This window comes from Triticum aestivum, chromosome 3B, assembly GCF_018294505.1.
Source record: "Triticum aestivum cultivar Chinese Spring chromosome 3B, IWGSC CS RefSeq v2.1, whole genome shotgun sequence".
NCBI classification, from domain to species: Eukaryota; Viridiplantae; Streptophyta; class Magnoliopsida; order Poales; family Poaceae; genus Triticum; species Triticum aestivum.
The window spans coordinates 811823482-811894736 of NC_057801.1; the positions used below are offsets into that span (position 1 = coordinate 811823482).

At 42.0% G+C, this 71255-nt stretch overlaps 4 protein-coding genes and 1 pseudogene across 4 annotated transcripts; 2 read left to right on the forward strand and 3 right to left on the reverse strand.

Moving 5' to 3' along the window:
* Positions 1–6572: 6572 nt before the first annotated feature.
* LOC123066779 (zealexin A1 synthase-like) lies at positions 6573–8732 on the reverse strand (annotated as a pseudogene).
* Positions 8733–22660: 13928 nt separating this feature from the next.
* Positions 22661–23790, reverse strand: LOC123066781 (protein RGF1 INDUCIBLE TRANSCRIPTION FACTOR 1). Its single transcript, XM_044489793.1, has 3 exons — positions 23548–23790; positions 23103–23339; positions 22661–23005 (listed from the first exon to the last, which is right to left on the reverse strand). Exons 1-3 carry the CDS (start codon positions 23734–23736, stop codon positions 22784–22786), a joined length of 648 nt encoding a protein of 215 aa, XP_044345728.1. The 5' UTR covers positions 23737–23790; the 3' UTR covers positions 22661–22783.
* Positions 23791–34501: 10711 nt separating this feature from the next.
* On the forward strand, positions 34502–43851 carry LOC123072590 (RRP12-like protein). Its single transcript, XM_044496171.1, has 18 exons — positions 34502–35111; positions 35190–35712; positions 36157–36396; positions 36910–36998; positions 37502–37712; positions 37796–37977; positions 38082–38318; positions 39193–39380; positions 39824–39917; positions 40009–40065; positions 40144–40278; positions 40924–40989; positions 41196–41309; positions 41955–42116; positions 42212–42340; positions 42438–42539; positions 43008–43087; positions 43162–43851. The coding sequence occupies exons 1-18, from the start codon at positions 34569–34571 to the stop codon at positions 43520–43522; spliced, it is 3513 nt and encodes a 1170-aa protein (XP_044352106.1). The 5' UTR covers positions 34502–34568; the 3' UTR covers positions 43523–43851.
* Positions 43852–47579: 3728 nt separating this feature from the next.
* Positions 47580–50866, forward strand: LOC123072591 (cyclin-dependent kinase C-2). Its single transcript, XM_044496172.1, has 12 exons — positions 47580–47886; positions 47999–48080; positions 48180–48270; positions 48429–48458; positions 48592–48704; positions 48822–48894; positions 48997–49117; positions 49232–49349; positions 49491–49630; positions 49710–49767; positions 49893–49963; positions 50066–50866. Exons 1-12 carry the CDS (start codon positions 47777–47779, stop codon positions 50580–50582), a joined length of 1524 nt encoding a protein of 507 aa, XP_044352107.1. The 5' UTR covers positions 47580–47776; the 3' UTR covers positions 50583–50866.
* Positions 50867–50889: 23 nt separating this feature from the next.
* On the reverse strand, positions 50890–53899 carry LOC123072592 (cell division protein FtsY homolog, chloroplastic). Its single transcript, XM_044496173.1, has 11 exons — positions 53520–53899; positions 53340–53444; positions 53173–53246; positions 53028–53086; positions 52410–52447; positions 52181–52301; positions 52015–52083; positions 51843–51925; positions 51551–51619; positions 51393–51455; positions 50890–51290 (listed from the first exon to the last, which is right to left on the reverse strand). The coding sequence occupies exons 1-11, from the start codon at positions 53796–53798 to the stop codon at positions 51177–51179; spliced, it is 1074 nt and encodes a 357-aa protein (XP_044352108.1). The 5' UTR covers positions 53799–53899; the 3' UTR covers positions 50890–51176.
* Between the last annotated feature and the right edge of the window lie 17356 nt (positions 53900–71255).

Sequence of the window (71255 nt, forward strand, 5' to 3'; positions counted from 1 at the left end):
ACTTATATTATTTTGAGAGTCTTTTAGAACAGCATGGTAATTTGCTTTGGTTATAAAATTGGTCCTAATATGATGGGCATCCAAGTTGGGTATAATAAAAACTATCATATAAAGTGCATTGAATACTATGATAAATTTGATACTTGATAATTGTTTTGAGATATAAAGGTGGTAATGTTAGAGTCATGCTAGTTGGGTAATTATGAAATTGAGAAATACTTGTGTTAAAGTTGGCAAGTCCCGTAGCATGCACGTATGGTGAACATTGTGTGACAAATTTGAAGCATGGGGTGTTCTTTGATTACCTTCCTTATGAGTGGAGGTCGGGATCGCCTGATGGTTAACTCCTACCAACCCTTCCCCTAGGAGCATACGTAGTAGTACTTTGCTTCGAGGGCTAATATACTTTTGCAATAAATATATGACTTCTTCATGACTAATGCTAGTCCATGGATTATACGCACCCTTACCCTTCCGCAATTTGCTAGCCTCTACGGTACCGTGCATTGCCCTTTCTCACCTTGAGAGTTGGTGCAAACTTCGCTGGTGCATCCAAACCCCGTGATACGATACGCTCTATCACACATAAACCTCCTTATATCTTCCTCAAAACAGCCACCATACCTACTTATTATGGCATTTCCATAGCCATTCCGAGACATATTGCCATGTAACTTTCCATCGTTTCGTTTATTATGACACGCTCCAGCATTGTCATATTGCTTTTGCATGATCATGTAGTTGACATCGTATTTCTGGCAAAGCCACCTTTATAATTCTTTCATGCATGTCGCTTTTGATTCATTGCATATCCCGGTACACCGCCGGAGGCATTCACATAGAGTCATATTTTGTCCTAAGTATTGAGTTGTAATTCTTGAGTTGTAAATAAATAGAAGTGTGATGATTCCCATTATTAGAGCATTGTCCCATGTGAGGAAAGGATGATGGAGACTACAATTCCCCCACAAGTCAGGATGAGACTCCGGACTTTATGAAAAATAAAAGAGGCCAAAGAAGGCCAAAGAAGCCCACCGAATAAAAAAGAGAGAGAAAATGAGAGAAAAGAGAGAGAAGGGACAATGTTACTATCCTTTTACCACACTTGTGCTTCAAAGTAGCACCATGATCTTCATGATAGAGAGTCTCTTATGTTGTCACTTTCATATACTAGTGGGAATTTTTCATTATAGAACTTGGCTTGTATATTCCAATGATGGGCTTCCTCAAAATGCCCTAGGTCTTTGTGAGCAAGCAAGTTGGATGCACACTCACTTAGTTTCTTTTTTATGAGCTTTCGTACATTTATAGCTCTAGTGCATCCGTTGCATGGCAATCCCTACTCCTCGTATTGACATCAATTGATGGGCATATCCATAGTCCGTTGATTAGCCGCGTCAATATGAGACTTTCTCCCTTTTTGTTTTCTCACATAATCCCTATCGTCATACTCTACTCCACCCATAGTGCTATGTCCATGGCTTACGCTCATGTATTGCGTGAGGGTTGAAAAGGCTGAAGCGCGTTAAAAAGTATGAACCAATTGCTTGGCTGAAACCAAGGTTGTGCATGATGGGAGTATTTTGTGTGACGAAAATGAAGCATGGCCAAACTATATGATTTTGTAGGAATAAGCTTTCTTTGGCTATGTTATTTTGATAAGACATGATTACTTTGCTAGTATGCTTGAAGTATTACTATTTTTATGTCAATATTAAACTTTTATCTTGAATCTTTTGGATCTGAACATGCATGCCACAATAAAGAAAATTACATTGAGAATTATGCTAGGTAGCATTCCACATCAAAAATTCTGTTTTTTTCATTTACCTACTAGAGGACGAGCATGAATTAAGCTTGGGATGCTTGATACGTCTCCAACGTATCTATATTTTTTGATTGTTCCATGCTATTATATTACCTATTTTGTATGTTTAATGGGCTTTACTATGCACTTTTATATTATTTTTGGGACTAACCTATTAACCGGAGGCCCAATCCAAATTGTTATTTTTTGCCTATTTTAGTGTTTCATAGAAAAGGAATATCAAATAGAATCCAAACGGAAAGAAACCTTCGGGAGAGTTATTTTTGGAACAAACGCAATCCAGGAGACTTGGAGTGGACGTTAGGGAAGCAACGAGGTGGCCACGAGGGTCCAGGGCACGCCCTACCCCCTGGGCGCGCCCCCCACCCTCGTGGGCCCCTCGTGGTTCCCCTGACCGACTTCCTTTGCCTATATATATCCATATAGCCTGAAAACATCGAGGAGCACAATGGATCGGGAGTTTCGCCGCCGCAAGCCTCTGTAGCCACCAAAAACCAATTGGGACCGTGTTCCGGCACCCTGCCGGAGGGGGGATCCCTCACCAGTGGCCATCTTCATCATCCTAGCGCTCTCAGATACGTCTCCAACGTATCTATAATTTTTTATTGTTCCATGCTATTATATTACCTGTTTTGGATGTTTATGGGCTTTATTTTACACATTTATATCATTTTTGGGACTAACCTACTAACCGGAGGCCCAGTCTGTATTGCTGTTTTTTTTGTCTATTTCAGTATTTCGAAGAAAAGGAATATCAAATGGAGTCCAAACGGAATGAAACCTTCGGGAGCGTGATTTTTGGAACGAACGTGATCCAGAGAACTTGGAGTGCAAGTCAAGAAGCAATCGAGGCGGACAGGAGATAGGAGGGCGCGTCCACCCCTCCTGGGCGCGCCCCCCTGTCTCCTGGGCCCCTCGAGCATCCACCAACGTACTTCTTCCTCCTATATAAGCCTACGTGCCCCGAAAACATCCAGGGAGCCACTGAAGGTATATTTCCGCCACTGTAACCTTCTGTATCCGCGAGATCCCATCTTGGAGCCGTCGTCGGTGTCCTGCCGGAGGGGGAATCCACCATAGAGGGCTTCTACATCAACACCATAGCCCTTCCGATGAGGTGTGAGTAGTTTACCACAGACCTTCGGGTCCATAGTTATTAGCTAGTTGGCTTCTTCTCTTTTTTTTTATCTCAATACAATGTTCTCCCCCTCTCTTGTGGAGATCTATTCGATGTAAACTCTTTTTGTGGTGTGTTTGTCGAGATCCGATGAATTGTGGGTTTATGATCAAGTTTATCTATGAGAAATAATTGAATATTCTCTGAATTCTTTTATGTATGATTGAGTTATTTTTGCAAGTCTCTTTGAATTATCGGTTTGGTTTGGCCTACTAGATTGATCTTTCTTGCCATAGGAGAAGTGCTTAGTTTTGGGTTCAATCTTGCGGTGTCCTTACCCAGTGAAACAAAGGGTTGCAAGGCACGTATTGTATTGTTGCCATCGAGGATAAAAATATGGGGTTTATATCATATTGCTTGAGTTTATCCCTCTACATCATGTCATCTTTCTTAATGCGTTACTCTGTTCTTATGGACTTAATACTCTAGATGCATGCTGGATAGCGGTCGATGTGTGGAGTAATAGTAGTAGATGCAGGCAGGAGTCGGTCTACTTGTTACAGACGTGATGCCTATATACATGATCATGCCTAGATAATCTCATAATTATTCGCTTTTCTATCAATTGCTCGACAGTAATTTGTTCACCCACCGTAATACTTATGCTATCTTGAGAGAAGCCTCTAGTGAAACCTATGGCCCCCGGATCTATCTTTTATCATATAAGCTTTCAATCTACTTTTATTTGCATCTTTACTTTTTGCATCTATATTATAAAATACCAAAAATATATTTATCTTATTATATTATCTCTATCAGATCTCACTTTCGCAAGTGGACGTGAAGGGATTAACAACCCCTTTATCGCGTTGGTTGCGAGTTCTTTGTTTGTTTGTGTAGATACGTGGGACTTGTGAGGGCCTCCTACTGGATTGATACCTTGGTTCTCAAAAACTGAGGGAAATACTTACGCTACTGTGCTGCATCACCCTTTCCTCTTCAATGAAAACCAACGCAAGCTCAAGACGTAGCAAGAAGGATTTCTGGCGCCGTTGCCGGGGAGGTCTCCGCTAAAGTCAAGTCAAGGCCTATTTAGCACAGTAGCGGTATTCTGATTCTTCTCGCCTTCTTTCTAGCCTATTTCTATTTCATTTATGTTTATAACATGGTTTTTGGTATTCTTTTCTTTCCTTTTTCCTTTTTATTTTTATTATTTTATTTTTTATTTTCTCTTTTCTTTTAGATGATTTGTTTTCCTTCATGCAAATCCATGAACTTTTCCCAAATTCATGAACTTTTTAAAATATCGTGAATGTTTTTCTTAAATCTGTGAAATTTTTCCTAAAATTCGTAAACTTGTTTCCAATTACGCACCCATTCCATTCCCAAGCAGCGCCATGACTCCTTAGCCTCTTTGGCTTATATTCAAACCCACAATTCAAATGCGAGCCAAATTCTTCATGCACACATGCGATCACGCACCCCTTCCATTCCATTCCCAGGTCGCACCACTACTTCTTAGCTTCTTCGTAGTATATCCAGCCCAAAATCCAAACGTCATGTTTCGCAGCATGCGAAGCTCCTTCCACCTTGAATGTGAAGGATCTCTTTCAATTAGCTCACACCAAAAAACTGTGTTGAACATATTTAAATTGGTGAGAATCAGTATAAGGAAGCCATCTGGGATTATTCAACACGAAATATCAATAGGCATTAATACCATGGGGTGGGAATTCTATTCTTTGCACGACGATATTGTGCACACGTCAGTGGAACATGCCCAATAGCTAGAGTGCAGGCCAACGCCCAGTACCGTTTAATTACCCATTTCAAAATATAGAAAAAAATTAGAACTTATTTTTGTTCACAACCAGCTGTCTCAATTGGCCATCGCGATGCCCCATGTACGTTGGAGGTCTTAGGTTCGAATCTCTCTTCTTGACCTTATGTTTAGTTTGAATCCTTGGTCTTGCATTTTTTTGGTTGATTTTAGTAATATTGTTCGCTGATGCAGCAGGCCTAACATGGAGGCCCAGCTGTTTGACGTGGGACGGACAAAATTCCCGTTAGAAGCCCATGTGGTCCAGCCAGATAGACAAAACAAAAATTAGTACCACCTTGTATAGATACGGCGAGTGGACCAAAAATTAAGAGAAACGCCGATAATTCATCCTGGAGCCCGGGCTCATCTGCTCCCGCTCAGCAAAAAATTCAAAAAAAATACTAGAAAAAATCAAAAAATTCCAAATTTTTTTGTGGTGGTAGATAATTTGACGCGTGAGGTGCGCCCCAAAATTCAACTTATTTGGACATCTAAGTAGCCCTCGGTAAAAAAGACAAATCGGGTCAAAACAGTGCATGAACAGTATACATTTTTACAGACCCTGATTTTGTCTTTTTTGCCGAGAGCTGCTCAGGTGCTCAAATGAGCTGAATTTTGGGGTGCACCTCACGCGTCAAATTATCTACCACCACAAAAAAATTTGGAAATTTTTGAATTTTTTTAGTATTTTTTTTGAATTTTTTGCTGAGCGTGGGTGCAGATGAGCCCGGGAGCCAAAACTCCGCGTCCGAGAAACGCACCTTACTGTACTAGTACTAGCATATATGCCCGTGTGTTGCAATGGGGAGAAAAAAATAGTATGCATTTGAAGTTAGTGAGAATTATATGTGCAAACAAAACCCTGTGTGCGCGGAAACAAGGAACATTTAGCTTCTCAGTTTCGCCGGTGTGAGGTAATCAATCCGCTATTTTTTCATTCTTTGATCGAGGGCATAAGAGTTTTGTTACGTCATTGTACGCCAGAGAAGGCTCATGAAGTTTCTGAATATTGTAGGAAACATGAACCATTTTTTCAATCCTGAACAGTTTTTTAAAATTTATGTACACTTTCAGAAAAATACGAACAAAATTTGAAATAGTAACATCCTAACATTCTTTTTACAAAAACATGAGCACCATTTGAACTTGTGAACATTTTTTAGAATAGGAACATGTGTTCAAAATTCATAATATATTTCGAAAATGTGTATCTTTTATACGTGAACATTATTTTGAATTGTCAAATTTTCACTAAAACAAGTTATATTTTTGGAATTTGGGAAACTTTTAAATGCCATTTTATTTTTATAAATCTCGAACAATTTTGAAAAACAATAAAAATAAGTATGAAAAAATGGGAAACTTTTTTCATGTTCCAAATATTTTTCAAAATAGCAACAAAAAGTTGGAATTCTAAACATTTTCTAAAACCTATGGCCCCCAGGTCTCTTTTCTATTATATTACATCTCTTTTCCATTATATCGCATCTCATTTACTATTTTGCAATCTTTACTTTCCAATCTATACAACAAAAATATCAAAAATATTTATTCTACTATCTCTATTAGATCTCACTTTTGCGAGTGACCATGAAGGGATTGAAAACCCCTTTATCGCGTTGGTTGCAAGGTTCTTGATTGTTTGTGCAGGTACTAGGTGACTTGTGCGTCATCTCCCACTGGATTGATATCTTGGTTCTCAAAACTGAGGGAAATACTTACGCTACTTTGCTGCATCACCCTTTCTTCTTCAAGGGAAAAACCAATGCAAGCTCAAGAGGTAGCAGTCATGTAGACAAACCAAACTAAGGCACAAAAACAGTAGCTTCCAACACAAGCTCGGTCCTACGACGAGCTGTGATCCCATATGCTTCACCCATATCAAGGTTCTTCGGGTTCCCACCATCGGGAAGCTTCTAGTCAAAGTGATAGAGAAGGCTCACAAGAGCCATCTCGATGTTTGACACTCCAAACATCATACCAGGGCACATTCTCCGTCCAGTGCCGCCAGGGAGGAATCTGAAGTCCGTACCACCATAATCAACCTTTTCATCGTCAAACCTCTTGGGCATGAACTCACTCGCATTAGTCCAGCTATTCTCGTCCCTATCGATTGCCGACACATTCACGAATACCGTGGTGCCTTGTGGAATATCATAGCCCATGACCTTTGTTTGCGTCAGTGCAAAGCCTCGGCATGAGAAACAACACCGGTGGATGCAACCTGAAGGTCTCCTTGATGACCATCTGCAGGTAGTGCAGCAGGCCATCGATGTCAGCCTCAGTCACCTCAGTCTTACCGTGGAGGACTCCTCGAACTTCAGACTGTGTGGCAGCCATTATGTGTGGGCTCCTCATCAGCTCGGACATTGCCCAAATTGTTGTTGTGGCTGTCGTCTCCGATCCCACAGCGAAAAGGTCCTGGTGACACACACGTAAATATGTGAGATTGAAATATCATGTAGCAAGCAAAAGGTGGTAGCTAGCAGGGTTTTAAATTTTAGTAAAATTTCCAAATTTCTGGTAATTATGGTGGGTAATGGAACATTTCTAACAATGAAATTTTGTGCCATATTAACTAATTTTAAGCCAAATGTTACAATAGGCAAAATTCATCTGATTTAAAATTTTCATCAAAATCCAAAAAAATCTGAAATTCCTACAAGATCCCAAAGTAATATGGTACCAACCTTTTGGTTATATCAACTGTTGCCAAAAAAATCTGCTACTGAAATTTTAAGAGAAAAGCTAACTGGTTACCGTTTGATGGGAGAGCATGGCTTTTCAAACGTTTTTCCTGGCAGTTTTAGTTGTGTCGGAGGCGACAGTGTCTTTAGAAAAACGTGGCATTTTCTGGGAGGATAGCCGTTTTGAGCCTTCACTCCAGAAAATGCCATGCTCTTATGAAGAAACTTCCACCCCGGCCAACTAGAACTCCATCAAAATGTTTGCAAATGCCACCCCTCCCAGTCAATGGTCGCCAGATAAGGGGGGTCCAATTTTAAACCATGGTCTTGGGTAGCTAGTGGTGACTGGTGACTCACGAAGAGGATGTCGCTCATGTTTTCATTGGTGAGGGCGACGCCGCCAATCTCGTTGTCCCTCTGGAAACAGAGCAGAGTAGTGAGTATGTCGCCCCTCTGCTCACGGCCGACATCATTGTCCTCCTCATCCTCCATAGCTGTTCTGTGATCGCTGATCATGGCGTCCATGATGGAGTGGATTCTCCGGTGCACCTCCCACGTCGCTCTGAGAGCCTGGCCACCGATAGCCCGGGCGAGGCACGACGTCGGGAACAGGTCGATGAGGTTAAACCCGGACATGAGGTCCAGCACCTTGTCCAACTCCCGTAGGTACGCGCCCTGCTGCGTGCACCTGTCGTCGACGGACGCCCTCATGACCACATCGTTCATCATCACCTATAGCATGTCACCGACATTGACGACGCGGCCGGCGTCAGCAACGGACCACACGAGCCTCACCGCCTCCTCCTCCTGGACACGGCAGAACGACCGGACCCGCCTCGGGCTCAGCAGCTCGACGGCGCAGAGCTTTCGGATGGACTTCCAGTACCTACTGCTGTGGCGCGCAAAGGAGATGTCCTCACCGTCGTAGGTGAAGATGTGTGTGGTGGCGTACACGGGGCGGTCGGTGAAGGCGGCGTCGTGGACCTTCATGACCTCCCTGGCTGCCTCGGCGGAGGAGAGCACGAGCGTTGGGACATGGCCGAGACGGAGAAGCATGACGGGGCCGTGCCGACGAGCGAGCCTGTGCATGGCCTATTGCGGAATGGCGCCGAGCAGGAGGTGCATGTGGCCAATCACCGGAAGCACCCATGGGCCGGGAGGTAGGTTCAGGCGGCTAGCAGAGGTGGCTTGCCTGTGCTTGAGCTTAACGAGTATGGCCATGACAAGGATACAGAGCAAAGTGTAGCACACGAGCTGGGTGTGTTGGGTTTCCTCCATTGGAGCTACCTCGATCGTGGTCGTATGAGCTAAAGATTCAAGATGCGTTTATATATGAGAGAATGACAAGGAGTAAACAACGCAAGAGTCCATGTGAGATGCGGAAAGTATTTCTCTGATTGGGGATCAATTCGCCATGGATGGCAGTACAAGCTCACACACGCATGTGGTCCTGGCCGCAGCCACCAAATCCTTCCCAGATCCACACGCAACACACGCCAACGGTTATAGGCCAATGTACACCCTTAACAGGCCCAGTTCGGGCCTGCAAGCCACTGGGGAAGTTGCCGAGCACGAGTGGTCCGTGCAATCAGCCCATGAGTCGAATCATCATCTTCGCGCTCTCCTGGTTGCTCTGTTCTGGCGCTGGGCTCGCTGCCATTCCCCTCTTCTTGAGAGTCATCTTGACCCCAAGCCGGAGCTCGCGGAAACAGCTGACAAATGGAATCCCTATCTTCCCAGGTAGCTGAAGACGCGTCTCCCCCACTCCACTGGACCAGAAGTTGCGCCACCGATCTGTTGTATGAACGGCGGATACGCTCCTGCAGCACCTTGACAGGAAATTGGAGATGAGCATCGATAGAGGGGAGCGACTTGAGTACCTCATGGTGTGGCTGCACACAACGTTTCAGTTGTGAAACATGGAAAACTGGATGTATATGGCTGGCCGCTGGTAACTGCAAGCGGTAAGCCACCTCGCCAATCTTCTCCAGGATAAGAAATGAACCAAAGTACTTGAAGGCGAGTTTGTGATTAGCTTTGTGCACCACCGAGGACTGCGCATATGGTTGAAGTTTGAGAAATACCCGATCACCAACAGCAAATGTTCTTCCGGTGCGTTTCTTGTCAGCCTGGTGCTTCATTCTTTGTTGAACACGCAACAGATGCTGGCGCACCAACTGCTGAACGACTGCCCGAGCATCCAACCATTGTTGTAAATCAACGGCGTCAATGGAATCAGAAGCAGAAATTCCAAAGTACCGACGACCATGGCCATAAAGGACTTCAAATGGAGATTTGTTAAGTACCGAGTGCCAATTTGCATTGTACCAAAACTCGCAAAGTGAGATCGACCTGGCCCATTTCTTCGGATGAGCACTGATGAAACACCTCAAAAAACATTCAACCTGGTGATTAACACGTTCAGTCTGTCCATCAGTTTCAGGATGATATGTCATGCTCATATTAAGTACAGCTCATGTCCTCTTTACCAGAGATTGCCAAAATTTCCTTGTGAACATTGGATCCCTGTCAGACACTATATAGAGAGGCATGCCATGAAGCTTGTAGATATTGTCCAAGAAGAGATCAGCAATTTTTTGGGTAGTGTATGCGTGTTTGACAGGAATAAAATGGCCATATTTTGTAAACTTGTCAATGACCACCATGATGCAGTCATACTAATCAGAAGAAGGCAGCCCTGAAATGAAATCCATTTTCACAGTTTCCCAAGCTTTGGCAGGAACAGGTGATGGTAATAGAAACCCAGGGTAAGCTACTCTCTCGGGTTTTTCTTGTTGACAGATAAGGCAAGATTGCACAAACTGCTGGATCTTTTTCTTCATACCCACCCATTTAAACAGTGCACGAATTCTTTTGTAGGTGACAGGGAACCCTGAATGACCCCCCAAGGGAGTGTCATGGAAATCCTGACAAATCTTAGCATGTAGCCCATTGTCATTTCCCACCCAAATGCAACATTTATATCTCAGCACACCCTGTATCAGTTGAAAGTTATGTTTGGACTTAGGTTGCACTGACAACTGTTGCAATAATTCATGTGCTTTTGGGTCATTCTTGTAGCTTTCAACAACATCTTCAAACCAACTAGGATGAACTCCAGAAATTGCTAGCACTTGAGAATCTGATTGTGGTCTCCTGGAGAGAGCATCAGCAGCAGAATTATTAGTACCTTTCTTTATTAGTACCTTTCTTGTACACAATCTTATAATTCAGCCCCATCATCTTTGTAAGTGCCTTTTGCTGCCAAGGTGTATGTAGTCTTTGATCAGAGATATTAATCAAACTCTTTTGATCTGTCCTGATGATAAATTCCTGGAACTGTAAGTATGGTCTCCACTGCTCAGTAGCTAATAATATAACTAGATATTCCTTTTCATAAACAGATAGCTGATATGTCTCCAACGTATCTATAATTTTTGATTGTTCCATGCTATTATATTACCTGTTTTGGATGTTTAATGGGCTTTACTATGCACTTTTATATTATTTTTGGGACAACCCTATTAACCAGAGGCCTAGTCCAAATTGTTGTTTTTGCCTATTTCAGTGTTTTGCAGAAAAGGAATGTCAAATGGAGTCCAAACGGAATGAAACCTTCGGGAGAGTTATTTTGGAACAAACACAATCCAAGAGACTTGGAGTGGACGTCAGGGAAGCAACGAGGTGGCCACAAGGGTCCAGGACACGCCCTACCCCCTGGGCGCTGCCCCACCCTCGTGGGCCCCTCGTGGTTCCCCTGACCGACTTCCTTCGCCTATATATATCCATATACCCTGAAAACATCGAGGAACACAATAGATCGGGAGTTCCGCCGCTGCAAGCCTCTGTAGCCACCAAAAACCAATCGGGATGCACCCTGTCGGAGGGGGGATCCCTCACTGGTGGCCATCATCATCCCGACGCTCTCCATGACGAGGAGGGAGTAGTTCACCCTCGGGGCAGAGGGTATGTACCAGTAGCTATGTGTTTGATCTCTCTCTCTCTCTCTCTCTCTCTCTCTCTCTCTCTCGTGTTCTTGATTTGACACGATCTTGATGTATCGCGAGCTTTGCTATTATAGTTGGATCTTATGGTGTTTCTCCCCCTCTACTCTCTTGTAATGGATTGAGTTTTCCCTTTGAAGTTATCTTGTCGGATTGAGTCTTTAAGGATTTGCGAACACTTGATGTATGTCTTGCATGTGCTTATCTGTGGTGAAAATGGGATATCACGTGATCCACTTGATGTATGTTTTAGTGATCAACTTGTGAGTTCCGTTACCTCGTGAACTTATGCATAGGGGTTGGCACACGTTTTCGTCTTGGCTCTCCAGTAGAAACTTTGGGGCACTCTTTGAAGTACTTTGTGTTCGTTGAATAGATGAATCTAAGATTGTGTGATGCATATTGTATAATCATGCCCAAGGATACTTGAGGTGACATTGGAGTATCTAGGTGACATTAGGGTTTTGGTTGATTTGTGTCTTAAGGTGTTATTCTAGTATGAACTCTATGATAGATCGAACCGAAAGAATAGCTTCGTGTCATTTTACTACGGACTCTTGAATAGATCAATCAGAAAGGATAACTTTGAGGTGGTTTCATACCCTACAATAATCTTTTGTTTGTTCTCCGCTATTAGTGCCTCTGGAGTGACTCTTTGTTGCATGTTGATGGATAGTTATATGATCCAGTTGTGTTATTATTGTTGAGAGAACTTGCAGTAGTGAAAGTATGAACCTTAGGCCTTGTTTCCTAGCATTGCAATACTGTTTGTGCTCACTTTTATCATTAGTTACCTTGTTGTTTTTATATTTTCAAATAACAAAAACCTATATCTACCATCCATATTGCACTTGTATCACCATCTCTTCGCCGAACTAGTGCACCTATACAATTTGCCATTGTATTGGGTGTGTTGGGGACACAAGTGACTCTTTGTTATTTGGTTGCAGGGTTGTTTGAGAGAGACCATCTTCATCCTACGCCTCCCACGGATTGATAAACCTTAGGTCATCCACTTGAGGGAAATTTGCTACTGTCGTACAAACTTCTGCACTTGGAGGCCCAACAACGTCTACAAGAAGAAGGTTGCGTAGTAGACATCAAGCTCTTTTCTGGCGCCGTTGTAAGGGAGGTGAGTTCTTGAAGGTATATCTTTAGATCTTGCATCGAATCTTTTTGTTTCTTGTTTTATCACTAGTTTAGTTTATAGAAGAAAACTACATAGAAAATGGAATTGAGTTTGCCTCATACGCTTCATCTTTTTAATATCTTCCGTGAGAATGATGGTAAGGAAAATTGTGCTCAAGTGCTAGAAGAAGAAGTCTATAAAATGTTTGGCACTAAATCTTTGAATGAGGATCATGATTGCAATGTTATTAGTATGAATTCTTTTAATACCCATGATGCTAATGATATGCAAAGCTACAAGCTTGGGGAAGCTATGTTTGATAAAGATGATATTTTTTTGTCCCCCAAGTTTTGATGAGCAAATTTATTATGATGAAAGCATGCCTCCTATTTATGATGATTATTGTGATGACACGTATGCTATAAAGAATAAAGATAACCATGAAACTTGTCATCATGATTTTAATTTTCAATTGGATTATGCCTCACACGATAATTATTTTGTTGTGTTTTCTCCCACTACTATTCATGAGAAGAAATTTGCTTATGTGGAGAGTAGTAAATTTTCTATGCTTGTAGATCATGAAAAGAAAGCTTTAGTGCTGGTTATATTGTGGAATTAATTCATGATGCTACTGAAAATTATTATGAGGGAGGAACACATGCTTGTAGGAATTGCAATAATATCAAGTTTCCTCTCTATGTGTTGAAAATCTTGAAGATTTGCTTGTTTTACCTTCCTATGCTAGTTGATTATTGTTCCCATAAGTTGTTTTCTCACAAAATCCCTATGCATAGGAAGTGGGTTAGACTTAAAATTGCTAGTCATATTCTTCATGATGCTCTCTTTATGTTTCAATTCTTATCTTTTATGTGAGCATCATTGAAATCATCATGCCTAGCTAGGGGCGTTAAACATTAGCGCTTGTTGGGAGGAAACCCAATTTTATTTTTGTTCCTTGACTTTTGTTCCTGTTTAGTAATAAATAATTCATCTAGCCTCTATTTAGATGTGTTTTTATGTTTTAATTAGTGTTTGTGCCAAGTATGACCTTTGGGAAGACTTGGGTGAAGTCTATGCGGTCTTGCTGTAAAAAACAGAAACTTTTGCGCTCACGATATTAGCTGCCATTTTTTACTGGAGAGTGATTTTAGGTTGATTATTTTTTCAGATGATTAATAGACAAATTCCTAAGGTCCATTTCAGAATTTTTGGAGTTATAGAAGTATTCAAATGATACAGATTACTACAGACTGTTCTGTTTTTGACAGATTCTGTTTTCTATGTGTTGTTTGCTTATTTTGATGAATCTATGAGTAGTATCGGAGGGTATGAACCATAGAGAAGTTTTAATACAATAGATATTACACCAATATGAATTTAGAATGAGTTCACAAGAGTACCTAAGTGGTGATTTATTTTCTTATACTAACGGAGCTTACGAGTTTTCTGTTGAGTTTTGTGTTGTGAAGTTTTCAAGTTTTGGGTAAAGATTCGATGGACTATGGAATAAGGAGTGGCAAGAGCCTAAGCTTGGGGATGCCCAAGGCACCCCAAGGTAATATTCAAGGACAACCAAGAGCCCAAGCTTGGGGATGACCCGGAAGGCATCCCCTCTTTCGTCTTCGTTCATCGGTAACTTTACTTGGAGCTATATTTTTATTCACCACATGATATGTGTTTTGCTTGGAGCGTCATTTTATTTTGTTAGTATTTGCTTTCTGTTATTTATAATAATGTTTTGCATCTATATTTTCAATAAAAATGTCAAGGATAGCCTTTACCATGCTTATTTTGCAAGTATACATGTTGCTGTTTCAAAACAGAAAGTTTACCGCTGTTGCAAAAAATCCCTAGAGAATTCAGAGAATGATATAATATTGAAACCTTTTGCATATTGATCGCTGATAAATCTACTACAGTGTAGTATTTTTCTCATAATTTTTGGAGTTAGGTAAGTATGATGAATCTTGCATTCTTTACAGACTATACTGTTTTGACAGATTGCTGTTATGTTTGCATTGTTTGCATATGTTTGCTTGTTTAGTGATTCTATTTGAGGATAGGAGTATTAAATATGCAGAGACATTTAGTATGCAATGTGAATAATAATTTTAGTGATTTGTTACAGTATAAAATGATAAGGTTTTTGCATTGGTTTATACTAACTTATCTCACGAGTTCTTGTTGAGTTTGGTGTGGATGAAGCTTTCGAGATTTAGGAAACCGAGATATAAAAGGAATTAAGGAGACACAAAAGCTCAAGCTTGGGGATGCCCAAGGCACCCCAAGATAATATTTCAAGAAGTCTCAAGCATCCAAGCTTGGGGATGCCCCGGTAGGCATCCCACCTTTCTTCTTCAACAATTATTGGTTAGTATCGGTTGAACCTAAGTTTTTGCTTCTTCACATGATGTGTGCTATCCTTGAAATGTCATTTTGTTTTATTTTGTTTTGATTTCTGTTTGAATAAAATCCCAAGATCTGAAATTCTTAAATGTTAGAGAGTCTTCACATAGTTGCACAATTATTAGAATACTCTATGTGCTTCACTTATATCTTTTGGAGTAATTTGTCATTTGCTCTAGTGCTTCACTTATACATTTTTAGAGCACGGTGGTGGTTTTATTTTGTAGAAATTATTGACCTCTCATGCTTCACTTATATTATTTTGAGAGTCTTTTAGAACAGCATGGTAATTTGCTTTGGTTATAAAATTGGTCCTAATATGATGGGCATCCAAGTTGGGTATAATAAAAACTATCATATAAAGTGCATTGAATACTATGATAAATTTGATACTTGATAATTGTTTTGAGATATAAAGGTGGTAATGTTAGAGTCATGCTAGTTGGGTAATTATGAAATTGAGAAATACTTGTGTTAAAGTTGGCAAGTCCCGTAGCATGCACGTATGGTGAACATTGTGTGACAAATTTGAAGCATGGGGTGTTCTTTGATTACCTTCCTTATGAGTGGAGGTCGGGATCGCCTGATGGTTAACTCCTACCAACCCTTCCCCTAGGAGCATACGTAGTAGTACTTTGCTTCGAGGGCTAATATACTTTTGCAATAAATATATGACTTCTTCATGACTAATGCTAGTCCATGGATTATACGCACCCTTACCCTTCCGCAATTTGCTAGCCTCTACGGTACCGTGCATTGCCCTTTCTCACCTTGAGAGTTGGTGCAAACTTCGCTGGTGCATCCAAACCCCGTGATACGATACGCTCTATCACACATAAACCTCCTTATATCTTCCTCAAAACAGCCACCATACCTACTTATTATGGCATTTCCATAGCCATTCCGAGACATGTTGCCATGTAACTTTCCATCGTTTCGTTTATTATGACACGCTCCAGCATTGTCATATTGCTTTTGCATGATCATGTAGTTGACATCGTATTTCTGGCAAAGCCACCTTTATAATTCTTTCATGCATGTCGCTTTTGATTCATTGCATATCCCGGTACACCGCCGGAGGCATTCACATAGAGTCATATTTTGTCCTAAGTATTGAGTTGTAATTCTTGAGTTGTAAATAAATAGAAGTGTGATGATTCCCATTATTAGAGCATTGTCCCATGTGAGGAAAGGATGATGGAGACTACAATTCCCCCACAAGTCAGGATGAGACTCCGGACTTTATGAAAAATAAAAGAGGCCAAAGAAGGCCAAAGAAGCCCACCGAATAAAAAAGAGAGAGAAAATGAGAGAAAAGAGAGAGAAGGGACAATGTTACTATCCTTTTACCACACTTGTGCTTCAAAGTAGCACCATGATCTTCATGATAGAGAGTCTCTTATGTTGTCACTTTCATATACTAGTGGGAATTTTTCATTATAGAACTTGGCTTGTATATTCCAATGATGGGCTTCCTCAAAATGCCCTAGGTCTTCGTGAGCAAGCAAGTTGGATGCACACTCACTTAGTTTCTTTTTTATGAGCTTTCGTACATTTATAGCTCTAGTGCATCCGTTGCATGGCAATCCCTACTCCTCGTATTGACATCAATTGATGGGCATATCCATAGTCCGTTGATTAGCCGCGTCAATATGAGACTTTCTCCCTTTTTGTTTTCTCACATAATCCCTATCGTCATACTCTACTCCACCCATAGTGCTATGTCCATGGCTTACGCTCATGTATTGCGTGAGGGTTGAAAAGGCTGAAGCGCGTTAAAAAGTATGAACCAATTGCTTGGCTGAAACCAAGGTTGTGCATGATGGGAGTATTTTGTGTGACGAAAATGAAGCATGGCCAAACTATATGATTTTGTAGGAATAAGCTTTCTTTGGCTATGTTATTTTGATAAGACATGATTACTTTGCTAGTATGCTTGAAGTATTACTATTTTTATGTCAATATTAAACTTTTATCTTGAATCTTTTGGATCTGAACATGCATGCCACAATAAAGAAAATTACATTGAGAATTATGCTAGGTAGCATTCCACATCAAAAATTCTGTTTTTTTCATTTACCTACTAGAGGACGAGCATGAATTAAGCTTGGGATGCTTGATACGTCTCCAACGTATCTATATTTTTTGATTGTTCCATGCTATTATATTACCTATTTTGTATGTTTAATGGGCTTTACTATGCACTTTTATATTATTTTTGGGACTAACCTATTAACCGGAGGCCCAATCCAAATTGTTATTTTTTGCCTATTTTAGTGTTTCATAGAAAAGGAATATCAAATAGAATCCAAACGGAAAGAAACCTTCGGGAGAGTTATTTTTGGAACAAACGCAATCCAGGAGACTTGGAGTGGACGTTAGGGAAGCAACGAGGTGGCCACGAGGGTCCAGGGCGCGCCCTACCCCCCTGGGCGCGCCCCCCACCCTCGTGGGCCCCTCGTGGTTCCCCTGACCGACTTCCTTTGCCTATATATATCCATATAGCCTGAAAACATCGAGGAGCACAATGGATCGGGAGTTTCGCCGCCGCAAGCCTCTGTAGCCACCAAAAACCAATTGGGACCGTGTTCCGGCACCCTGCCGGAGGGGGGATCCCTCACCAGTGGCCATCTTCATCATCCTAGCGCTCTCAGATACGTCTCCAACGTATCTATAATTTTTTATTGTTCCATGCTATTATATTACCTGTTTTGGATGTTTATGGGCTTTATTTTACACATTTATATCATTTTTGGGACTAACCTACTAACCGGAGGCCCAGTCTGTATTGCTGTTTTTTTTGTCTATTTCAGTATTTCGAAGAAAAGGAATATCAAATGGAGTCCAAACGGAATGAAACCTTCGGGAGCGTGATTTTTGGAACGAACGTGATCCAGAGAACTTGGAGTGCAAGTCAAGAAGCAATCGAGGCGGACAGGAGATAGGAGGGCGCGTCCACCCCTCCTGGGCGCGCCCCCCTGTCTCCTGGGCCCCTCGAGCATCCACCAACGTACTTCTTCCTCCTATATAAGCCTACGTGCCCCGAAAACATCCAGGGAGCCACTGAAGGTATATTTCCGCCACTGTAACCTTCTGTATCCGCGAGATCCCATCTTGGAGCCGTCGTCGGTGTCCTGCCGGAGGGGGAATCCACCATAGAGGGCTTCTACATCAACACCATAGCCCTTCCGATGAGGTGTGAGTAGTTTACCACAGACCTTCGGGTCCATAGTTATTAGCTAGTTGGCTTCTTCTCTTTTTTTTTATCTCAATACAATGTTCTCCCCCTCTCTTGTGGAGATCTATTCGATGTAAACTCTTTTTGTGGTGTGTTTGTCGAGATCCGATGAATTGTGGGTTTATGATCAAGTTTATCTATGAGAAATAATTGAATATTCTCTGAATTCTTTTATGTATGATTGAGTTATTTTTGCAAGTCTCTTTGAATTATCGGTTTGGTTTGGCCTACTAGATTGATCTTTCTTGCCATAGGAGAAGTGCTTAGTTTTGGGTTCAATCTTGCGGTGTCCTTACCCAGTGAAACAAAGGGTTGCAAGGCACGTATTGTATTGTTGCCATCGAGGATAAAAATATGGGGTTTATATCATATTGCTTGAGTTTATCCCTCTACATCATGTCATCTTTCTTAATGCGTTACTCTGTTCTTATGGACTTAATACTCTAGATGCATGCTGGATAGCGGTCGATGTGTGGAGTAATAGTAGTAGATGCAGGCAGGAGTCGGTCTACTTGTTACAGACGTGATGCCTATATACATGATCATGCCTAGATAATCTCATAATTATTCGCTTTTCTATCAATTGCTCGACAGTAATTTGTTCACCCACCGTAATACTTATGCTATCTTGAGAGAAGCCTCTAGTGAAACCTATGGCCCCCGGATCTATCTTTTATCATATAAGCTTTCAATCTACTTTTATTTGCATCTTTACTTTTTGCATCTATATTATAAAATACCAAAAATATATTTATCTTATTATATTATCTCTATCAGATCTCACTTTCGCAAGTGGACGTGAAGGGATTAACAACCCCTTTATCGCGTTGGTTGCGAGTTCTTTGTTTGTTTGTGTAGATACGTGGGACTTGTGAGGGCCTCCTACTGGATTGATACCTTGGTTCTCAAAAACTGAGGGAAATACTTACGCTACTGTGCTGCATCACCCTTTCCTCTTCAATGAAAACCAACGCAAGCTCAAGACGTAGCAAGAAGGATTTCTGGCGCCGTTGCCGGGGAGGTCTCCGCTAAAGTCAAGTCAAGGCCTATTTAGCACAGTAGCGGTATTCTGATTCTTCTCGCCTTCTTTCTAGCCTATTTCTATTTCATTTATGTTTATAACATGGTTTTTGGTATTCTTTTCTTTCCTTTTTCCTTTTTATTTTTATTATTTTATTTTTTATTTTCTCTTTTCTTTTAGATGATTTGTTTTCCTTCATGCAAATCCATGAACTTTTCCCAAATTCATGAACTTTTTAAAATATCGTGAATGTTTTTCTTAAATCTGTGAAATTTTTCCTAAAATTCGTAAACTTGTTTCCAATTACGCACCCATTCCATTCCCAAGCAGCGCCATGACTCCTTAGCCTCTTTGGCTTATATTCAAACCCACAATTCAAATGCGAGCCAAATTCTTCATGCACACATGCGATCACGCACCCCTTCCATTCCATTCCCAGGTCGCACCACTACTTCTTAGCTTCTTCGTAGTATATCCAGCCCAAAATCCAAACGTCATGTTTCGCAGCATGCGAAGCTCCTTCCACCTTGAATGTGAAGGATCTCTTTCAATTAGCTCACACCAAAAAACTGTGTTGAACATATTTAAATTGGTGAGAATCAGTATAAGGAAGCCATCTGGGATTATTCAACACGAAATATCAATAGGCATTAATACCATGGGGTGGGAATTCTATTCTTTGCACGACGATATTGTGCACACGTCAGTGGAACATGCCCAATAGCTAGAGTGCAGGCCAACGCCCAGTACCGTTTAATTACCCATTTCAAAATATAGAAAAAAATTAGAACTTATTTTTGTTCACAACCAGCTGTCTCAATTGGCCATCGCGATGCCCCATGTACGTTGGAGGTCTTAGGTTCGAATCTCTCTTCTTGACCTTATGTTTAGTTTGAATCCTTGGTCTTGCATTTTTTTGGTTGATTTTAGTAATATTGTTCGCTGATGCAGCAGGCCTAACATGGAGGCCCAGCTGTTTGACGTGGGACGGACAAAATTCCCGTTAGAAGCCCATGTGGTCCAGCCAGATAGACAAAACAAAAATTAGTACCACCTTGTATAGATACGGCGAGTGGACCAAAAATTAAGAGAAACGCCGATAATTCATCCTGGAGCCCGGGCTCATCTGCTCCCGCTCAGCAAAAAATTCAAAAAAAATACTAGAAAAAATCAAAAAATTCCAAATTTTTTTGTGGTGGTAGATAATTTGACGCGTGAGGTGCGCCCCAAAATTCAACTTATTTGGACATCTAAGTAGCCCTCGGTAAAAAAGACAAATCGGGTCAAAACAGTGCATGAACAGTATACATTTTTACAGACCCTGATTTTGTCTTTTTTGCCGAGAGCTGCTCAGGTGCTCAAATGAGCTGAATTTTGGGGTGCACCTCACGCGTCAAATTATCTACCACCACAAAAAAATTTGGAAATTTTTGAATTTTTTTAGTATTTTTTTTGAATTTTTTGCTGAGCGTGGGTGCAGATGAGCCCGGGAGCCAAAACTCCGCGTCCGAGAAACGCACCTTACTGTACTAGTACTAGCATATATGCCCGTGTGTTGCAATGGGGAGAAAAAAATAGTATGCATTTGAAGTTAGTGAGAATTATATGTGCAAACAAAACCCTGTGTGCGCGGAAACAAGGAACATTTAGCTTCTCAGTTTCGCCGGTGTGAGGTAATCAATCCGCTATTTTTTCATTCTTTGATCGAGGGCATAAGAGTTTTGTTACGTCATTGTACGCCAGAGAAGGCTCATGAAGTTTCTGAATATTGTAGGAAACATGAACCATTTTTTCAATCCTGAACAGTTTTTTAAAATTTATGTACACTTTCAGAAAAATACGAACAAAATTTGAAATAGTAACATCCTAACATTCTTTTTACAAAAACATGAGCACCATTTGAACTTGTGAACATTTTTTAGAATAGGAACATGTGTTCAAAATTCATAATATATTTCGAAAATGTGTATCTTTTATACGTGAACATTATTTTGAATTGTCAAATTTTCACTAAAACAAGTTATATTTTTGGAATTTGGGAAACTTTTAAATGCCATTTTATTTTTATAAATCTCGAACAATTTTGAAAAACAATAAAAATAAGTATGAAAAAATGGGAAACTTTTTTCATGTTCCAAATATTTTTCAAAATAGCAACAAAAAGTTGGAATTCTAAACATTTTCTAAAATTTGATTTTGTTTTTATTTCTGAACGTTTATGCGAATTTCGAATTTATATAATAAATTCTAGAAGAAAATAAACTTGAAAGGGAAAAGAGATAGGGGAAGGAGAATAAAAATAAAAATAAAACACAGAAACAAAGAAAAATGTGCCAGTCCATTACTGGTTGTCTTGTGTGAAGCTCTAACTATTTGTCGCCCTGTGCGAGAAATATAATTTTCCCAGCTGCCTGGGCAGAAAAATATGTGGGCTGGCTTCGCTAGGCCTCATCGCGCAGCCTACGTATGAAATTCTGGAGAAGTCTTTTTTTTCAGCAGACGAACGCATAAGAATTTAATACCACCTCGGATAGAAAAAAATATTTTCGACAATGAACGGATGAAAAATTTGGCGAAACACATCTTAGTTTATTAGTAGGTATAGATATAGATATAGATGTATGTATGTATGTACTATGAGTGTCAAGCAAAGATAAAAGTGAGTGGGATATACCTGCTAAACAAACAAAACATCATAGATCCCAACATGTCTCCTCTTGGCTACACTGCAAGTGAAACAACCACACACTTTGTGTTGCAATGCAATAGGACGAGGGGTAATTGGAATTTGCTAGGCGTCCAGCTAAGTAACGATGGGGAGCTGGTTGGTGCGTTCAGTTTGTGTAGCATGCAATTTGCACATATGAAGCGAAGATCTTGAACTTTGGAGACTACAACTATTTCCTGGACTCTATGGCTCCGAAAAGCTTTATTCCACCTATCATGGCTGCCAAATAAATTGCAGACAATGTTCAAGTATAGACGCATAGAACTCGTGGGGCAGTTTCTTTTGTTGTTTCTTTCCTCTTTCTTTTTCTTTTGTCTCCTACCCTGTATCCGTCTTTGTAGTTCTATACTCTTCCCATTATGCGTGTAAAAAATTGTGTTGGACAAGGTTGTCCATGCCTGTCATCCATTTCTAATGAAAAGGTAGGGGCCTCCCCTCGTGAAGTTGCTGAAAGAATACTATATATGTTCTAGCAACATAGTTGAGCATTGTGTGCTCTAGTATGATATGAGTTAGAAAAATTTGCCCATCGCCTCTGCTATACATCGATGTTATATCGTCAAAATAAAATTCTAGTATTGTGAAACCTTCAGTTCATACATATTTTTATCGATGAAGATTCAAACCATAAATTCAATTAATGCATTACAAATGAAGACACGTCAAACAAGCACTCATGCAGATAACAAGCTGTAATTTATTAATATATTCGACACCTTACATATATATGATCTTCAATAAAAGTATTTATTCCAATTCATTTGCTATGATGCAAGCAAATTATTCATAACAGCTTTCTCTCAATAAAAAGGTGCACGCTCAGGGATCCCCTTTCGGCGGTGACGAATAACCCTTGGTGGAGATGGTTTTTCGTTGCAATAATCTGCATCGCTGCAACTCTCTTCATTGTTTCCAGTATTTCCACTTGTGTTACTGCAATCTGTATCATCATCCTTCCTTGTATAGTCAATAATATCTCTAGTTGGAATGCTCGTCCTCATATCCTCTTTGATTGCTTTAAGCTGCCAAGAAAATGTCCAGTCGAAAATAAGTAAACATTAAAGGAACCAATTCCATGGGGTGACTTTTCAATAGTTACACATTAGCTTAGTAGCTTACGTTGCAACCCAGGGAGCAGAAGCGGAATGGGTCAAGAAGAGCACGATTGCAACTCTCACAATTGTATGATGATGATGATGCCTTGACCACAGAAACACCACAACCACGTTGTTGTGGGCGCTCATTAAGAAATACAACCGTTGCACTGTTGATCACATATGTTTGTACATCACTGATATCAAGTACATCTTTTAACTCGGCAACCCTGACCACATCATGGTATGATGACCGCCTTATCTAAAAGATTTCATAAGTTAATTCGTGTTAGTCATGACACAAAGGTATATCGATCCACTTTTTCACTAAAGATAATACATGTGTGATGATAACTAGATTTTTAGATGATCACTTACACTAAGTACTTTTTGACATATGTTCTATAAATATGATGTAAAACTACTCTTGCATAATCTCTATTACTAAATCGTAATGTTGTACACCATACCTGGATTACTCGATGGGTGGAATGATGGTGTGAACGGCAATAATAGCATAAGGCAGCCTTTGATTCCTCGCAATCTATGCAAAACAGGTTACACTCATTGCGAGTAGAGGAGAGATGGTTGGTGCATATTGCAAAGAACTGTGTTGCGAGCAGTAGCTCTAGCCATGTAGGCACCGTCCCCCCCTTCATTGCAAAAACAAAGATGTTTTGCACTTGGACTACTATGTGTTGTGCTTAGTAAGAGATGGTATGGGGTACCTTTATAGTGTGATCTTGGCAGTAAAACAACTGGCGCACATAGTTTGTTGCGGAACTTGTGGGGCGAAAAACTGACATCTAGTCCAGAAAGGCAGGCCCGCATATCTTTTGTCAATTAATGGGTGCTTAGGTTAGGGACAACCAAGCATTTGGCGTCTCTCCATTTCAATGGATGGTTCTCCATTCTTCTTAGTACATCTAGGAATACATTTCATGCGCAAAAAAAAAATCTTTAATGAGGACGATTAAATATTCATTATTTCCATGACACAAATGCCAAAAGGGTAGTCACCAAGCATAATGCCAAAAGGTCATGAAAAAACAATGAGAATTTCTGCAGGAAGATGAATGGCTTGGTTGGATCATTGAGCCAACACATGATTAGTTGTATGGGTCAAATATTCTGAGATATGATATATAAATACTGGAAATTATATGGCCCGCATAAATACTAAGCCAACTGTGAAAATAAATTGCAGATGAAACAAAAGATTTGATCTACAAAATATATTTTTATTACTATGGGAATCACCTTTAAATGTGCCCATTTTATCATTTTGTTGTGTGTGCTTCCTATGTGCTTCTAGCATGGTTGCTTTTACATGAAACACCTGATTTTTACATGCTATGCGCCTTGTGTGTGAAAGAGATGGTAGTGCGACGCAACATGCCACTAAATTAGGGATGTCAACCGGGTCCCGTTTAAAGCCCACTTATGATATGATAGTTCAAAAAGGTTTTTTGTTTGTTTGAGGAAAATGAACCATCAAGCTAGCAAAAACTAACTAAACGGGATTGCGGACGCCAATTATTTGCCACTTACATCCCTACACTAAATGGGCGCATACCATCGCACTAAGACACAGTTCGCTTTGGGACTTGTTCATTGATTTTGCTGTTGTTTTCTGTTCACGGCTTTTCTCGCTCAGTTCAGGCCTTTTCTCGTTGTTTCCCTATTCACTAATTTTGCTGCAACTTTTCTGTTGGTCTTCTGTTATGATCTTGTTTTTTTCTTTTTTTTATTACTGTATTTCTTATACTTGATGAATAAATTTTTAATGCAAGGTGATTTTAAAAAAATATAGTGAATATTTTTTTAATATACACTGATTTTTTTAATATACATAGAAAAAAATTATATATGATAACATATTTTAATTTATACAACAGACATTTTTAAATATAGGATGAACTTTTAAAAATATACGATGAATGTTTTCGTAATATACACTAACTTTTTAAAGAAAAGACACTCAACAATTTTCTAATTTTTTTTACTTATTTTTAATAGGTTTTAAATATATATTTTCAGAAAAAAAACAGTCATTTGTTTTTAGAAAACAAGTTAAACCAAAAACAAATAAATAAACACGCTCATGAACAGTGTGGGCTGGCCCATTTGCCCTGGCTTTTTAGGCAGAGCCTCTCCTATTTTACGCAAATTAAAGGTTGGTTTGCTAAGAAAATGTTTGCGACATTCAAATAAGCAAACTAGGTCACTCTAAAAAAAATTGCACCACAAAAAATCCAACCAAACAGCTTTCCCCGTCAAATCCAAGAATTTTCAAACTCGAGCATAAGGACCTTGTCGAACATCTGCATGAGTGTGACAACAATAAATGGCTGGTGGTGAAAAATACACTGCATGATGTCCGAACAAGAGTGAAAGGAGGCTTGGATGGTTGCCTCCTACACAATATGGTACATCTGGAAGAAACTTTCCAGGAATGAAATCGGAGGACTTTGGAAACCAAATCCTGCAACCCAATGGCGATCTTCTAGGTAATATAAGCCTCCACCAAGACGCCTCGAGAGAATATCTCTTTCCGTGATTTCGCGCGAGGATGTGATGTAAATAGTATGAACATGTTTCATGTTCTTTGTGTAGGTTCTGATCCCTTCTTATAAACTAAATCTTACCAGACGGAAGTACAAAATAATTTTGTGAATACGCAAAGTTTGCACTTTTCACTATCAGGAGGAATAGAGTAGTACCATTACAAGGAAAAGTGATCCGCGAGAGCGCATAGACACAGGCAGAGCGAGCAGAGACGAAATGGGGATACTTAGCCCCGAGTCATGCACACGCTAACCTGCCGCCAGAATGTTGGCATAATCCAATATCACCCGCAGGTGCCCAAAGCCTGACATCCTCCTTTTTTGCGAAAAGGGCATAGATCTCTTGCAAAGATTCATGATAAGTACAAAGCACAACAAACATTAAAAAATTACAAAGAGGTCAACGAATCACCGAACAAACGCTACCACTGCCAGAACAAACCACCGACACGTCGTTTTCATCGCTCCCATATCGGAGTTGGCAGGAACTTGTCATTGACAATTGGGAAGTCTTCGTCTGGCATCCTCCTTGATGAAGCACAAGTCGAATATACAGTCCCCCCTACTTAATTGAACAACAGAGCTCCTAGTGTTTGCGGTCCAAAAACTACTATAACTAGATGATGCCCCGTGCATTTCTGCACGAACCTTGCTTAAAAAATGCATAAATGGTTACCACAAAAGCATCTAAAACTAATGGAAATCAAATGTGAGCTTAAAAATAAATAAATAAAATGAAGCGTCTAAAAGGAGAAAATAAGTAGCAATTAAAAGAATATCATTTCCAGCAGAATGTGAAGGATGAACTCTAATGCAAAAATTACTTATAACTAGCATGCATGAATTGATGATGTGGCAGCTTTGCATGCATAGAGTAATGCAAAAAATGTAATTGCATATATGACTTGATTAAGTGGCAGTTGCCTGGCTAGGAAAAATAGGCAATGGGTTGTAGCTATTTAGGAATAGAAGATACATTCTGAAGAGCAAGCCACGATACTTGCCTATCATTTTCATGAAGACTTGTAAAAGAGTTGTACTACAGGAAGGCTGATACAACAACAAAAGACATGAGATAGACAACCCGTTTCACAAATTATATATAAATTGAACTGCGAAAATGTCTTATATTTAGTTACAAAGGGAATACACTCTTTCGTGGTAGGAGTAACCTGAATCGATATGCATCGGGGCGGACCGAACTCCGGTTTCAACATAAAATCTGTTTCACAAATTACCCCCATATATACATATGAGTTTTCCTTGGCGAAAGGAGAGTCTGTATGCCTGGCAATAATGAACGTAAAACACATCTGCTAATTGCATCACTAGTCACTATACGGTACTACTGACTACGTAATCGGTGGATTGATACAGTGAAAGCTAAGCTTTTGCATTGAGGAACCATGCATGCCAAGAGGGCAAGCACCACGAAAGGTCGACACCATGCACTGGCGAAGGCAAGAATAATTTTCAGGTGTGACGGAGTTTACGAAGGAGGGAACCATGTATCATACGACTATGTGAGAGCTCAAATACCTTTAACAAATACAACACAAATATAGAAATTAAGTATTGGCACTCAAAATACCTCATGAGATGAGGATTATATGGGACCACTCACTTAACGGCGGAGCTTTGTAGGGGTAAAACCAGGCCATGGCCTGTCCAATTTATGTGAAATTGCCAAAGCCTGATGAGCCACAAGCAGTCCGCTGAACAGATTTTTTTAGGCTTTTCTTTAGACTAGCCCGCCCAAGAATTTGTTTGAAGCTACGCTACTGCACTCACTAATTTATCATGTAAATTAACTAGATGAAACTAACAGATTAGTATATCCACATTAGGAGGGGACGCAGATTCAGTGAACATGGTTCCCCATGCACCCCTTATGAATAGTAAATGAGAAAGGTGTAACAGCTCCCATGTGCCCCTGCACCCTCATGAATAGTAAATTCGTAAAAAATGAAAAAAATCTGAAACTTTCAGGGATCAAACTTGATCAAAGATTTGATGTTCTTGAAAAGTTTCAGACACAAACAACCTTCGTGGAGCCCTCACAAAAAAAACAAAATCGCTGCTCAAAAGTGTACATATACTTTGAACAATGATTTTGTTTTTTAGGTGATGACTCCTCGAATGTTATTTTAGGTGAAACTTTGCAATATCAGCAAAAGTTGATTTCCCAAAGTTTCAGGTTTTATGGAATTCAAAAAAAATAAAAAAATAAAAAAACTAAATTTATTTTTGTAATATACATAGTCAACCGGTATCCTTTTAAGTTTCATGAAGCAATCACATCCATGGTAATCGAGGCAAAAATAACAAAATAGAAGCCATATTAAAAAACAATATTTGATGAATAGTATGGTCACAATTGTATTTCCTTCACAAAGAATACCATGACTGTGAATACATCACGAACCTTCACACATCAGTAGAATGGTCAACTAAGTTTCATACTAGAAAATTTCAGATAATAATTGGATTTCAAAATAATGTTCACGAGTTTGCAAAATTGTTTTAGAATTCAAAAAAGTTCTCACAATTGGAAAAAATATCATGATTTCAAAAATAAAGTTCATGAATTCAAAATAGTGTTCATGATTTTGAACAAATGTTCACCAATTCAATAATATTCACAAAAATCAAAATCTTCCTGAATTACAAAATGGTTCATCGATTCAAAAAATGTTTGTTGACTCAAAAGATGTTCAGGAATTCTAAAAAATGTTCATGCACTAACAAAAAATGTTTGGCAAACAAAAAATGTTAATTGATTTTAAAAAGTTGTTCCCTAAAATATATTTTCGCTTAAAAAGGTTAACTGATACAAAAAAACGACTTCCAAAAAATGTTCACAATTCAGATAAAATGTTCGTGAATTTCAGAAAAAATATCATGAATTGATAAATGCTAAGAATTTTCAAAAATGTTCATAACTTTCTAAAAAATGTTCATGAATTTTGAAAAATTCAATGATTGCATAGAAAGTGTTCGCCAATTTGAAAAATATACATGATTTCAAAAAATGTTCACAAAACTTAAAAAATGTCTGGAAAAAGAAAAAAAAATGAACAAACACGAATAGGAAAAACTAAAGGAAAGAACAAAAGAAGAAAAGAAACAAAAAACACATAAAAATGGAAAACTGTATGGGAAGGTTCCAGAACCTTCCGTGGAAAACCCTAGTTGGGAAGGCCCAAAAATGTGCATGTGTGGAGTCTGGGGGTGCGCATGCGGTCTATAACCTCGCCAAATAAGATTAGGCCTACTACGCAGTATTACAATTCACAAGCGAGTATACGAGTCGTCCGACGTACCCCATACAAAGGTGACTCTCACCTTCTCAGGGGTTGATAAGGGGCGCACTGTATATGTGTCACTTGCTCCAATCTATGAGTTTTTTCCTTTTCCATAGATTCATTTATTGAAGAATATTTTATATCTTAAATCGAGCACCAAATCATGAATCGTTTTCATCATTCGATTTCTCGCGTCCAGAACTTTGAAACTAGATTCCATGTTAATACGTTTCAGTGAACTTTATTAATAAAAAATGCTTTCCTTTAAAATAAAACTAGAGTAAAAAAATGCTTTCCTTTAAATAAAACTTCGTCAAGTCAAGTGAAGCCTGCCTGGGATGGTTCCTTCCCAAGACAAAGGAGACCGCCATGCATTAACATCATTGCTCCTTGTGCACAGAAAAATGCATAGGGTAGCAGGAGCTCTTTGGGAGCAACTCCAACGTGTGGATCCAAACCGGCTTGTCCGTTTTTTGCCTGTTTGGTGTTTGAATTGACGTGTTCACTCCTTTTCATGTTTGGGTTGGCAATGCTCAACACACGGATGCATTTCCGTTCGACTGGCGGCCTATTTTTTGCTCTTTTGTCTACACATAAAAAAATTGCCGTAAGTTCACATAATTTAATCAAATTCAAATATCTCATAGTTTCACAACCAAACAATATCTCATAGTTTACAAGCCAAAAAAAATTAATTGTCACAAATACATTTAAAAGAAAAAATAGTCGATACATCTATTGGTTGCCAACGTGAGCCCACATATGCTCAACCAAATCATCTTGCAGTTGATGTATATTTTATTATTTCTGGTGTTCGTTGTATTGTCATGATTGAAGATGAATAGATCGAAAGGTTTCTCAAAAAAAGTGAGTTTCCCAATAACGCATTTAATGATAAAATTCGATGAACTATGCAAATGTTGCCGCTCCTCCATGTTCAAGCACAACATTGTCATCCTGAAATTGAAACCCTTGGTCATATATTTCATCCGCACATTCATCATCTACGATCATATTGTGCATGATCACACAAGCAGTCATCACTTCCCATAATTTCTTGGTGCTCCAAGTTCTAGCAGGATACCGAACGATGCCCCATCGGGATTGCCAACCCGCCCATCCTTGATGGATTTTGGTTTCCGCCATGGACCATGACAGTCTATTTCCGTCACCTATCTGATCCCAGGCTCGTTCAGCCCACCCAAGGCATGCTCCTCTGTGACAGACTATTCAGTCACGGATTTACATGACGTGTAGCAGATGAGTCCCATGTGGCATCTCCGTCGATCTGATGTGGCGCCAACGTGGGCCTGACGTGGCTCCAGCGTGGGCCTAACATGGCATCGTGTAAGCCCATGTAGCATTCAGCCCAATATGGTCTGACCCATTTATTTTAGTATGGCGAGGCCTATGAGCCCATTTTACTGCAGCTGGTTGACCCGTTCATTTTGGGCTGGCCCAAAATCATTTACTCTCTCCGTTGGCCATCCCTACTTGTTCAATATGCACATCAGCCCATTAAAATTATGCGCCACTTGTGTTTTTTCTTTAGCCGGAAAGTGTGTTTCAAGGCCCACTTCATTCGGCCCATTAGTGTTTACTCTACCCAACCCGACCCTTCTCACCTAAAAAACGGCCCTTCTTTGTTTTTTACACAAAATGTTTTCCAAGCCTAACATTGAGCTTACATCTCCAGATCCATCACAAATACAAAAAAGAGGCACAATATCACAAAGCACAAGTAACATTGAGCTTACATCTCCACATCCACTAAACATGGAGCAGCAAAATCCAATCAGTTTTGCATCCAACAATATGTAGTTTGCACAACAGAAGCATTACAAAATAAGGTGGGTTCCAGTAGTATATCACATTCACATAGCTTCCATGCATCAAGTAGAGAAGGACGGTTGATCTTGGACAAACAACTTACCCTTGAGTTGATCTTGCTTGCAATTAACTCACCAAAAACTCTAGTTTTGCATCCATCTCAGCTTGCTTCTTCCTGTTCTCCTCATCTCTCTTTCTGTGCTCCTCGTCTTGCCTGGTCCTTGCTTCTTCGGACTCCTTCAACTGCTTGGTCAAGGTGTTAACAAGCGCCTGAAGCTCGACAATACCCCTCTTTGCCAATTCTGCTTGACAGTTGCTATCGCTTTGATCTCAGATGGACATGTTGGATCCCCACACATGCTGAAGAAACCTTGGTTCCTAGTGTGCTTAGCAAGCACTGCAGCTACAACCTCGGTCGCATAGTTCGATTCCTGACCATCTTCTGTAGGCTGAGAGGCCTTGTTTTCCATCTCAGTCTAGCAATGCAAGCAACAAACATGGTTATAAGACGACTTAAGCACAGATAGAGAAGACAACAAACATGGTTATAAGACGGCAAGCAACAAACACGGTTACAAGCCGCAATGCTTTCACATTTTTGAGGCGGTGGCGATCTCGACCTTGGTCAAGTAACGACGTAGGGACCGGTGCAGATCTGCAAGAGCCGCAAATAGAGCGGCTAGATCCGACCAGAGTCGCCTACCACATGCAAAAATTTGCCAGCGCCTTTGACTCGAGTAGTCGCAATCGCGGGCTTGGAGGTGCCGGGACCAACACTCACGCCGGCCGAGAGGAGCAAGAGCCGAAGGTGACATCCCGGAGCTTCAAGAGCCTCACCGAGCAGCTGGGACAAGTGTGGATCGCGATGAACCACCGCCATCATGCACGGAGTTGGAGGAGCCCTGGTGGGCCACCAGGGAGGGCGCAAAGCTAGAGATTCCGCCTGATCCATCTAGGACCGGCGAAGGGCCAAATGGATGGCCAACTCCTCGTTCGCCTCCACGTTGAGGGCATCCCAATCATTGGGGTTAGCTTTAAAGGAGAAGCCGCTACCTGATCCTGCCATGGTGGCGACATAAGGTGGCGAGGGTAGATGATGGTGAAGAGAGAGGACAGGAAGTAGAGTGGTCGAGTGAGTGAGGCTAGAATTTGGTTTGAGATGGGATAGGGTGAGTTTTATGCGTCGTGACTATATCTCGCATTCAGCGAGGCAGTACGATATCTCACTGAAGAGTTATCGGGCCGGCCCATTCACGAACGGTTAAAAAAATACAATAGAAAAGGAGAGAGCTACAGGGATCAAACCCTGCTCTACGAGACCACCCGCGCTGCTAGCCAGTACGCTCACGTCTAGTTTGTGATAACTAGTCAGGGCGAGACGTACTTGATGCGAATGGAGGTAGTTTTCCCACATGTTTTTTGTTTTCTCTCTCTTTTCTCTTTTTGTTTTTTCACGGGGTTTTCTTCTTCTTTTCTCCTGTTTTACTAGTTTTTCTCTTTTCTTTCTTTTTCATTGTTTTTACTTAGTTTTCTTTATTTCTTTCTTGGTTTTCACTGGGTTTTTCTTTCTTTCCTTTTTCTTCATTTTTTATTTATTTTTGTTTGTTTCTTTCTCATTTTTTAACAATTCTCCTTGTTTACTCTCGGGTTTCATTATTTTTATATACACATTTTTTGTATATATATAATACATTTTTCTTACACACATTTACATTTTTAATACCTGATTAACATTTTAAATACTAAATTAATATTTTTTAATACATGGTCAACATTTTTTCTATACTATTCGCAGAAAACATTTTTTCTATACATATTTAATATTTTTTTTGCAATTTTTTTATTAAAATATTTAAAATATAATTTTTAACATTTTTAATGCATAAATAACATTTTTATACACATTTAACATTTTTCAAATACAAGTTTAACATTTTTAATACATGGTCAACATTTTTCAAATACAACTTTAAGACTTTTTTAATACATGATCAACTTTTTTTCTGTACACCTTTAACATTTTTCAAGTACAAGTTTCACATTTTTTTAATATACATGGTCAACATTTATACTATGCACATTTAACATCTTTCAAATACAAGTTTCACATTTTTTGAGTATACATGGTCAACATTTTTACTATGCACATTTATTATTTTTCAAATACAAGTTCACATTTTTTAAATATATGGTTAACATTCTTTCTATACATATTTAATATTTTAGAATAAAATTTTAACATTTTTAATTCATGTTCAACATTTTTTCTATGTACATTTAACATTTTTCAAATGCAAGTTAAAATATTTTTAGTACATGGTCAACATTTTTTTATGTTTGATTAAAAATGTAAATACTTGTTTAACATTTTTTAGAAAGCTTGATTAACATTTTATAAATACATGATCCACTTTATTCACACATTGTATACATGGTTAATATTTTTTATACACATTTAACATTTTCCAAATGAATGATTAACAATTTTCAAACATTATGTTAAGTATATTTTTGTAATATATATGTTTATACTTTTCGGAAGTGTAAAGAAAAGTAAAAAAATGAAAAATGAAACAAAAAATTGAAGGAAAAACAGGAAAAAAAAGCCCGAAGGCTGTGCCTTCCAGCGCATTTGTCCTGGCCCATCTGAACCTGCCTTGATGCGAGGGTTTCCCTAGGTCTCGCTTAAAGCGAGACAAGGGGGGGCTCAGGTTTATGTGGGTTAGGGTGGGTCAACGTGGACCGATCTGTTGTGGAAGCCGTGCCCAGATCGCATACGAGGGATGCGCAGACAAATGGGCTTGGTATAGGGTCCGGTTCGAATTTTTTCTTAGACTGCCTACGCCAACACATAAGGAATGATTATATGATCAACACTTCTTGAATATATGATCAACATTTTATAAATACACGATCCACTTTTTTCACACATTGTATTTTTTTGTATACATGGTCAATATTTTTTCTATACACATTATCATTTTCCAAATGCATGATTAACAATTTTCAAATATTATGTTAAGTATATTTTTAAAGTATATATGTTTATACTTTTCAGAAGTGTAAAGAAAAGTAAAAAAACAAAAAAGTGAAAAAAACCCATAAAAAAACCCAAGGTTGTGCCCTCCAGCGCATCTGGCCCGGCCCATCTGAAGCTGCCTTGATGCGAGGGTTTTCCAAGGTCTCGCTTAAAGCGAGACAAGGGGGCGCTCAGGTTTATGTGGGTTAGCGTGGACCAACATGGACCAATCCGATGTGAAAGCCGTACCCAGATAGCACACGAGGGATGTCCAGACAAATGGACTTGATATAGGAGTCCGGTTGGATGTTTTTTTCTCAAATTATCCGCCCCAACATGTAAAGAAAAGCGGATGGTCCGATTGAAAATGCTCTTACTTCTTGCTATCCCTACCATACCCCACACCGCTCATCCTCTCCATGAATTTGTCCCAACCGGTCTTAACTAAGCCAAATTTGCCATCATTCAGTGCATGGATTTCACATTCAATCTTTGTAATTCATTTATTTTGTTGGTTTCCCGATCTTCTTTCTAAAACCCGGTCAAAATACATTCCGAACTCGCCAAAATATGCCGACATTGCTTGAATCTTCAAAGTCAGTCAAATCTTATCTGAAATCTCAAACACAAATAAAAATGGAAACTTGATGAAATATGGTTTAGTGGCCTCATCTTTTGACATATCAAGCCCAAACTTTAAACCCTAGAGGAGCAAAAGTCTGTCCCCGACCCAAAAATCCCCCAAAACCCTTCCCCCTCGTCCCGCCGCCATGAAGCGGAAGCAGAGCGCCGCCGCCGCCGCCGCCGCCGAAGTCGACGCCGACGAGCCCTCCCAGGCCCCGCTGCCCCTCGACGACTACTCGGGCGACGTCTGCGCCGCGCTCACCGCGCGCTACGGCCGCTCCGCCTCCGCGCAGCACCGCCACCTCCTCGCCACCGCCGCCGCCATCGGCTCCATCCTCACCGACGACGGGCATCCCCTCACCGCCGAGTCCTACCTCCCCGCCGTCGTCTCCGCGCTCCGGGCCGCCGGCCCCTCGGACCCCGCCGCCGCCGCCGCCCTCGCGTCCCTCCTCGTCATCCTCATCCCCCACATCTCCTCCCTGCCGCCGGCCTCCGCCTCGGAGCCCGCCTCCTCGCTCGCCGCCTTCCTCGCCTCCCCTGACGCCTCCAAGCTCCCCACCGGCACCGTCCGCTCGGTGGTCAAGTCGCTCGGCCAGTTGGCCCTCCATCTCGACGCCGCAGCCGATTGGGGCGCTGTCGCCGCGCCTCTGGAGGCTCTCCTCGCTGCCTCGGTGGATCAGCGGGCCAAGGTGAGGAAGCCAGGATTGGAGTTCCTGTTGCTGATATAGAAAACACACTCATGTGCATGCCATTTCTCGCTTTGCTAGGTCCGAAGATGCGCGCAGGAGAGTGTGGAGAAGCTATTTCCTTACTTGGAGCGTTCCGGTTGTGCGAAGAAAGCTAGCGGCGCTGCAATTGACTTGTTTGAGAAACACATTTTGTCGGTGAGAAGTCTTGCCAAGTTGGATTCAGACGCTTCCGAGGCTAAGGAGACGGAAGCGGTTCATATGCTAGGCGCGGTGGCAGTTTTAGTTCCATATCTATCTAAGAAGGCAAGGAAGACGGTTTTCTCGGGTGCTTATCGGCTATTGAAACCCCGTTTTAGCCCACTCACAAGGCATGTCCTCAGGCTTATGGAGGCCTTGTTGGAGCATCTTAAGGCTGAGAATATTGAGTTGGAGTTGGAGAAGCTCATCTCCTTAGTGTTGGCTTACCTGCCTTACGATGAGAAGAAGCCTGATGATACCATCATCGCAGCATTACAGCTGATGAGAAATTGTTTAGGGAAACTGGCTGGTCGCCCAAAATTGTGGACAAAGGTTCTTCCGTCTGCATTCGAGGCAGTTTCAGGTTTGCATCTTCTTGCTTTTCATGCGTCAGGATTTGATGCAATGAGCTTCTTATAAATATACATATGGCCAGTTAAAAGAAGCATGACTCCACAGTTGACATACCTAGGTGTTCGTCGTTTAGGAATAATGAGTTCTTCTAGTTATCATAATTTTTTCATGCTGAACAAGTAGTCCTCAACCATGCTTTGTCCATTGTTATATTAAATGGGTGCATTAGGGGGCAAACTTATCTCCTCAGTTATGAAAGTTAGCACTTGCCATCTTGTTTTTTGGGTTGCCTTTGAGAGCGTATCTGTTCAAAGTTTGCACACAGTCCTTATGTCTTTGACCTTTTCAACACTTATGGATTGGTGATAGATGTATCTGGGTTTATCTTATGTCACATATGTATTATATAATACTTACCAACTTAACTTATTTGTCATGCTTCTCAACTTGGCAGGATACCTAATTCTGGACAGTAAATGTTCTGAAGATGTAGCGGAACTGTTAATAGAGTGCATCTGTTCTCATGTCGACCAAAGTATTTTTGTGACTAATGAGTCAGGGTGTGATGCTGAGGATTCGAGTGATGGGGCTGCCATCAAATCAATCTGTTTGTCTATCAACAAAAAACTTAGAAAGTGTGCTTCTCCTCCTCAAAATGTGTTAAAAATTGTCCTGGCTATGTTTCTCAAACTCGGTACGTCTTCAGTTATTTCAAGTTTTCAACAAGAACATCTCCTGCCTTAATGATTGGATCAATTAAGTAATCATTTGAGAGAGTCTTTTGAATTCCATGTAGTAGTTACCCTGACTCTATAAGGTTTGTTTTGTTTAACGTGGTTTACCCCTACATAGAACATCACATGCCTTTAATATTATCTCTTGCACATATATTGAATTTTTTTGTCATTTTGAGTACAAATAAGTACATGTGGTGCTACAAAAGGTACATCAAACACAATGCTAAAGTAGTTAGTATTTACTCCTGCAAGGCTGCGACTACCTAGCAAACTGTTAAGACATATGAAAGGTTGACAAAAATCTCCAAGCACCTTTTATCCTGCCATATTTTGTCATGCATTGTGTACCCTTTCCGCATAACTGTTCTTCCATTTTTTTCATAATGTAACTGTTATGTTGATATTGCCCCGCTTTACACATCACCACTTTTGATTCATCAACTCTTTGGTATTTGTTAATTCGTCTGCAGGGGGGAGTTCTTATGTCTTTATGAAAGATATCCTACTAACTTTGTCACGGCTTGGCTCGAAAATACACAAAGAACCACACCTGAAGAATGTAAGTTCATTTCTAGATTATTATCACGTCCAAAAAAGGGAACACCTTAGTTTTGTATGTACATCACCTCTTGTGACCCTAAAATATTACTCCCTCTGTTCCAAAATAGATGACCCAACCTTGTACTACTTTAGTACAAAGTTGGGTCATCTATTTTGGAACAGAGGGAGTATCATATTTGTTCTCCTTTTCCTTGTTTTTCTGCAGATTTTATCTTTTTTCCCTAAACATGTAAATTTCACATGATTGGATAATACTGTGTTGATGTTATAAACTTGTTCCTGATTTTTTATCACCATTTACGGCACCAATTCGTCGGTGGTATCACAATATATCACTAAAGAGCGGTATCACTAGATATGTTCTCCTTATTCCATATAGCGCAAAATGTAAATAACAGGATAGAATGGTTTAGTATATAGTCAATGTTTACTCCACACATATTTGCACTTCACATTTTTAACCTTCCATTTAGCTTAGCTTTTCTGTTGTCACGTTTGCAGGTTGAGGAGTGCATTGGGGCAGCAATAGTTGCTATGGGGCCTGATAAAATTCATTCTCTACTTCCAATATCTTTTGAGGAGGCTTGGTTTACATGCTCAAATATGTGGATTGTACCCATTTTAAACAAGTATGTTTATGGGGCCTCACTGCAACACTTTTTAGAGTACATTGTACCGCTAGCAAAATCGTTACAAGAGGCTTCAAGCAGGGGTAAAGACAATTGATTCAATAGGTGCTAAATTCACATGTTAGTATGTTACACAACTTCATGAATTTTTCCTTTATTCTTTCAGCCAAAAAAGCACGGAAATGTAAGGAATTGCAAGGTTGGAGTGATCAATTGTGGAATTTGCTTCCTGCCTTCTGCCGCTGTCCGTCTGATGTAGATCAGAACTTTGGTTCCTTGTCCAAACTGCTGCTAGAGATGCTGAAGTCTGATCGGTGTCTCTACAAATCCGCTAGTAAAGGCCTGCAGGTTTAGTTCTATACACTGTGATTCCTTATATTTAATCTTATAGACTCGTATACTACAAAACTGCTTCATTTCTTCTCTCAAACAATTTATCTATTGTTTGCCAGCAACTTATAGATGGAACTAGAAGATTAAGCAGCAGTGATGAAGATGTAGAAGTCCCTGCAGAAGTTTCAGCCTTGTTCTCCTCAAAGACTAGTAACTTAAGCTGTGTAAGCTTACAACGGTGCTCTAAAAAAGATGCTCGTAAAAGCATGAAAGTCTTGGCATCACATTCTGTGGATCTTCTTTGCACTTTTGCAGATGATTTCCTTGAATCATCAGAAAAGCGTGCTCATTTAAAGGTGCATCACTTACTCAGTTGTTTATTTTACCAGATGATTCTCTTTATAATTTTTTATTTCTCCAAACTACTTGACTCAGTTGCATACGCACATTTTGAAACAGCATCTCATGCTTGTGGACAAACATTTATGATTCGATTAATCCGCGCATGTTAGATGCATGGATCATGGATGCCTGTTAAGATGTTAGATTTAGGAAACATTTTGTCATTGTAAAGAGAGGCCATTAGAGGCATGTATGCTCGTTCAGTTTGAAATTTAAAATCATAGGCTGAGCTCTAAGTTTCATGCAGATGCAAGACTAAGTGCATTGTGGATAAGGGAGAAAAGAGGACCTTTTGGGATCCTGTTTGCCTATCCTTACGGATCCTTAATTAAGTTGCCGCGTGACTTGAATTAACTAAACAGTCGCATGACTATGAAGTGTGAAGATTGCTTTACAACATGTAATGTAAAACTCATGCATGGAGTTTCATTTCTGCATAAATGAATAGTTTTCTTGTACTTAATGATTGTTCTATTTTTTCCCCTGTGTATGCCGTGTACATGATTTAAACCTTGTTGTTGGAAGACTAAGTGCAGACTTGTGTAAGGTGGTTCTCACACATGTTAGAACCTTAAATCTCTGTGTAGGACAACAGTATGCCTCCAGCTCTCCTACCCTGAAAGTTTTTGCTGCACTATGCATTTTTGGCAAGATCTGTTACTACTTGTAAGCGTATACCTTTGTTTGGAAACAAGCATTTATGGGCCACTACTTCTCTTCAGCATGGTTGAACAATTCCTGTGTTACTTCGCAATGGTTATCGATCAACACCCCTTTTCAGACCATACATTGTGTGATATTTATCGGGTTATCTTTGTCATTTTACAGGATGCGCTGAGATCCCTGGCTCAAATTTCTGGTAGCGCAAACATCTGTAACCTTTTTCTTTCACTACTTACAAAATGTGGTTTGGAAGATACTCCATCGACACCAGAGAATCTAGAATGTGAAGCAAATGAGGTAGATGGAAAAGGCGAAGAGAATACTGATTCAACAGCGGAGATAAATCATAAGAGGTTTGCTATTTATCCTAACCCATCTGTAAGGTCTGATCTTTTTAGTCTAGGTTAAGCATTCTGTAGAAAAAACACAAAGTTAGTAATACCAAAATATCAGGTTCTCAGCAGTGTCAGAACTTTCTACCATGTAAATAGGTACCTACAAGCCATAATTTTATAAGGAAATCAATGTTGTTAATCTGTAACCTACTAGGGCAATCTTCCCATCCAGTTAAATAATATCATGACGCCGTTCTCCAAATAAATAAATAAATCTTGGAACAATCATGGCATCGAAACTAGGATTTTTCTTGGAGTTTTACATATATAGGAAGTTTCTTATGTGATTATATGCATCATCATGTATGCATATGTGGTTACTATGTGGTAGCCAACACATAAATGCATCCCATCCGGAAGCTTGTTGTGCATGATATATGATTATGATTTTGCTTGTGCAGGTCTCTACTGATGGAACTCATTTCAACACTAGCTGAAGCTGCCGATGAGGATGTGCTTGATTTGTTTTTTGGATTCATCAAATCTTCTTTACTGGTATCCTTGCTAATCTCTGCTCTTATTATGCCCCAATGTCCAACTGTTAGTAGGGAGTTCATTGTTCATACTACCTATCTTTTCTCCTCAGGATAGCATCAAGTCATGTGAGAGCAAAGCTCTCTTCGCATTAAGCACAATTTTGAAGGTCAGCATGAGTTCCTCATATCCAACTTTCAGATTTGAGATGTATTTGTTTGCCTTTAACCCCTTTCTTTACTTTCAGGAACACCATGAATATTCGTTAGCCCAGTTGGATGAAATAATGATGCTTCTTCATGGAATAAAGCCAGATTCTAACAATGCAGTTTTAGAAGGTCAATTAGTATGCTACAAGTATCTGTTGGTTCACATGATTAAGGTATGGCTGTTGCACTTGTAAAAAAATGCAACTACAAATCTTTGAGCAGTGAGCACCATAAGAGCACAAATACTTGTTAATTAGAGGTGCACCGTTCATCTATTAATGTTCCATTGCACATATTAGAATAACATGACATCTTAGTTTTGCAAAGTGGATATTATGGACCTTGGTCCACAGCAGGATAAATTGGCTGGGATAAAAGGAGAATAGGGCAAATATAACGGCACTGCAGCAGGGCTCATCCCTGACGTAGAAGAAGAGGCTCTGAGACTGACCTTTTGGAAACTACAAGGCTTCCTTGTCCATGTTTGCCAGCACCTATCCTGCTGCCACTACTGTATCTTCTGGAATACTAGCCATACCCTAGTAGCTAGCAGGCTAACTCAGCCCTACCCTACACCTTCCTTAGTGGACGCACATGTTGCTGCCTTGGACATGCCGGATGGCCATAGGGCCCTGGCCCATGACCATAACATTGGATGCACCTTCTACCAAGAGAGCATCAAGCATCGGCATGATGTTCTTTGACTGCAATACTGCATGCATGTTTTCTTGTGTTACTTTAGTCTAGTTCTATGCTTCGTCCATCCTGCTTGCTGAATCATGTGCCATGGTTTTTACTTAACTTCTACCATTCTGAAGGTTAATGAAGAGAGCACAAGCAAGAAGGCATTCTTGATTCTAAATGAGTTAATACTTGCATTGAAGGTGTGTTACCTATCCTCATATTTTGATCAATTATCAGTTGTGTATTAGTCTGCTAACATCATGTCATACATAATCACCATTTATACAAGGATAAATTTATACTGACTTAAAGCAAGGCCATGAAAAAGCTCACGTGATAAGATTCTTTCTTCCTCTTCTGCCATCGACTGCTTTGGTTCATTCACACTGTTTTCTTTTAAATGCAGTCTAAGAAGGAAAGTAGAAGACTAGCATACGATGTACTCCTGGCTATTAGTACTAGCTTGAGGAGTTCTGAATTGAATAACGGAGATTCAGATCTTCAACGGCTATTCACAATGGTTAGCTAACGAACTTCTTCTCTACTCTTGAGATATTTTTCCTATGTTTCTTTGATGCGCAGAGGTATGGTGCCACCATGTTTGAGGAGACAACTACTTCTTGTTTTTCCTGTTCCTAACCACTGTAGCTCAAATGTTTGTTTCGCCTTTCATGAAAGAAATCTAGCAACCTGTTCTCTCCATTTATACCATTAAATGATAGTATTATGATTTATGAATTGCTGCGCCCATTAAGTCCTTTCATAAATTATAAAATACTGATGCCTAGTGCATGAAGTCTATGCAAGAACAATTCTTGTGAAAAGCGTCAAGCTAAGTTGTAGTTTTGCAGCATCGATACTTGAAAGCATACAGTCTATAAGATATATGGTCTGATTTTGAGAAGAGCAATCTTAGAGTTCTGAGAACATCGTGATGATGTTGGACCATTGCCGTGATGGTTTTGTAAAGGGCTAACCTGCATACCCAAGTAGAGATCTATCATACCTATATAGTTTCTTAGATTCAGTAGTTATTTATGATGTCTGCTTTATGTAAAGTTGTAAGTAAGCAATATAGTTCCACATGGCAGGAGCATTAGTCTGTCTCATATGCAGGATTTCCATTGTTGAAACATTGAAAAAAATCAATTTAGTCAACTTTCAGGTGATGGGATATCTTTCTAGTCCGTCTCCTCACATAGTGAGCGGAGCAATAGCTGCACTATCATTGCTTATATACACTGATGCTGATTTCTGCGTGGAAGTTCCAAATTTGATACCGTCAGTCCTAGTTCTGCTGCAAAATAAAGCTATTGAAGTGATTAAGGTGGGTTCTGTGTCTTCTGTCTGCCCTGTTGGGTTGTTTTCAGTTCTCCTGTCATCGAAGAGTCTGATTTGTTTTATTATTATATAAAAATCTAGGCATCTCTGGGGTTTGTTAAGGTGTTGGTAACATCTTTGCAATCAGAAAAACTGTTGGGTTTGCAAGCAGATATCATGACTGGCATATTACCAATGTCATCTGTTACAAAGCACCATTTCAAAGGGAAGGTTAGTCGGTGCAACTGTTCCATGGTTTAGTTTCCGTCCATTTTGTATGTTCTGTATGGTGCGCTTAACAAGATGTGTTTTGATATTTTGTACGCAGGTTATACTAATAGTGGAAATATTGATCAGAAAATGTGGATTTGATGCCATTGACTTGGTTACACCTGAAAAGTACAAGGAGTTCGTTAGAAGTGTTGAAGAGGTGAGATTCCCTTAACTAGTTTTTTTCTTCTTAATTTTGCTTTAGAAGAGTGATCCATACGTTTTCATCTGCTGAATGTTTTGTATACCTTTTTTAGCACTAAGCACGTAATGGTTTTGGCCAAGCTACATTCAGCCTGTGATTGATCCATATCCATCAATTTTAGGTTAATTCATCAAATGTAAATGTTTAGTGAGAATTAATTCCTTCATAATCTTCATAAGTTCATCATATAACTCACACTAGCTATTGAGTGCAAAGATGCCGAGCTCTTGTTTGAAGTGTTACTTTTCCCCCCTCATGTTAAAAAGTTACTCGAGCCCTTGATAAAAACGTTATTTTCCCCCCTCGAATAAAAAGGCGTTGCTCTTTAACTGCAAACTTTTCAAAAGGGAAAAAACAGCAAACCATGAGGCCACGAAGATTTCAAACCACTCCCTCCTCGCGTACTGAACTTGAATTTTGCAGGGCCGCAAGGGGAATAATAATAATCCAGTAGATGGTGCACCGTCCGAGGCGAAAGATCCCGAGCATCATGCTCCAAAGAGGTAAAAAGCCACGGCCAGCCCCTCCTTGCTCTTCCTTCACAACCCGTTGCTTACGCCATTTGGCGTGTGTACAGAGGAAAATGGGCCGATTCCAACGCCGAGTCTGGGCAAGAGGAAGCGCCGGCCGGGAAGAAGGAATTCTTCGTCAAAGGGGCGAGGAAGCCTCACTTCCGGGGCGGCAGAGGCAGAGGCAGAGGCAGAGGCCAGCAGCACGGCAGAGCGTCAGGCGACAGAGGTGGTTTCGGATCCAGATCCGAAGCGCAGTCAGGAGACGGCTGGAGCAGCAGAGGCGGCAGGCCACGGGGCCGCGGCACGAGGCCGGGGAACGGCGGGTTCAACAGGGCGCGAGGCCGCGGCGGCGGGAATGGGATGGGGGGGCCGGCCAGCCACTCCCCTGGATTCAAGAAGCCCAGAACCGCGGCGGCGGCGTCATGAGAGATCAGACAAAGTCGCTCGCACCGCCCAGCCATCGCCGTGAAGGACATGGATTTTAACCGTCCCGTCATGAAAAGAGTTTCCCAATGGGCCCGTGCAATTCCGGTGCAGTTTAGCCGGGCCCCATGGGTGGGATTGACAGTGGGGAATGCTTTTACGGAGCAGTGTATCCGCGTTGCGCGGTGAAGTTTTGCCTGGTGTAAAACATGCGTAGCGAGCTGTAGGATTTTGAAAACGCCAAACACTCTGCACGCGGTGTCGCTTGCTTCCTCGTATTTTTGGTTGGAAAGGGATGCTCCAGCTGCTTAAGCGTGGAAGAATCGCTGAGATATTTTGGGGCTAGTGCCGTGCCGGCTAGGGTGGGGACGGGCCGGAGACAAGGACGACGTGGCTGGATGGGTCATCTTGAGTCTGGTCATAGCGAGAAGTAATTTAGAGCAGTAACAATCAGTGGCGGCTCCACGAAATGAAGGCTAGGTATTCATTCAATTTTTTTTTTGCTCTAAATGTAGTATATGAACCAAATAACACAACACTAGCAATATATGAACAAAACAACACTAGCACAATGACAATAGCAATGTTTCAATGTACCAGACCATAACGACATGAATACATAAGTATCTTTTGATTGATAAAGTGATGATATCCTTCTTACAATATAACTTTGCGGTCTCCTTTTTGGAAAAGATTGATGACATCTTCATCCTTCACTTACTTGAAAAATTCTCTCTCAACAAATGTAACCAAACAATTGTTCAAATATTCATCACCCATTTTGCTCCTTAGCTTATTCTTCACATGGCTTATTGAAGAGAATACCTTTCAACACTAGCAGTAGCTACTGGCAGAATCAATACCAACTTAAGAAGCTTGTAAACAATATGATATTGTCCATGCTTGTTTGTCTCCACAAGCACAACTGAAAGTTGACACAGATTTTTCAGGTTTTGAAACCTTTCATCTCTACGCACATTAGTAACATACATGTTTAGTTGCCATGAAAGCCTTGCCAGTTCATCACTTGTAAAATCAAAAGCATAAAACTTTGTAGCAAGCCTAACCAACTTCTCTTGGTCATAAGCAGCAAATAGATGAAGTGGACAGAATGTTGCCATGCAAGAAAGTAGCTCTGTGTTTACATCATCAAATCTGCCATTCAACTCACTGATTTGCCTATCAATGACACCCACAAACATATCAACCTTGAAGCGGTGGTAATTGACCACACCATTACATAAACCCCTTCTAGGCCAGCCAACGGGAAAGTAAGGACCCTCCATATCAACAACTTTGATCTTATGCTTTGTACAAAAAGATGTGACCTTTGTGAGAAAATCATCCCATCCAGCATTGGTCCTCAAAGCCTCCAAGTAATACTTTGTGTCACGAACAAGCTCAATAGCATGAACAATATCTTCGTCTTGCTTTTGCGAAGCTCTACACAACTCATCTGTGTATCCAAATTTTTCTTGCATCAAGTGTGCCATGAAAACAAACTCAAATGATCGAAATATTGTCTCTATGGGTAGAGCCGCTAGTGCCTCCGCACCATGGTACTCGTCTCCAATCTTGCGAAGGACTCGTCGTAGTGCACCATACATAGAGATGACATGGTTCACAGTTTTGAAGTGAGAGCCCCAACGTCTATCACATGGACTTCCCAAACCCATTTCCTGTTTCAGCCCACTCCCTGATTCTACTTCTTCCAATTCCAATGCATCAATGAGTTCTTCAGCCTGAGCTATCCGAAGCATTCTCATCTTTTTACAAGACATGCCAAGAGCATTTAACAAGTGTGCAAGCTGCTGAAAAAACCAAGTACAATCACCACTCTCCTTAGCAACAACAACAAGAGTTAACTGTAGTTGATGGGCAAAACAATGAACATAGTAGGCATAAGGGCACTCATCCATAATCAGTTTTTTCAGGCCATTAACATTACCTCTCATGTTACTAGCTCCATCATATCCTTGCCCACGAACCATCGAAAAGGTCAGATTGTAGTCCATAAGCATTTTCTGAATTGCAGCTTTTAGTGTCAAAGAGGTAGTATCTTCAACACGAGCAAGACCAAGAAATCTTACAACCGCCCTTCCTTTCTTATCAATAAAACGCAAGCAAACAACCAATTGTTCATTCTGATACACATCACTAGACTCATCTGCTAGTATTGCAAAATGACCACCATCAAGTTCTTCAATGACTAATTTAGTAGTCTCTTGTGCACAACATTTTATCACCTCTTGTTGTATATCATGGTGAGTCATCTTGCAGTTCCGTGGAGCATTCTTGAGAACAACCCTGTCAACCTCTTCAAAAATTCCTGCTAGCCAATTTAGAAGCTCAAGAAAATTTCCTTTATTTAATGAGTCTTCACTTTCATCATGTCCTCTAAATGCCAAGTCTTGGCGCAATAGAAATCTCACACACTTGAGTGTCCATGTCAAACGTTGTTTATACAAAGCCTTGTATTGTGAGGTGTTTGAAGCAATAGACTCCCGAATTGATGTTTGTGGTGTAGTGAACCTATCATACTTCTCTTGAGCTTCAGCATGAGCACCACTAACCTCGCCTTCATGTTTCTTCAATCTCGACTTCATGTTCCAGTTATTAAATCCCTTATTCGCAAAAGCATCTCCATCGGGACATCTTGTTTTATCCTTGAATAAATAGTAAACGAAGCAGAAATCTCTATGTTTTTCCACACTATACTCAATCCATGGAAATTCTTTAAACCAAGCACGGAAAAAGCGACGATCTTTCCCACTTTTATTTGTAAACTTGAACTCATGATTCTTTAGTTGACATGACCCCATCTCAATATATCTCCTTCTTACTCTATCTTGGTCATTGACAGCATACACTGAGATTGGAATCCGCTTTCCAGGATCATGTTCGAGTGCCTCCAAATCTGCTTGCATCGGTTCATCATCTTCATCAATAAATTCATCATCTTCTACATGAGGCGTTGAGGTTTCTCCTCTACTCTCCGGTTCTTGCCATAACACCAATTGCAATTTGCTCTCCAAATGAACAGGAGAAGTACAAGTACTAGATGCAGCTACGGTCTGATTCGGTGTGGATACTTCATCTATTTTCCTTGCCTTTGAAGCCTTTTCCCACATTGCCAATATGCTACTGCCAACAATTCCACTCCTCTTCATCTTCATCTACGTTTGGCCAAACAAGGGGAACATAAATTTAGATACTTGCACCTGTTAAATAGATCGACTGCCTGCATCTAGTAGTTTCAGCAAATCAAGAAATTCCCAAATTGGGGGCGAGGCCGCGAGGGCAGAGGTCGTCGCAGCTTTTGTTTCTGTGCCGCGAGGGGCGGGGCGCCGCTGCCAGGTTTGCCCATCCCTGCTCGTGGTTTGCCCATCCACGCGAGGGGCGGGCGTGGGGCGGGGCGCCGCCGCTAGGGTCGCCTCCGATAGTTGACATCTACCTCTGGCGGCGCTTCGTGCGGGAACGATGCGAGGAGGGGTCGAGTGCAGCGACTGGTCGAGCGGAGGGCTGGAGGCGTCGGTGCGAACTAGAGCGAACCAGAGATTTCGTGGGCTGCGTTTGCTACTTTGGTTTGGGCTGAGATGTATATAAATTTTTTTCGTCCAAATCTTGGGTATTCCCGTGCATACATAGGCATACACTTGCCGCCGCCACTGGTAACAATGCATATGTTATCAGTTTATGTTACTATCTTCATAGTGGGTACTAGTAAATATATATCATGCAAGTCGTCATTTGTTAAGATGTATATTCATTCTCATTGGGTTGTGTTACGCTACTTCAAACACTTGGCTTCACATTAACTACACATGCCAGATAAGTAAACTTGTTCTGAGATGTGTTATGTTACTCGCTAAGTTAGCAGATTAAGGACGGACGCGCAGTCGGTCCAGAAAAAGAAGAACTTTCTGACAAATGCCTTTTCCTTCCGTGCAACACGGTGCCCGTGCGCGCTTTTTTTTTTTTTTTTTTTTTTTGCTTAATCGAGAAACCCCCAGATCGGGAAGGAAATATCGGATACGGATGACGCTCTATCTCTATCCGACGTGACCGCACCGCACCGCAGCAAGGGAGGCCGGCCGAGGGCTCGCTTCAAGAGCCCGTGCGGGCTCTCTCGCGGCCCATGTACCTCTCGGCCCTCGCCTCTTCTTCTCTCTCGCGGCTCGGAATCGGATCTAGATTCCGGCGAGCGACCCTAGCAGCAGCAGAGGCGGGCGGCGTCTCCGGTTCCGGCGGGCGGCCATGGCGGTGGCGGCGCCGGGGCAGCTGAACCTCGACGAGTTCCCCTCCTGGGGCTCCCGCGGCGTCGACTGCTTCGAGAAGCTCGAGCAGATCGGCGAGGGCACCTACGGGTCCGTACCTTACCCTACTCCTCGCTCCCCTCTCGCTACCAATTCGCTCGTCGCCGGATCTGGCACCTGACCCCCCCCCTCTCTCTCCCCGCCGTCGCGTCGCCGCCGCCAGGCAGGTGTACATGGCCAAGGAGACGGAGACCAACGAGATCGTCGCGCTCAAGAAGATCCGCATGGACAACGAGCGCGAGGGCGTAAGATTTCTCTTCCTCTTCTCCTCCTCTTCCGTCCGATGCCGGTGCCAGCTCCGGCGCGAGCGTGTTGTGTCTGACGCCTTGTTTCGGCTGCCGCAGTTCCCCATCACGGCGATCCGCGAGATCAAGATCCTCAAGAAGCTCCACCACCAGAACGTCATCCAGCTCAAGGAGATCGTCACCTCCCCAGGTGCCTGCGCTGGACTGACCCCAAGCTCCCTCAATTCATTCCCTCGATTGAAATATATATATATATATATATATATATATATATATATATATATATATATATATATATATGTCGTTCTATTCTCTCTACTGACGGAGGAGGAATTCGCGAATTCGCAGGCCCGGACCGAGACGAGCAAGGGAAGCCAAGTACGGCCCGATTCCACCATTCTCGCTTGCAATTCTAGTGCTTTGCTTTGCTTGGGGGTGGGTGTTGCTTATGCTTCTGCCTGTAAGGTCGTGACGCCTGTCTGACGCCTTGTCGTGTTGTTGCACAAAATAGTCGACGGCAACAAGTACAAGGGGAGCATCTACATGGTCTTCGAGTACATGGACCACGACCTCACCGGACTCGCCGACAGGCCCGGGATGCGCTTCACCGTGCCGCAGATCAAGGTAGAAGAACCGCCCGTTCACTCGGTTTCTGCGATTTCCCTTTGATGCCAATGAGGTTTTAATATTTTGTTTATGGATTGATCTCGTCTGGTGTACTGTGATCTTGTCTTGGTCCAGTGCTACATGAAGCAGCTGCTCACAGGCCTGCACTACTGCCACGTCAATCAGGTGCTGCATCGAGATATCAAAGGTATTATATATATTTTGACTTCACGACCGGAGTTTTTCATAAAGTTTGCGAGGTACCTTGTTGTCCGTTTGCTGAGCTAATGTGTTGATGCTTCCCTTGCAGGTTCTAACCTTTTGATAGACAATGAGGGTAACCTCAAGCTGGCTGATTTTGGGCTTGCGAGGTCGTTCTCTAGTGATCACAATGGCAACCTGACTAACCGTGTCATCACCTTATGGTATAGGTAGGGCATTAGAACTTCTGCCCACATAGTCATTGTCACGATTGCATTCGTTATGCATGCCACGTTTGTTGCCTTTTATTTGACTACGCTCATTGTTTTTTGTTGGATTTGCAGACCTCCAGAACTGCTTCTCGGAAGCACAAGGTATGGTCCAGCTGTTGACATGTGGTCTGTGGGTTGTATTTTTGCTGAGCTTCTCAATGGAAAGCCAATCCTGCCAGGGAAGAATGAGGTATACCTTTATGACTTATGAGGCTTTCAGCAATCAAGTGTATAACCTAAGCATTTGATGTGATTTAAGCCCCCTTTTTGCACTCGAGTTATAGATATAGCCGTTTGTAATTTTAATCTTATATGTATGTCATTACTGCAGCCGGAGCAGCTGACCAAAATTTTCGAGCTTTGTGGCACCCCTGACGAGTTAATCTGGCCTGGTGTCACTAAGATGCCGTGGTACAACAACTTCAAGCCTCCCAGAGTATTGAAGAGAAAAGTTAAAGATGCCTTTAAACAGTGAGTGCTATGCTTGGCATTGTTATGTTGTGTTGCTTTGTCTCATGTCGCTGGTGGTCACACTTTTATGTGTTTGCAGTTTTGACCGGCATGCTCTGGACCTGTTGGAGAGGATGTTAACTTTAGATCCATCACAGGTATAAAATGACAATTTTGGCAAGTTTTGCAATCAAATGCTTTTAACTCCTTGGGCCCGTGTATGATAAAAGTTTACCATTCTTTGCTTTTCACTCCTCAACAAATTCACTCTTAAATTGTTCAGAGGATACCAGCGAAGGAGGCACTTGATGCAGAGTATTTCTGGACTGATCCCTTGCCATGTGACCCGAAAAGGCATGTTCTGGTCACTGTTTTTATTATACTGCCAAGTAATTTCCTTTCTAATAACTTCTTGAGCTAAGTTGTGTCATGACCATTAAATGTTCGATGATACAGTTTGCCATCGTATGAGGCATCACACGAATTCCAGACTAAGAAAAAACGTCAGCAGCAGAGGCAAGCGGAGGAAGCTGCAAAGCGCCAAAAAATAAATCATCCTCCCCCACATTCTCGCTTGCCTCCGATCCAGCATCCAGGCCAATCACACCAGATCAGGCCTGGCCATGCGCCACCTGTGGCAGGTGGCTCGAGCCACTATGCGAAACCTCGGGGACCTGGAGGGCCTAACAGGTACCCGCAGGGTGGGAACCAAGGCGCAGGCTATAATAACCCGAACCGCGGAGGGCAAGGCAGTGGCTATGGCAGCGCCCCGTATCCTCAGCAAGGAAGAGGACCTCCTCCGTTCCCTGCAGCAGGTGCTCCACGCGGTGGTGCCGGCAGTGGCTATGGAGTCGGTGGCCCAAATTACCCACCAGGCGGTCCGCCGTATGGCACGTCTGGTCCAGGCCGAGGAGGCCCCAACTATCCTCAAGGCGGTTCTCGCAATCAGCAGCAGTATGGTAGCTGGCAATAATATTTGTCATATCACGTCGCGGTGATACGCCCCTCCAGTTGGAGTATTTTTATTTGTAGAATCTTTGCTGTCCAAATTCTACTTTCTGTGATTGTTGCGCAACAGCTCTTAAGGTACGTCCTTTATGATTCAAGCTGTATTTTATCAATGTATAAACTGAGATTGTAGCACAACAGGCTATTGCAGTGTCTCGTTTATGATTCAATTTGTATGTTATGAATACACGAAATGTATAATCACCTTATGATTCAAGCTGTATGTTATGAATGTATGACCATTAATGAGATGTTCTTGTAGCATGCAAGTCTGAAGAAAAGTTTGCTATCAATTACTGTTGGTACTCTTGCTCAATGTATCTGCAATGTGCCCTGAGCTTAATCACAAGAATCATATACATACTTGCTTCTTTGGGACTTAATCACAAGAATCATATAAATACTTGCTTCTAAGGATCAACGATAGAGACAAGTGAGGCGGACGTGTCAACGACTGAACCAAAAAAGCTGTAATTGTTGAAAAGATTGCTTCTAATAAGTTCTAGCATGTGTTAGCCAAAATCTTGCTACATGAGAAACACTAATAACAGGGTCAAATTTATGGGAAAATGGCTTCAACAAATGCCTCTGCATCAAAAGGTTGGAGATCTTCCACCCCTTCGCCGACGCCAACAAACTTGACTGGAATTCCAAGTTCGTCCACGACGCTCACCTGAGACAGGATTCAGGTCAGCAAGTTTAGATGCTGTTTATTTAAGATGCAGGACTGGGATTTGTAACTATCATAAGAAAGGACTGGAAATCGTGTCCGTACCACGCAGCCACCACGAGCAGTCCCGTCTAACTTCGTCAGGATGAATCCTGTGATCCCAACAACCTGGTATGAAGCCAAGAAAGTCCCTCATTATCACTATCTAATAGAAATATAGATGATGAATCAAGTAAGTATCAGAAATGCAGAGTGGTAGTTACATCGTTGAACTCCTTCGCTTGCTGTAGCATATTTAATCCAGTTGTGCCATCCAGAACCAGCAAGATCTCCTGAAGAGAATGGAGTACACGATAAAAGTTACCGCACATGACTGAATAAGCAAAACACAAAATATTGATGAGATCTGTTTGTGCACTTCTGAACTTGCTAGGTCATAAAGTTAAATATTTTTTAATAAAAATACAAGCAAGACGCCTAATGTGCTATGCAAAAAATGTTGAACTAATAATACGTCATAAAGTTTAATATTTTTTAAATAAAAATACAACGTACATTAGGAGCACCAGGCAGGGCTTTAGCTATGACTTTCTTGCAAGAAACCAACTCTTCCATGAGACCGTAATTTGTATGAAGTCCTGTAAGATTATTGCTACAAAACAATTAATTTCCCAAACAAAGCAAAGAAGTAAATGTATTATGCTTCAATCTGTAACAACAACCGTACGTCCTGACGTATCACATAGAACAATATCAAATCCTTCACGCTTCCCACGCTTTACTGCCTGCGAAAGAACTACCAAGCGAGTCAAATTAGACGAAACATAAGAGTTGGGCTCATTATGACAGAATAATACTTATTCAATCACGCTTGGCAGATCAGAAGTTCATACCTGATGGAGCCTGCGCCTTCTTATCGTTATCGATAACAATCTCTGAGCCAGTCCTCTCAGCCCAAATTTCTAGCTGGTCACGAGCTGCTGCTCGGAAGGTATCACCTGCCGCCATCAATACCTATATTATCGGTGAAAGCAAGAACATATAAGCTCTTTAATTTTACAACAATATGCTAAAGCAATATATATATAGCTGAAGCAGGGGGTGTGAAGTAAATGGCCCCACCTTCGCTCCTTCATTCTTAAATCTGTAGGCAAGTTTTCCTGCAAACATTGTAGATAACAGAATAGATAAATTCGCCACTTCATAGCATCATTTCGACAAACAAGAAAAGACACAAAACAGCATGCTATAACACATCTGTTTAGCTCCATAGTGACCACATAAACCAGAAAAGCTAAACCCAATCCTACCCCACATTCTAACTTTCTGCAGTTGAAAGATGTAAACAGTTTTTCCCTGAGTTGATTGATTAGACCTCTTGTAGTATAACACATCCTACATTGGCATTATAAATTTACTTGAAGAAATTAATAAATTCGTGTTCCATTTAGCAGTTCTCTTTGGATTATAACCATTTAGTTCATTGTCCACAAAATAACATAGGTCGTAACTAACACCGCTGAATCAAGCAGAGGAATGCAGAGGTTATGTGAGCCAATTCATACAAGCAGGATAAGCAATTCTTCATGGCACTCGAACCATTCGAGGGGCAATAAATTATTTACGCTCCATCCCCAAAGTGCTAAATCACCATAAACCCATATCATTCATTCTTGTAACAAAATCCACATCTAAATGCAACAGCGAACCGAGAATACAGTAAAGCATGCCGAGAAGTACCTAGCGATGTCGTCTTGCCGCCTCCGTTCACTCCCACGATCATGATAACCGCCGGCTTCCTGCCAAAACGACCAAGCACACTCAGACCTCCCAAAATTCAGACACCACTCAACAGTGGCAAATTCAGATAGAGGGCAGGCAGAACCTGAAGCCGAGCTGCAGCTCGGTCTTGCTGCCCTTGGTCGTGAGCAGCTCGAGGATGCATCTCTTCAGCGACGCCTGCGCCACAATGAACACCGGATTAGGCCACGAAACCAATCCCGTTGTGCTCCACTGTAGTAACTGACTGAGACTGAGACTGAGACTGATCACCTTTATCTCGGTCCCGGACTTGAGCTTGCCGTCGCGGATCTGGTCGCGGAGGGCGTCGACGATCCGGAACGAGATCTTGGGCCCGAAGTCCGACACCAACAGCGCCTGCGCCGGCGCCAAGAAACATCGGTCAGAGGGGGAAGAAAAATGGAGCGAGGAGCCGGTGGTCAGGGAGGGGACCTCCTCGAGGTCGTCGAGGACGCGGTCGGTGTCGGCGAGGTTCCAGTAGGTGAGCAGCTCGTCGACGACGGAGAGGGTCTCGCGGGTCTTGGAGAAGCCGGAGAAGAGCTTGTCGACGTCGCTCTTGGCCTTCTCCTTGATGAGCCGGCCGAGGCGGGTGAAGAAGCCGGCCTGCCCGGCGGCCGCCGCGCAGCGGAGCCGGCCGGAGGGGCCGCGCGGGGCGGCGGACAGCGGCGAGAGGAATGGGAGCGCGCGGGAGGGCGCCGACGCCGACGTCATTCTTGGGCGCTGCCTGGCTGCGGTGCGGATACCGGCGACGGGATGGGTGGTGGGAGAGGATAGAGCTGAGCGAGCTGGCCCGCGCAAAACCGCCGTCTCTTTTCCGCCGCAAAATGGCTCCTTTTTGGATTGTGGAAAATCGTGGGGGTGAAACTAGGAATTGCAACTAATGATTTATTTAGAAATGTTTCATACTCCCTCCATTTTTATTTACTTTCCATATTAGTTTTGTCTAAAGTCAAACTTTATATACTTTCAAAAAGCTTATAGGAAAATATATTAACATATACACCATCAAATATATATCATTGGATTCATCATTACATATACTTTTACATCATATAAATCTACTACTGTAAATGTTCATATTATTTTCCACAAACTTGATCAAACTTTATAAAATTTGACTTCAGTCAAAGCTAAATAAATAAAAACGAAGGGAGTAGTATTTTTAAGTCAGACTTAGAAATATATCTTAGGTATTGCCCCCACCATCCGATCGATCTTCTCTCCCTTGCGCCTCCGACCATTGCTCAGACAACAACGAAAGGTGGAGGGAGGATGGAGTGGGTTCTTGTCTCTCGTTCATTGTGTAGTAAGTTTTGGTGATGCGACAATGTTGCATCGAGGGCGATGTGGACTGATGGAGCTAATGTGTCCAATAGAAGTCGCATGGCTCCAGTCCCATCTTGATCGAGCTTCGGAGATTTTGTCCTTGTAGTTTTACACGGGCGACATATTGATTATTTGTGTTATCTGTCATTGTGGCTCTACATGTGCATCATCGGTGACAAAATTGACTTCTTCAATGGCCCCTTCTTTAGAGACTTTGCGAGGAAGGTTGTTGGATTGATCTGGCGATGCTAGCATGACTAGTTGCCTAGACCGGAGATTCCCTTCAATATGTTTGGCGTGATTGCCAATCTTTGCCGCACGCGACGATTCACTATTAGGATGATTCGAAGATGTTTGATCCTCTATAACTCTTTGTACGTACTTTGCTAGTTGGATTTCTCGATGATCCATATCATTGCTGATAGCTACGATGGCAGCACAACAACGACAAGTTCAACGACGACTTTGACAATAATTTCGAAGCTTATAGTCTTACTTATAATCTCTTCTTTTGTTGAAGGTAATTCATGTATCCGTGGCTTCGGTTTCCACATTATTTAGTTGTCATATTAGGATCTTGCATGAGAAAAATCCAGGCTTGATTAAAAAATTAACCTTAGATTGTCATGAACTAAAAATGGTACTTCTGAAATGAATAAGAGTAAATCTATTATAGACCCCACCTACCTTTGTACAAATCCTTATTTGTGTGGTGGTTTGGGGCTGTTGAACCTTGACAATTTTTTGACTTCCCTTCATCTTAGATGGCTCTTGTTCAAATGGAAGGACCCCGTTAAGCCTTGGATCGGTTTGGGACCCCCCTGCGATGCCAACGATCGTGACCTATTTCATGGCGGCTACAAAGGCTACTTGGGGATGGTAAAAAGCCACGTTTCGGGATTCCATGGTTTGATAGTTTCAGCCGAGAGACATGACGCTGAAACTAGGATTTGACTATTTGAAGCTTATATAGCACCAGTCATAAGCTTGACGATTTCTAAATGGCGCCTTAAGCGTCCGTATAGGCGCACACCGTCCCTCCGCCATGGGCCGGCCCAGTTACATGTTTTTTTCCCTATGTTTAAAAAAAACTATGCTACTCGATACTCGAACTCTTAAACCAGACACACAGCGCCAACAGTGGTAAGCATCGTGGCAGATGACCTATTGTGATGCTTCTACTTCATTTTACTTCTTTAATAAAGATAAAAAACACTCTGCTCTCTTTCAGTTTTTTTGGTTTATGTTTTTTTGGCCAGTTTTTATTCTGGCCTTTTTCTCTTTCCCTTTTTTTTTCATTTTTTCTTTCTTCAAATTCCGGTACTGTTTCTAAAAAATCGTGAAGTTTTCTAAAATTGACGAATTTTTTCATTTTTTATGATTTTGTTTTTCAAATTTGATGTATTTTTTTTCATTTTTTGGTGAACCATGTTTTTTTTGCAAAATTGATGAATTTTTTCCAAATCTGATGAAGTTTTTTTTTCAAAATTGATGAACTTTCTTAAATTTGATGAACTTTTCCAAATTCATTGAACTTTTTCAAACTTGGTGAACCTTTTCATTTTTCAATTAACTATTTTTTGCAAAATTGATGAACTTTTTTCAAATGAACATTTTTAAAAATTGGTGATTTTTTATTAAAATTTGATGATTTTTTCAAACTCAATGAACTTTTTTCAAACTTGATGAACTTTTTTTTTCAAATCAATGAACTTATTTTAAGTTTTTGAAGTTTTTTTCAAAATCCGTGAATTCTTTTGAATTCATGAACTCTTTTGTCAACTTTTTTTAAGTCAATGTTTGACCGGCAATTGGTCGACCAATCAACCAGTTTTGTTTTTTTTAGGGAAACCAGTGAACCAGCTGGAGCGAGCAATCCATTCGAGTTCGCTGCGATCGATCGATATAAGTTTAGTTTGGCCGGCCTATTAACACCACCCTTCGAGCGCGTGAATTCCAAACCGGCGTTGAGAGCGCCAGTTAGGAGCTCCCCATATGCTTGTGCACAGAATGTGCACACCCTTTTAGCGCATGTCGTAGGTAATGGGCTGGCTCCTCTAGGGGGTTGTGGTTTGGTTTTCTGGAAAGCTTCCATCAGCCTGTTTTGTGAAGCTTTCGATCGCCGCCCCCCTGTTTTTTATGTTTATTTTTTTAGTTTACTTTGTTTTCTTCTTTTTTTTCAAATACGCAATTTTTTTCAAATGCATGACTCTTTTTTTAAATCCACAATACTTTTTGAAATTCATGAACTTTTACAATCCATGAACATTTTTTCAAATAAGTGAACATTTTTTTCCAAATTTGTGAACTTTTTTGAAAATCCATGAATATTTTCTTAGTCCACAATTTGAGTTTTTTTTAAATAAAACGGCTAACGAGCGATCGAGCAAGCGACCAGGGCGATCGAAAAAATGCTAGCGAGTGACCGAGAGCATGCGACCTGGTGACCGAGTAACCGAGGCACTTTGGGACATGATTAAACTAGTTTTTTGAAGTTTGGAGTGTAAATCATGATGTATTGGAGGGTATTTGGATTTATCTAGGAGATTTGCTATGAAAACTATAGTTTCCTCCCTCTAGATTATAGATAGCTACCCTAACATGTGATGCCCATCACCAGCACAAGGCAACCCATCACATCACATGCTTGCTAGCCCGGTTGTCCTCACCAAGGAAGAGCACGTGTGCATAACCAAATGGTGCTTCCATTTGGCGCTAGCAGGGATGCCTTTAACTAATCATAGGTCTTCACCTCATACCCATAATTAATCTCAGTAAAAATATCCATAGGTGTAATATTACTCAATCAGGTGAGCAGCTCCAGTACGAGGAAGTCATATACCATTAACAACAAGAGTTATGGTTTGAGGAGTCTCCGCCATTGGAGATACTTCTGGTCCCCTCACCTTCGGTTGCCATCTTGGCACTGAGAGTTGGGAAGGCCTTGGATCTTAAAGAGTATTCTGTTCTTCATCGGCATTTAGTGGTGATTGTGGTACTTGTGTGGCTAAAATTAGTCTGGTTCTTTCTTTGGCGGTGCCATGAAGCCAAAGCAGTTAGTGTCCTCGTGGGTCCGATTATTCGAATCTGATGAGTTTATGTTATTGTCTCACGTTGCTTTAGGTGGTTTGATTACTTGTGGAGCTGGAATCCTTTCTCGACATCACCACAAATATTTTTTAATTCAAGGGCTTGCACATCTAGGGGTTCTTGCCTAGTCCAAATCCTTTCATCGCTCATACCTTCCTATCTTTTTGGATATGTGAGTCAAGGGGCTTGCAGAAGATTTTACACATATATAGTCAAGTTCATGTAGGTGCACGTGTCACAATATTGCTGCTCCGGTCCAATTTGCAGTATCTTTATATTGAACTCATGGGAGTACTTCATCTTGAAAAAGTTGATACCACCGAGAAAATGTCTCCAAAAGATTTCACTATAACTCTTATACCGTAAGAATTGCTTTGTATTTCCTCGCATCTTGGATCCAAAGCTAACCATTGCAGTTGTTTGTCGACAACAAATAAACCCCACCATGCAATCCACTACCTAGCTGCCACAGGTGTGTTATTCGGTTTGTTGTTCCATTGCTTGAAATCCCCTTCATATGCTTTTTTACCAACAATTTAGAATTTTTTAGAGATTCCAAGATAGCGAAGTCGTGTGATTTTTATAAATGACCATCTTTTGTGGGGGATTTAGAAACTATTCCTGTTAACCCTTGTTGGTGGGGGATTTAGAAATTATTTGATATAAGCAAAGCTCATTGGGTCTTCTCTCGCTCTCAACATAAAGTGTGAGACAACAATAGATCTTATCCACCGCAGAAAAAAAAAGTACTTATCACCACCGGAATAAAAGATGAGATCAAATACTTAATTTTAACTTAGACCTCTTTGAAACCAGGTTGGGGTTTTAATTAGTAGCATTTTCAAAACGTAATAACTAGAGTATACATTCAAAGTAATCCTCTCCTAAGTAGTAATGGCACGACTTGTGCTTGATCAAGCGTAAAATCTCACCGCACCGCTCGACCTCCATGCCGATGAGAATGACCACATTGGAGTAGTAGTTGGTTACACAGAAACGACCACCACCTAGGTGTACAAGGGATGAGTAACCCTGTATCGGCCTCTCCCCCTTGGGCCCCATGATGCACATGTCCAACTCATAGCAAGCCGGGGGCGGCAGCAGTGACTGCTGGCCCATGGAGATGAGGCAACCCAGGTCCGCCGCGCAGAGAACGCCCTCGTCCCTGGACGAGAAGCCATACCAGAGGGCATGCTCTGGGGCATATTGAACCTGTCCCTGGAATGGTAGCTCCCACTCGGCGACCTTGCTCCACGTGCGTGCCTCCGTGTCCAAGGAGAAGGTGCCCTGGTCCTTGCCGGAGACCCAGATGTGCGAGTCGCCGACAACCGCGGCGGTGTCGGGGACCTCACTTAAATCGTGGTGCGGCGGCACGTATGGGGGCGGGGGGAGAAGATGCCATGCCCAATCCAGAGAATCTCCCACCTGGAGCAGCGCCTCGACGGAGTAGTCAGACGACAACGGATTGTCCGTCTCCCACCATGTGTGTGTGGGCAAAGCCTTTTCCAGGACATAGAGATCGTCGTGGATGGCGAGCCACAGCGGTCTAAACTTGATAAATCTCATGGCGGGCAATTCGCGCGAGGTCTGCGAGGCGTCGTCGTATAGGATGGGTTTATGGTCCCGGGACTTGGAGCGCGGTACGGCGAGGATCTTGTCCCTGCCGCGGCCGAAGAGCATGAAGTCCATCGTCCTGGCATTGAAGCCCCATGTGGGATGGTCGAAGGTAGTGATGCAGCGACGCAGGCGAGCCTTCACCGGCGGCGCCGCCGCCAACTCCGCTTGGTCCTCGCGGTGGAAGAGGGTGGACGGGTCGATGCGGTGGACCGAGTACACGCAGGCTTTCTTCTGCAATTCGCCATAGTAGGCGGCGTGGCATTGGGGCCTCCTGTGGTGGTTGACCACCATGTAGAGGAACTTACGAACGGCACCCATGATCGGCCTGGATGGGCGGCGGCGGCGGTCGGCGGAGCAAGCAAAAGGAGGTAGTATATAACAACAGCCGGGTAGAGATCGATCGTCGGCTGTTCAGTTGTGTGGATGGATGACCTAGAATTCATGGTATTCGTCGATGTCCACACAACCCTTGTGTCCATATCACGGTTTTTTTTAGCAACCCTTGTGTACGGCATATTCTACACATGGTGGGCTGAAATAGCGGAGACTTAACACTAGAATAGACCTGGCCCAATAGGCATAAACCATGGATTTGTCTGGGCTGTGGCGTTTGTTGCCCAATCAAATCGAAATAACTAGTTAAGGAGTACTCCTTGCGGAGATCACTCCAACTTTCACAGGTTGCGACAAGTGGCGCACTGCATGTGCGTCACTTGTCGCAACCTGTGAGTTTTCTCTTTTTTCGTAGATCTGTTTATTCAAAACATTTTATCTCTTAAACCGTGTGTCCAAATCTTGAACCGCTTTCGCCGTTGGATTTCTCGCGTCGAGATCTTCAAAACTAGATCTCATGTTTGAAAGATAATAAGCGTTCCTACTCCCTTGAGGGGAGCCGCGGTTCTGTTTATATTGATTGATGCGGCCGAAGCCAAGCTTGGAGTACAAGGAATATTACAAGGAGTTTGAGTAGGAGAAGGAAAGGAGTTTGAGATGCTACGGAAACATATTCTCTAACACCCTCCCTTAATCTTAACTACCCTAGATTAAGATTACTCTTGAACTCCTCAAATAGTCTTGATGGCAATGCCTTTGTAAAACCGTCTGCTACTTGATCCTTGGAGGGAATAAACCGTATCTCGAGTTTCTTGGCTGCAACCCTTTCTCGCACAAAGTGAAAATCAATTTCGATGTGCTTTGTCCTTGCATGAAACACAGGATTTGCAGACAAATATGTTGCTCCCAAGTTATCACACCATAAACATGAGATACGATTCTTCTTGATTCCCAATTCCTCAAGAAGTGATTCAACCCAAATGATTTTTGCAGTTGCATTTGCCAAGGACTTATATTCAGCTTCTGTGCTTGACCGTGACACGGTGGCTTGCTTTCTGGCACTCCAAGAAATAAGGTTAGACCCAAAAAATACTACAAAGCCTCCAGTTGATCTTCTGTCATCACTGCATCCTGCCCAGTCAGCATCAAAGAATGCACTCACAAGAGAGGAATTAGACCGTTTGAAATGAAGTCCTATTCCCATAGTATGCTTTACATATCTTACAATTCTCTTGACAGCTGACCAATGTGCAGAAGTAGGTGCATGCAGATATTGACAAACCTTGTTGACAGCAAATGAGATATCTGGACGTGTGAGAGTTAAATATTGTAATGCTCCCACAGTACTCCTATACCTTGTACTTTCCTCCTCCTGAAGTGGCACACCTTCATATGCTGAAAGTTTTTCTGAGGAAGACAAAGGTGTAGGAACTGGCTTGCAATTCTTCATCCCCATGCGAGACAGAAGCTCAGTGATATATTTCTCCTGATTTAACACAATTCCATCTTGAGTTTTCTTGACCTCAATACCTAGGAAGAAATGCAAATCACCTAGGTCTTTCAAGGCAAACTCTGAGCTCAAATCATGCAGAAGTGCATTAGTAGCATTTTGTGAAGAACTTGCAACTATGATATCATCAACATATATAAGCACAAAAATGACTACTCCAGCCTTGTTATAAATAAACAATGATGTATCAGCTTTGGAGGCAATGAAACCAAGATATTTCAACTGTAAGCTCAATCTGGAGTACCATGCTCTGGGTGCTTGTTTTAAACCATAGAGTGCCTTGTCAAGCTTGCAAACATAATGTGGTGACTTCTTGTCCTCATAACCAGGTGGTTGTCTCATAAACACTTCCTCTTCTAGAATGCCATGCAAAAACGCATTCTGTACATCTAGCTGTCGTAGACTCCAACCCTTGGATACAGCAATGGCTAGCACAAGTCTGATAGTTGCAGCTTTAACAACAGGACTGAAAGTGTCCTCATAATCAATACCATAACGTTGTTTAAAACCCTTTGCAACGAGACGTGCTTTGTACCTGTCAATGGAGCCATCTGCCTTCTTTTTAATTCTGTAAACCCATTTGCAATCGATGATATTTTTACCTTTCTGATTTGGTACAAGATGCCATATCTTGTTCCTCATAAGTGCAGAATATTCCTCATCCATTGCCTTCTTCCACTTAGGATCATCAAGTGCACTATTCAATGTTGTTGGTTCTCCTGAAATACACAACATTCCATATGGTATAGTCCCATCTTTTCTTATTTTAGGATTTCGTATACCTTTCTGTAATCGAGTCATAACTCGTGAAGAGACTGCTGGCTGGACCACAGGAGCACTCGCCGCAGAAGATCCCGAGGAAGCTGCATGTGATGACACAGGCGAATCTGGCGCCACCTGCGCAGAGGATCCTGTAGCCGTTGGTGTCGCCGCTTGTGTGTCCACCACACGGGTGCCAGCCGCCCGAGCCGGCACAGTGGATCGACCGCCCGACCGCGGTTGCAGGCGCGCGCTGGGTGAGGGAGATTCGGCCCCACGGCTGGTCCCGCCTGCTGCTGAGGTGGCGGCGTGGGAGTGGCGCGCGCTGGGCGAGGCGGATTCGGCCCCGCAGCCAACCCCGCAGCTGGTCCCGCCTGCTGCTGAATCAGCGCTGCGGTTGGTGGGAGCGCGATCCGAGGCTGATTTGGCCGCGGGATCCGAGGTCTGCGCACGAACAGGAGTTGCGGGCGCCGCCGGATCAGCTTCGTCATCTGTGCCAGGTTCGTCTCCTTCCTCAGCATGAAATATAAGATGATCTTGAGCTTGATTTTCGAAATTTTGATCATTTTGAGCGCCGTTTTCACCAGGAACCTGTACAGGCAACAGAGAAGAACCAATACCAGCAGGAATATCATCACTTTGGTTAGTACAACTGTCGCCCCCATGATCAAAAGACCGAAGATGCGGAGGAAGAAGAAGGATTTCCTTGCGGAGAAGTGCACCAGCATTGGGATGAAGGGAAGCAAAAGGGAACACTGACTCATCAAAAACTACATCTCTGGATATGTAGACCCTACCAGTAGGAACATCTAGACATTTAACTCCTTTGTGCATGGGACTATAGCCTAAGAAGACACACTTTTTGGAGCGAAAAGCGAGTTTGCGTGTGTTATAGGGTCTGAGGTTGGGCCAACATGCACAACCGAAAACACGAAGAGATGTGTAGTTAGGTGTGACACCAAGGAGTCGTGTAATAGGTGTTTCAAATTTGATGACTTTACTAGGAAGCAAATTGATAAGATATGTAGCGGTTAAGAATGCTTCATCCCAGAATTTGAGTGGCATGGATGCATTTGCTAGCAATGCTAGCCCCATATCAACTATGTGACGGTGCTTTCTTTCAGCAGATCCGTTTTGTTGGTGAGCATGAGGGCAAGAGACATGATGTGAAATACCAAGTTTTTGGAAGAAAGAGTTCAATTTTTCATACTCACTACCCCAGTCACTTTGCATAGCAATGATCTTGGAGTTCAGTTTGCGTTCAACAAGGTTTTGAAAATTGATGAAGACTTGGAATACATCAGACCGTTTCTTTAACAAGTAAATCCAAGTAAATTTACTATAGTCATCAATAAAGCTTACATAGTAAGAAAATCTCCCAACTGAAGTAGGGGCTGGTCCCCATACATCTGAAAATATAAGTTGTAGAGGAGCAGTAGACACACTAGTAAAGATGGGATAGAGTAATTGATGACTTTTTGCTTGTTGACACGGATCACAAACTGACTCAACACTATTCTCATAAGAGAGTTTATTTTGCTAAGAACATATTTAACTATGACTGAAGATGGATGACCTAATCGACTATGCCACCTTGATGATGATGGCTTGGTGACAATATTTGCTTGTTTATTGGACCATGAAGATGATGATGATGATATGAGTGGATAGAGGCCTCCCACGCACCGTCCTCTAAGAATGATTCTCCTTGTGCTCAAATCCTTAACCAAGAAAAAGTGAGGATAGAATTCTATAAGAACATTATTATCAAGGGTGAATCGATGAACAGAAACAAGATTTTCGGAAGTTTGAGGAACATGCAAGACATCTTTAAGGTGCAAATTTTTCATGGGGTTTTGAACAATTGAACTACCAATGTGGGTGATATTCATACCAGAACCGCTTGCCGTGCGAATTTGGTCGCCTCCGTTGTACTTCTCCTGTACTGTCAGCTTGTCAAGTTCACCTGTGATATGATTTGTTGCTGCACTGTCTGCGTACCAATTAGTGTCCACGCCATAGGAGACAACATGCGCCTCCTTCTCTTCTTGATCATTCTCTTCATAGCGCCACCAGCAGACACGTGCACCTCCTGGATGATGTCTATAGCATATCTGGCACTCAGGATAGTCATGCTGCTGCTCGCGTACCTGCTGTTGCTGTTGCTGTCGAGGGCGTCCTCTGAATCCGCCGCCTCTATTTGCAGGAGAAGGCTGGCGGTCACCGCGGTCACCGCGGCCGCGCCCTCTTCCTCCTCGCCCACGGGATCTACCACGAGACTGGCCGCGGCCTCTGTAGACGGCGTTGGCAGATGAATGAAACCCGCCTGAAGACGAGTCTCCCAGCATCTCCATCCTCTGATCAAAGGCGGAGATCTGAGCGAAGAGGTCATCGGCGGTGATTGTGTTTTTGACAGCGCCGATCGCCGCCACCACGGAGTCGTAGTCGCGGTCGAGTCCTGCGAGTATGTAGTCCACCATCTCCGGATCAGAGACGGGACGACCAGCGGCAGCTAGTTCATCCCAAGGCTTTTCATCTTCGCCATATACGCCGAGCTCGACATTGTGCCCTTCTTGGTATTGGTGATCGCGATCCTTAGATTGGTGATCCGGGACTGTGATTGCGAGGCGAAGAGATTGTTCACCGTCGTCCAGAGCTCATAGGTGGAGTCCTTCCCGACGACTTGCGCAAGGATTTCTGGAGACATGGAGTTGAGAAGATATGACAGGACCTGCTGGTCTTTGGCGATCCAGGGCCCGTACAGAGGGTTCGGCTCGAGGGCCGTCGTCTTGTCCGCCTTCGTGATCTCCACAGTCTTGGGTGGAGCGGCGTCAGAGTTGTCCAGGAGCCCGGTTACCTGCGCACCTCGCAAGGCTGGGAGCACCTGGGTCTTCCAGAGGATGAAGTTTCCTCTTGCTAGCTTCTCAGATGGCGGCGATCCGAGGTTGAGGCCGACGCCGGACGAAGAAGCCATGGAGACGATGATATGTGGTTCTAGGGTTTTGATTTGTGGCTAGATGTAGGAGAAGAGGTGGCTCTGATTACCATGAAAGATAATAAGCGTTCCTACTCCCTCGAGGGGAGCCGCGGTTCTGTTTATATTGATTGATGCGGCCGAAGCCAAGCTTGGAGTACAAGGAATATTACAAGGAGTTTGAGTAGGAGAAGGAAAGGAGTTTGAGATGCTACGGAAACATATTCTCTAACAATGTTGATAGGTTTTGACGAACTTTTTTTTCACAAAAAAAGCCGGACGAAAAAACCGAACCGGGAACACGGGTTTTTTCCCTTTCCGAAAGAGGCATGCCCGTGCCTCTGACGAAATCACAACCGTGCCTCTCGCGAAAGAAAAAAAACAGAAAACACGTTTTTTTTTTCGTTTCCAAGGAGGCACAGCCGTGACTCTCGCGAAAGCACAACCGTGCCTCTCGCGGAAGCAAAACCGTGCCTCTCGCGAAAAAAAATAGAAAACATGTTTTTTTTTGTTTCCAAGAGGCACGGCCGTGACTCTCACGAAAGCACAACCGTGCCTCTCGCGGAAGCAAAACCGTGCCTCTCGCGAAAGGGAAAAAACAGAAAATGCGTTTTTTTCCGTTTTCCAAGAGGCACGGCCGTGCCTCTCGCGAAAACAAAACCGTGACTCGCGTGAAAAAAAAAATGCTTTTTTTGCGCAAATTTTTTTTCCGATTATTTTTGTCAAAAAGCTAGGAAAAACCGGTGGAAAACCAAAACATTTAAAAAACCCCAAAAAACGTTTAAAAATACGAAGACACGTGCGAAAAAATGATAAAAACAAAATCCAGAGGGAGCGCCCAGAGCGCGACACGTGGCGAATGGCTGAGAGCGCGCCAAATGGCGCTGATCGTTGCGAGACTCTCGAAGGAGCGCTTGTTAATTAGTTGCTCCCCAATCAAGGAATAGGAGTTCTTCACCATTGTCTAAAAAAAAGTTCTTCACCGAAACTCGATGTCGAACTCACTAGGTAACGATACCTCTTTTTTTTGGGATAATACTTGTATTACTCAAAACTATCCATGGTTACAATCATGACCGGCAATGTCGAGGAGTTCATGAGGACCCGATCCAAGACACACAACAGTTCGACATTGTGATCGTACAAAATTTGCCAAAAAGTGACTAGCATTATTTTTAATGCGCACAACATGAGTAATACAAGAATTACGCTCGATCAAACTAGCTTTGATCTCCTCTATCAGAAAAGCATATTTTGATCTATTCATGTCCCTAGTAAGAATCATCTTCACTGCTTCAAGGCTGTCTGATTCAACATCAACAGGCAAATTGCTCCATTGTAATGCTAGTGAGAACTCACTAGGTAATGATACCTCTAGTAGAACTTAATTCCGATCTCATTTGGTGCGGCATTTGTCATCATCATAGATTTTTGGTTGTTTTTTCTCATGGATGGGTGTACTAGAGATTGGCATGTGCCTATCTTTTTTCTGGGTTGAGATCCTCTGCAGTACCGTATGATGCTGTAGTGTCGATGCCATGTGGGGCCAGGTCCCACATGGCATCGACTGTACATCATCGTACGGTACTGCAGAGGATCCTAACCCCTTTTTTCTTGACTTGTTATTTTTCTAGTGAAATTTATATTAACCGGGACGTCCAAATTATGAACTGCTTTCACTGCCATGTTTCTCTCATGGAGATTTTTTAAACTAAATTCAATGTAAATATGTTTCAAAGAACTTTTTTTGGGCACAAGTTGTAAAACGACAACTTGTACTATCCATGACAACATACGTGTGCTCCACACAGTTCAGACATGTCCTTACCGCGAGGCACACCTGTGGGTCATCATGAACTGCACATATGCTTCCCATGAAGCACACATGTGTTCCGCAATGGAGAACACATGTGTGTTCTCCGAGGGCGTGCAACACAATTCTTGTTCTTTATTTTTTACTTGATTTTCTCCAAAAAATAGGCTGCTTCATTTGTTACAACAAACTAAAAAATATTTTTAAATTAAAAAATATACAAGAACTTAGAAACGTTTGTGAAATAACACAAAACTGAAACTAGAAACTTCCTCAAATTATAAAATAAGGTTCACAAAAGTAACAAAATTCATGAATTATAAAAACATTCCCCAAATTAACAAAATTCAAGATTCTTACCATCATTTTTTCGAGAAAACTTCCGATGTATTCATCTTCAATCATGGCAGTACAACACACCAGAAATAATAAAGACTCTTACCACCATACCTATAAGAAAAAGACAAGGACAGCGCCACAAGAATTCTCATCCGAAATTACCACCTGGTGAAATCCATATTTAATCCAGTCCAGGACTGCAAAAACGTTAGCTATGATGTCATAAGGCTGGTCATAGTGGGAGTAACATAGGTAGTAACATAGATGCCACATAAGCAAAAATGGTGATGTGGCAAGTAGTTAATGAGGAGAGAGGCAAATAGAGTAACATAATTATGTTACCATCACATAGCGGTTTCCAATGCATAATGAGTCTACAAAGTAATAAATGAAGACAACTATGTTACCACACCTATAACACTACCCACTATGAAGGTAGTAACATAGACTAGTAACATATGTATGTTACTAGTCTAAGTTACTCCCCACTATGACCAGCCTAAGGGCGGTGCTCGGAGCCCCGAGCACCAGCCGTCCGGTATACTTGTCACGCATGCAGACGGCCTCTACCACGGACGGAGACTTACGCGACTACCGGGCATCTAATGCCCGCATAGGCTACTCGGTGTAGCCCACTGTAGGTCTATGTATCGTAGCCGACCACTAGCACGATGCACAGGCTGTGCAGGTATCTCGAGACAATAAGGTGCGGGCCCTATCCGTCTGGTGAGGGCAAATTTTTGTGTTTTGACCCTTTTGACGAAGTCTAGCCAAATCTGACCCCGGTTCAGAAAAATTTCAGGATCTGACCCTTTTCCCTACCGCCATGATCCTCGGCGGTAGGATATAACATGCTACCGCCACGCTATATAATGGTAGGGTTTAACTGCGCCTCACGCCCTTGTAACATTGAAAATAACCTACCGCCAAGATTTGTGGCGGTAGGCATCCTACCACCAGAGTTGTTGGCGGTAGCGTCGGCATGGACTGCGCCGTAGACAAGTGAATAGCTTCTCTGCCACTCTAGGCTCATTGCCCTAGGCCTCTAGCTGAAATGGCACGTATACTAGTACTAGCAAAGCAACAACAAAGGGAGAGAAAGGATGACAGAGAGATAGAGCTAGAGCTAGCGCAGGCAGGCTGCAGCTAGCTGCAGAAGTAGGCGCATGGGATTGGGGCTTAGGTAACTGTAGCATCATTTGGTTTGCATGTCACTGGCTGCACTATTGAATGAGCGTGTGGCAGGGGTTCTCCATTTAACAAATGTTTCCTTGCTTCCGGTGTGGGTGCTAGTGTGCCACAGATTGTGGGGTATATGCATGACAGATCCACTAGTACAATGGCGAGATCGTGGGTTGCTGTGTAGTGGAGACCCTACCGCGAACAACTCTGGCGATAGGATATAACGACTTTGGCGGTAGGGCATTTTCCAGGTTACGACGGCGTGATGGCGCAGGTAAACGCTACTGTCGTAGGGCGTGACGGTAGGATGTTATACCCTACCGCCGAGGACTATGGCGGTAGGGAAAAGGGTCAGATCCTGAAAATTTTCTGAAGCGGGGTCAGATCTAGGTATACTTTGTTAAAAGGGTCAAAACACGAAATTTAGCTTCTGGTGAGGGCAACATTGCCCAAACAACTTTTTGACTAAGAGGAGTGGCGCCTCGCGTCACATCAAGAAGGATGATAATAGAAGAGATCCACGTGTCCAACGACTACTAGGAGCACTCGAGTATCTGACATGCTACAGCAAGGTTGTCAGAATCACGATTCTGTTGTTATATGATTCTACGATTTACGATCCAAACTAACCCTTATGATTCTAAGATTTTAGTTCATAGAATCTATGTTTTTACGATCCTGATAGTGAAGATTTTATGATTTACGATCCTACCATCACAGCTCTGACCCGATTCAAAATCGTGATTTTGACAACCTTGCGCTACGGTGTCAGCTTATCACGTGCAAAGACTAAAGAAAAATTGCATATACGCAAGGCGGGCGCCTGCTTCTACCTGTATCCGTTCACACATACTACACCGACTATTGTGGTGCCCCCTAGACCTATATAAGGGGAGGACCAAGGCCATTTTGTGGCAAGCTGAAACAAGCACACTATCGACTCTCACCTCACATCCCAAGCAACACAAGGAATAAGTAGTTCATATACTCCCTCCTTTTCGGTTTACATGACTCAAATCTGAAATAGCATCAACCAAGGCAAATGATGACTGAAAGAATGTACTCCCTCCGTCCAGGTGCATAAGTCGTCTTAGGTTGTGCACAACGACCAAGACGAAGGAAAAAACGAGAGAACTTAATGTTTATTTGCTAATTGATAACATTGCATGCAATAAATTGACCACTGCATGTCGTGTTTGGTAGTCTCAGGTCATTGAAAGTATACACGTCCCACATATCTTATTGGTTGATTCATTTATTTATGTCAAGAAAATAAGAAACGAGATGGGAGTTAATGCATTGTGCCTAAGTGTTTTGGGATTATTTGATTTTCGTAAGATGACTTATACACTTGGATGGAGGGAGTATCTCGTACTTACAAAACTACCCAGACTAAACTGATGCATTAATAGGGATTAATTGGAGTGCATATGCATGCTTGGCCATTAGATGAGCAGTAGCATTACATGCATTGGTGAGTTTTCTTTAATTCTTGCATGCAAGGATTTAATGTGCCTCGGAATCTCAAAAGAAGATGGAGATGAGCCCTTTAAATCAGAAAAAAATAAAATAAAATAAGATGATCCCTCTAAACTGGAAAGGAGGGAGTGGTTTAGAAAAGGAGAAATAGGAGTGCTCGGGTACCCAAGCAGCATCCTGAACAACACCAACGACCTACCCTGAGCACCACTCTTGTAACATAGCAGCACTTGTAACCCCCCATTTTCATATCAATGACGAACATGACATAGTGTTATACGCCATCAAAGGCGGCCTGAACATGTATTAAAATCCTTGTGTGTTTTGAGAATATTTTACCCAACGAATCCAGAGCGTTTTAGCCCCTGGCCGAACACAAGAATACATGGTATAATTGATCCCCAATGTGTTGAGTTGATACTCTGGCAACACTTGCACTACAGGCTAGTAAAGCATCATGGTTGAAAACCACCGGTCCGTGCTAATGACAACCTCTTCCAATGAGGAACTTCTGCGAGCACACGCCGAGCGTTGGAACCTCACCTTTAGTTACCTCAATGCCAGGGATTGCCACCGGTGGCAGCACCGCCTCTCTGCGAGACCTACTTGTCGCCCTTACAATACCTGAGAGCAAGAAGCCCTATCTACCTCGCCTCACGAGGTTCCTAGCTGCCTAATGCATCTTTACTGTTGATGTCCCGGCAACTTGAGAGTGCGCTAACATTGGTGTAATGGGCTGATGGAAATATGAGTAATTTATCGAATGATTTTATTAATAAAAATACTAGATAAAGCATGACTAAAATAACAAATATAAAGCAAGTCATGCATTCTGACAGAGAGAAGGTAAACTTCGTCCGCATATATGAACTTGAGGTAAACACATCTAGAACAGACACTAGATGAAGTTGCTTAAACGAAACAGAACCTAACATGCGTAGGGCAGAAACTAGAGCCAAGAACTGTAGGATGACTTCTAACAGAAAGGAGAAGAACACGTACGGCACAGCAACAGCAGAAGCGCTGGACTTGGGGTCGGTGTCCTCGCCTGTCATGTCGTCGAGGAGGTCGTGGACGTTGGGGAAGAAATCGTCGGCGACCGGATCGCCCGTGATGAAGAAGCCAGTAGACGTTTGGATATAGTCCAATGCAATAACTCTGGAGTTTTTCATTTTCCTGACAGACTTTAACCTTCTCTGAACATGTCTTGATGACTTCATGTTATCCTTTGAGCTGCTCACTTTAGTGATCACAGTTTGATTGTTACAGTTCATAAGGATACCCGGTACAGGTTTCTCAACTACCGACAAGTCATTCAAGAGCCGGCGAAGCCAATCTGCTTCGACCGTAGCTGTATCTAGTGCTGTGAGTTCTGCTTCCATTGTTGACCTCGTTAAGATGGTCTGCTTGCAAGACTTCCAAGAAACAGCGCCACCTCCATGAGTGAATACATAACCGCTCGTGGCCTTTATCTCATCAGCATCTGAGATCCAGTTTGAGTCACTATAACCTTCAAGCACCTTTGGATGCCCAGTGTAGTGAATTCCATAATTCGCAGTGCCTTTCAAATAACGCAAAACTCTCTCTAGAGCTTTCCAATGCATATCTCCTGGTTTTGAAACAAACCGACTCAGTTTGCTAACAGCAATAGAGATGTCAGGTCTTGTAGCACTGGCTAAGTACATAAGCGAGCCAATAATCTGAGAATACTTCAATTGATCTCTAGCAATTCTTCGATTCTTTCGA

Bases quoted from the DNA above. Each gene is read 5' to 3' on its own strand.
- LOC123066781 (XM_044489793.1), bottom strand. From the start codon at position 23,736: ATGAAGGGGGGGACGGTGCCTACATGGCTAGAGCTACTGCTCGCAACA. The intron at 23,340-23,547 runs GTATGGTGTACA...GAAATCTTTTAG, and splicing joins CCACCCATCGAGTAATCCAG to ATAAGGCGGTCATCATACCA. The intron at 23,006-23,102 runs GTAAGCTACTAA...TTTTCTTGGCAG, and splicing joins TCTGCTCCCTGGGTTGCAAC to CTTAAAGCAATCAAAGAGGA.
- LOC123072590 (XM_044496171.1), top strand. From the start codon at position 34,569: ATGAAGCGGAAGCAGAGCGCCGCCGCCGCCGCCGCCGCCGAAGTCGAC. The intron at 39,381-39,823 runs GTTTGCTATTTA...TTGCTTGTGCAG, and splicing joins GCGGAGATAAATCATAAGAG to GTCTCTACTGATGGAACTCA. The intron at 42,341-42,437 runs GTTAGTCGGTGC...TTTTGTACGCAG, and splicing joins AGCACCATTTCAAAGGGAAG to GTTATACTAATAGTGGAAAT.
- LOC123072591 (XM_044496172.1), top strand. From the start codon at position 47,777: ATGGCGGTGGCGGCGCCGGGGCAGCTGAACCTCGACGAGTTCCCCTCC. The intron at 47,887-47,998 runs GTCCGTACCTTA...CGCCGCCGCCAG, and splicing joins ATCGGCGAGGGCACCTACGG to GCAGGTGTACATGGCCAAGG. The intron at 49,964-50,065 runs GCATGTTCTGGT...TCGATGATACAG, and splicing joins TTGCCATGTGACCCGAAAAG to TTTGCCATCGTATGAGGCAT.
- LOC123072592 (XM_044496173.1), bottom strand. From the start codon at position 53,798: ATGACGTCGGCGTCGGCGCCCTCCCGCGCGCTCCCATTCCTCTCGCCG. The intron at 52,448-53,027 runs GTACTTCTCGGC...CAATGTTTGCAG, and splicing joins CGGCAAGACGACATCGCTAG to GAAAACTTGCCTACAGATTT. The intron at 52,302-52,409 runs GTGGGGCCATTT...CCGATAATATAG, and splicing joins TTAAGAATGAAGGAGCGAAG to GTATTGATGGCGGCAGGTGA.